The 72,089-nt window shown below is 42.3% G+C and overlaps 2 protein-coding genes across 3 annotated transcripts in view; one reads left to right on the top strand and one right to left on the bottom strand.

The window, feature by feature from the left end:
- ALDH7A1 (aldehyde dehydrogenase 7 family member A1) overlaps positions 1-4,752 on the bottom strand; it is a 16,097-nt gene extending 11,345 nt beyond the window's left edge. The window contains exons 1-4 of one of the 2 annotated variants that reach the window (XM_074165783.1): positions 4,556-4,752; positions 4,398-4,451; positions 3,373-3,438; positions 1,606-1,686 (exon numbers count right to left, since the gene is read on the bottom strand). In XM_074165783.1, the coding sequence (XP_074021884.1) occupies positions 1,606-1,686; positions 3,373-3,438; positions 4,398-4,451; positions 4,556-4,732 (378 nt within the window). In that variant the 5' untranslated portion in view covers positions 4,733-4,752. The remainder of the gene's footprint in view (positions 1-1,605; positions 1,687-3,372; positions 3,439-4,397; positions 4,452-4,555) is intronic. The other variant, XM_074165784.1, reaches the window with a different exon arrangement.
- Positions 4,753-44,713: 39,961 nt separating this feature from the next.
- FEM1C (fem-1 homolog C) lies at positions 44,714-63,963 on the top strand. Its single transcript, XM_074166141.1, has 3 exons — positions 44,714-44,846; positions 45,529-46,256; positions 58,285-63,963. The coding sequence occupies exons 2-3, from the start codon at positions 45,713-45,715 to the stop codon at positions 59,592-59,594; spliced, it is 1,854 nt and encodes a 617-aa protein (XP_074022242.1). The 5' UTR covers positions 44,714-44,846; positions 45,529-45,712; the 3' UTR covers positions 59,595-63,963.
- Positions 63,964-72,089: the final 8,126 nt, after the last annotated feature.

The raw sequence follows: 72,089 nt of genomic DNA, 5'->3' as shown, positions 1-72,089 counted from the left end.
CTGAAAAAGTCTGCACATTTACTATTTTAGTAACCTGGGATGTTTAGGGTCTTTTTTCTTTTTTTTTCTTTCAGCTGAAATCAATCCAAAGATATGTCCTTCTGTTAAAAGTATATTAGAACTACAGGGCAGACATATAGATTATCAATGAGATGGCGGTATTTGAAGACATTTTCCTCCAAAAGTGAGAAAATTCACTACCTTAGGAACTGAGAAGTCACCCATTTACCCCCACTTAATTTTATAGTCATGCTCTGATACCTAGGTCTAACTTTCATCCAGATATGACCTAGCACTTTAGACTGATGACTGTACTTCCAAAAAGCTGTTAAGTGAGGAATCAGGTTCAAAGGATTGCCACAAGATTTTATTCCTCATGCAAAGGTTAAAATAAAGGTGACTAAATGTATTTCTATAATGCCCGTGGCCATCTCAAGACAGAAGGAATAGCCCCTATCTGTGACCAGAAATGGAGGGGTATCAGACATATTTACTACAAAACACAGCAGTGAGTCTGTAAGTACAGTAGGGATACATCTGGATGCTTGACAAGGACATTGTGAGGCGAGGCTGGAAATTTCCAACAATGTATGAAAAGGTGAGTTGCCATACTGTTTCCTTTTACATATCCTAGAGCCAAGAAAAGTGCTAAAACGTGGATACCCACTGCACAGCTTTCACCCTGAAGTTCACCACATATCCTGGAAGAGCTGAACAGACTTATTAGCTGTTTGGGAAAACTAGAAAAATGCTCTGGCAATAAGGAACAAGTTTTCTTCAAGGAACATACAGCAAACTTCTGTGTCCACACTCACCAGGGAAGCTGTACCTTTTTTGAATACACGAGTATGTTAGCACTCTAATTCCACCACAGAAACTCTGCTGAGGAGACAACATCAAGGGAAACAGCAGAACAAAGTTTTGTAGGTTAACAATATGGGCTTGACTACACATGGGGCTATTCACTGATGGCTGTTTCTGAATAGTAGCACATACAGGCAAGCCCTGTAAAAAGAAAGTGACAAGTTCCCCACTTGTCTCCTTTTCTTCCCTAGCAACTGGCAAGTGTTGTAAAGGTTGAAGGACCGCTCCTTTATGTCCTGCACAGCACTGCAAGAAGATCTCATTAAGACCATCTCACCTTCTGAAGCCTTATACCTCCACATGTCAGTTTGCAAAATCCCACGGATCACCAGAAAGAGCTCAAGGTTAAAAGCTCTGCATTAGAGGAAGGTCTTTTTCAGGACACTTTTAGTATCAGACAGTGCCCTATCTGACAGGTAAGCGGGAAAACAGCAGGGCAACAGATGTAACGCTCCTCCCTGCCAGAATACAGGCTCAGAATGAATTACACTTTGTTTTCTTGTTACATATTATCATTTTCAGTGTAGGTTGCCAGAATGCAATCTTACTTTTTTTTTTCCTTTCCCTTTTTTGGAATTAAAATTTCTTTAGGCAAGCTAATAGAACTAACAGCATTTTTAAAATTATTATTATTGGCATTGCAGAGTGGTATGTTAAACACCAAGAAAACCAGTTTTGACATGCCCCCCCACCCATTGACCCTCCCCCTGCAAAGTTAAGCTGCTTCTTAAAACACCTTACCAAGCTTCCTAGAACCTTGATTTTTTGTCTCAGGGCATCACCAATCTGTCGCACTATTTCTCCACGCTTAGGTGCAGGGATCTACTCAAAACAAAAGAAAATAGGAAAGTCTATTTTGAGATTGAACATCTATGACTTCTGCTGCATATATACCGCTAGTTTCCTACCCCTAAGGCAAGAAATCAGTGATTGCTGTGCTTTTTCCCCTATCTTCCCAAGATTTGTTCATTTTTATCATGCACACTGCTTTACAAGAAACTGTTTCCTGCCTCACAGAGACTGATAACACTGCACACATTTATGTCTGTTCAAAACTTCAGTTTCACTGAATATTGCCAGAAACACTCAGATTATTAGCCGTGCTACTTCTGTTCAGCTACACACCCACAATGCCCCCAAACAGCTGCACCTCAAGAAACAAGCATTTTTTATAAAGCCACACTCACTGGTTTCTGAGCTTTTGAAGTGTACTTAACATCACATTTTCAAACTTTTTGTTTGAAAAGTTTGTATGACAATGGCTGCTGACATTTATTTTGTTAGCAGATGTTGAGACGCAAAGAAGCCTCAGTCGTGGAAAAATTAAACCTACATACCAAATATTAATAAGATTTTTTTAATGTGGTATCAGTATGTTAGGTAATAATCTATAGCCAGGATCAATAATAAACCATATGCATGCAACATATTTACAGGATTAGAACCTGCTGATGAACACACAGTTGGAAAGACAGAAGTGGAGAATACATAAACCATGCAAATGTATCTCTTTCAGGCAAAAGGCAAAATCTTTCAGATAAGCTCATTAAAAAAATCCCCACACTCACAAACTAAAACCAAACAGCTTTGAGATGAGGCTTTAAAGCATTTGATCTGTTGATTCTTTGATATCTGTTAGGCTGCTTTCAAATTATTTCCAAACATGCTAGGAACTGCCACACACTCACTAAGATTATATTCACAAATTGTAAGAGAAGAACAGGTACTAACACATCCTGAGGAAGCTCAGGATTATTGTGTTTGTCCTAAACCTTGTTCTCTTCAGGCAAGGCAAACTGCTGGATAAAATACAGAATGCCCAATTCCTTATGAAATTCAGGTTTCAGCTTGTATCAAAGAAGTGGCAAAAAGCTATAAAAAACAAGCCTGGCATGGCCAGCAAGTGAGTGGATGCTGACTGGACAGAGCTTGTAGAGAGACACTGAGAACTACAGCTTGCTAAGGAAAAATAGCTTAGTCTGACACAGCAACCTAACACTGAAGTTTTGGAATAACGTAGCTGTTTTGTGAAATATCAGGACACCTGGTGAATAATAAAAGCACACTCAAAACCAGCAGTCTTCCTTACCCCATGAGAACAAGATTATCACCACAAGTTAGGTATCCCAATATTCTGCAGAGTTCTCTCAGAAGACAGCATATGGCAACATGAAGTTAAACACACACACACCCAGGGATAATTTGCTTGCTACAAGGTCTCTGAACTTCAGCAGACCTGTTGGCAATGGCTTACAGGCACAAACCTGGCTAAATCTGCCAGGCTTTTCAAAACAAACATTTTCCACAAGTCAATGGCCTCATCTTTGTACCTCAATGGTAACATGTGCAAGTTGTGTGGGTTTGTTTCTTGAGGTCCTCATTGCAAATTTTTGCTTTAATGCAGCATATACAACATCAACATGTTTTTACACCCCCACCTGACAGGGCAATTTAATGGTGTTTGCCTGCCAGAGATACATTATAAAAGATAAGCCTCTGTTAACTTACATCAGCCCAGACCTTCCATGCCTCTTTAGCCTTCTTTACTGTTTCTTCATAATCCTCCAAACTAGCCTACATGAAGAAGTGCATCAAAGAAAAAGTTAGGAAAAGTAAAAACCCAAAAGAAACACCACAGAAAAGCTTCTGCATCTAACTCAAGACATTTCTAGTGGATAGTACTGCACTACAGAATACCACTTTCACAGGAAGTTTATATCCTGCAATTAGTTTGGTCCTTATATGGCACACTCAGTTGCTTGGAAGTTTCTGTCAAGGAAAAGCACATGTGCTGGCTATATAAAAGAAGAAAAAAAAAAAAGTGAGCAGAGATTTTCCTTCAGATGACTAAGTATGGTCCATAAAGAAAACTTATAAGGGGGGGGGATTCATCATATATTCAGATATCTTCTTTTATTTTCAGTACCACTACTATTAACAATATTAAACAAAGGCTGTGAGGACTGCCCTACTCCATGCTTAGCAGGGCTAATCGAATCCTAAAATACGGATGGATTAGGTTAGTGCTGGAGCACTATTTTCACACCAAAAGCCTTCACAAATTTACCACGTGAATGCCACGTTGCTCTCCCTCACACCTCACCCTGGCCACTGAACAACCTCAATCCACCCCCGTTCTAAAACTCCCGCTGGGAACAAACGAAGTCGGGCAGGAGAAGCTTTCACTCTTCCCAACAATACTTGCGGTGCGGGGGAAGAGGCGGGGGGAAAGAGAGTGAACAGCCTATTTTTCTTCCCAGAAAAGCCACGGGCTTATTCCCAGCAGACGGCCCGAGCTGTGAGGGGCTCCACCAGCCGCCTCTGGACTCAAGAACCCCTGCAGCCCCTGCCCTCACCTGCCCTGGCGGCTTCATGCCCTCCGCGAACCCGGCCGAGCGGAGGAGCGGCTCTCAGACCAAGAGGCCCAAGCACCCCTCACTCCGGCCGTGGGGGCCGCAGGCCTCCTCCCATCCCGGGGCGCCGCTGGCTCCCTGTCCCCCCGAGCTCCCCAGGCCGGGCCGAGGGGCGCTTACCTGCTGGACGCTGGCTATGGGCTCGTTGTTGGCGGGGCAGTAGGTCGTCACCACCTAGAGCAGGAGGAAAGGGATGAGCAGTGGGGCCCCGCTGAGGCCCCACCGCCCCTCACTGGGCCCGGTTTCCCCCCCACTACAGGCCGCGCCGCCGCCCGCACCTGGCCGCGGCCGCCCCAGCGCCCGTTGTAGACGCCCGGGTTCTCCTCCTGCAGGCCCAGCTCCCGCAGCCAGGCGTAGCGCGGCTGGCTGACCAGCAGGGTAGACATGGCGGCCGCCGGGGCCCCGGCCCGCAGCGGCAGCAGCGCAGCGGCAGCAGCGCGGCACAACCCCAGCATCGCCGGCGGCCGCCACGGGTGGCGGCGGGGCGGGGCGGGGAGCACGCGGCAATGGCCGCCGCGACCCGCCCCCGACCCGCCCCCCCGCCGACGGCCATGATTGGTGGGGACGCGGCGGCGCCCCTCCGCCCGGCCCCGCCCACCGCCTGCCGCCCCCACTGCCGGCCCCCAGCCTTCCGGCCTGTGCTGCCTCCTGCCTGCCACCTGCCTGCCTGCCCCCTGCCCGCCTGCCCCCTGCCTCCTGCCTGCCCCCTGCCTGCAGCCCGCCTGTCCCCTGCCTCCTGCCTGCCCCATGCCTCCTCCCTGCCCGCCTGCCGCCTGCAGCCCGCCTGCCCCCTGCCTGCCTCCTGCCTGCCTCCTGCCTGCCCCCTGCTCCCTGCCTGCCCCCTGCTTTCTGCCTGCCCCCTGCCTGCAACCCACCTGCCCCCTGCCTTCTGTCTGCCTCCTGCCTGCGCCCTGCCTGCCAGGCCCCTTCCTCCTGTCTACTGCCCCCTGCCCACCTTCCCCCTGTCTGCAGCCCACTTGCCCCCTGCCTTCTGCCTGCCCCCTGCCTGCCAGGCCCCTTCCTCCTGCCTGCCTGCCTGCCCTGAGTGGAGGCAAATAGGGTAGAGCTCAGCCCATGTAAATTCCCAAATCCTCCCCCATTCCAGGTTCCCCTCAAGGGCCACCAGGCAGCAGAGTCCCCCAGTCAAGTATTTCTAATTGTGGAGGAAAAAAACCTGTAGCTGTCCTATTCAACAAAGGAACAATAGCAATAATAGTACATAATAGTATGGATTACCATTTTCGTTCTTTAATACTGTGCTTGAATCTCAATGAGAAGAAGTGCTTCAGCTTCTAGGCTGGCCACTTATCCACGCTCCAGTGTTTATGATTTTACAATCTTTTTATTTCTCCTTTGCCATATACAGGGCTAACATACTTACCTCACTTGATACGCACTCTTGCAAAATTGCAAGTGATTTTTATCCCATATTTTTAAACTTTTTAATTCCCTTTAACAGGCTTTAGAAAATGAGATGTCTTATTATGATCGTGAAATATTGTTTGTTGTCAGGAATGCAGTATTTTCTGAATGACCAAACCAACTAGGAATAAACCCCGATACTGAGCGTTAAATGCCTTAGCATCTCCATTAGTACTTAGAGGAGAGAAGAAAAATGCCACTCATTTCAAGAATGCCATAATTTATTTTTTGGTTTCCACAACTATACACTTTTGCTTACCGTGAATTTCACTAACTAAATAACTTGCACTTTAAGGATTGGTTGTTCAAGTAATTTTGTCTAATGAAAAGTATCTTTGGATGATGTGAACAGATTAGAATTATAAAGTAGTCTGGCCATGTTCAAGAGCCGAAGATGCCATTGGCTTCACTGTGTGCGAGATCAAATTGTCACTTGTACAAGGAACTGGGTTTAGATACTATAAAACTTGTGTCAAAAAGGCAGAAATCCATTCACCTTTGAGGAGAATACATAATCTTGAGCAAAAGCAACAGAAAAGGAAAATTAGTACATCTGAAAGGTAAAACTCCTTTTTTTCAAGCAGGGAGGTGAAGCCTTACATCTACCATGAGAACAAACACCATCAAGAGAACAGCAGTACAGGCTTTCTTTCCCTGCTTTGACACAGTGCTTTTACAGCCTTGACCTCAAGAAGCTATTCTTCAGGTGGTATGGTAGATCAGTCACCTGAGCTGTTTCTTCATTGTCCGGCTGGCAGAGTCTACCAAAAACCTGTTGGACAGGTTTCCATCACACTTGACCTGGACTAAGCTTGTTTTCATCTAGTGACCCAGACGTGTGAAGCATCCCTTCAGCTATTCTGTCTCCTGATGACTATTACTCACAGTGCAAACTTTTTTTCTCAGACAGTTAATTTAGTATATAGATCAAATATACGGAAGAAATAGGCTCCAGCCAGCTGCACAGCATGCAGAACCTGCTGAATCTGGAGCTGCAGCAGCTCCACACGTGCCTCTGGGAAGAAGACCCTGCAGAGGGAGTACCCCATCCACTTAACTGAGAGGCCTTTGTGGCCATAACTGTTGTTGCATAGCACAATAAAATGCTGAGGGAACAGAAGCTCACAGCTCTGTGTTTGAAATTGTTCAAACACCCACCAGAGATCATGATCTCTGTTGACCCTAGTGAAACTTCGCAGAGATCTTCCTCATAAGGTCTGGCCCTGACACCTCCCAGAGAGATATGCTCCCATGCAAGGACATGAGCTTTCTCTTGATATTAAATACCAAGGTTGCGCGCCCGCTACCTCAAGAGCGTCAAGGACCTGAAAGCATCAGTAAGCCTTAATGGACCTGACCAGCTTTGTCTGGGGTCTTCATCTCTCACCCCCACCCCTCTCACCACCACCAATTGAACTTCTGTCCTGGCCTGGTCCCTCCTGCCATGACTCAGCCATAGCCATGCCTCCACTTGGACAAGGATGTAGCAAGCCAAACCCTGATCCAGGGGCTTCAGGCCTCTTCCCGTCACCATGGGATCTGCTTGTCAGCTGCTGGCTTGGTCCTGACCCTGAGCAGCAGGCTGGCTTCCTGGCTTTACCCCAGACCTGCCTCGTCACTGCCATACATCCTCATGATCCAGGCTGTGACTCTGGCTTGTAGCCCTATCCTGCCTCCCGGTTCTCCATCCTCCAGGGAGCAGTGGCCCTTGCTGCTCCCTGATGGAGAGGGTACAGCAGACTCAGGATGGTGGCCTTTGAGAGGTGATGTTTTCTAACACATTGCACATTCTTGTGCAGACTTTCACCATTTTGGCCTCATATATCTATATATGTAGTCAAAAGGGTATTTCACAACAACATAGTTGCAAGCTATCTTCAATCCATGCATTGGGTTCTAGCAAAAAAGCAGGACTCTGAAATGTTTAGAGCAGTAGCTGAGGCATGGACAACATGGTTCCAATTCCACAGACTTTCTCTGTCACCGTATGCGAGCAGTTCCTCCAGCCACGACTACACGCGGCTATTGGTACAGTAGCCACTGGTCAAGCTGCAAAGAAAATTGAAACCCTGGCATGGTGCCTGACCTGGCTCCGTTCACCTTTTCTTACTCCAGAGTGTCCAAGCAGATCAAATTGTCACTGTCATAGGTGGTGCCAAAGTCCTTTCAGCAGGGACGTGGGGCCAACTTGTCTGCACTGTATTGGCGAGTGGTCAGATATGCAGGGCTGGCTGTGTGAGTCGCGTTGCTTTTCAGCCATCCACCGCAGCAAAGATGTGGTTAGACCTGCATAACACCTTAGTGTGGGGCCGAAGCTACTTTCTTTCTGCCATGCCCAAGTACCCATCTGAATCTAGATACATGTCCAGAAGCTACAAGTTCAGCAGGAGTCTGGATTCAGGCCAGTGACTGAAATACAGCACAGATACAACCTGCGCTGCTGTCCCACACCTGCAGAGCAAGACTAACCGCAGGAGAGTTTGTGAGATACAGAAAGACTATGCGACAGGGAGCTATAAGGTAGGGGGGAAAGACCCAACTACAGTATGTACTTTTTTCCATTTGTTCTATGTGGTCATACTGAGTTTGGTATTTTAAATCTTTACTTGTTAAAGGGAATTTCAGTGAGAAATTAGCTGTCTATGCTAAGCTTACTTCACTGTGTGACCATGCAAACACGACTGTTTGCACTCCTCTTGACTTGGGTGTGTTGTGTCCACTAGTGAGAGTGTATCTTGGAATGTGACTTTTAAAACTGGTCATGGAACATTATTCTGCTGTAAGGATATAATTAAGGTTGCTAAAATGTACACCTCTACCAAAGCTTTAAAATAGGTGGGAAAAGATCCATTTCAGTGACGCTGATGAAAGTTAGTAAGAACATGTCCTTGTCTTGCCCATCAAAGTTTCCTTATTTTCGGATCAATCCACGAGTCAGCTGAGCATACTCACAGGAGCACTTGGCTCAAGCTCAAGGAAAATGACAAGGTGGTGGAAGGGGGCTAGAAGGGAAGGCAGTTTGGCAACACGCTAGTTGTAAGCCAGACTATGGATTCTGTGAAACTGTACTCTTGGTTTCTGGATTCCATTCAGTGCTCTTTAGATTAACCCTTCCTTGCTCTGTGCTTTATTTCCTCATCTGTAGGAATAGGTACAAGTTCCTTCCCTCTTTAAAGGACAGTCCAGGGAGCATTAGCTGCTTGGATACAATGAGGTTGGAGGTAAAATATCCATGTTTATAAGAGGAAATCCCAGAGCTTTCAGATTTATATGAAGTTAGAGCTGCTTCAGCTCAGTACAAGGAATTCAGACAAATGGAGTGGGAAGCAAAACAGGAAAAGCTCCGCAAAACATGCTTAAAAATGTCACCCCTTTCACAAGTCTTTGCAGCATGACACAGCCTCACCTCAGAGTAGCAGACTCCTCTGCCACATGTACATAACAGCTATCTCAATTCATTTTCAGAAGGAGCTGTGTATTTTTCTCAGTGGTAATATATTAGGAATGCAAAGAATTATGGTGACTCTTGCTCTCAAAATAGAGTTAAGGCTACAAGGAGGAAAACAAATGAGCAGGTTTTTCTCCTGACCTGAGATATGTCAAACCTTCACTTTTGTAGTTTGTCAGTCACTCATATTCCAAAGTTTCCTATTTACTCTACACTGACAGTGATAGCACTTATGAATCATTTGAATCCCAAGAAATAGACCTATATGGCTGTATAGCCCATAAAGACAGAAAATGGTTTGATATATTAAAAAAACCTAACAACAAAAACTGAACCCCAAACTGAAAGTATCTTGTCATGTGGACAATACAACATGGAATTTGGCATCCAGACAAATAACAGACTGCATATTTAGCCCCAAGCAATAGTGTAGTGGGCAAAATTATACTATCTGATTTCAATCAGTAATGATTTAATACAAGAAGTGATCAGCGGATCAGTGAGATCCGAGGCTGAAAAGGGAGTTGCAGTCTGCACTCTGGCTTGTCCTTCTTTCCATGCTCTCCAAACGCTGATAGTCAGGGAGTTGAAATTGTTCCCAGTAGCCACACACCTTAGAAAGTAATCACCGCCCTGGGAGAAACATACATTTCCAGATATAAAGCAGCTCATACACAGGTACTCTTTGGAATATGCAAATAAATATCATGTAAAATAAAAGCATCCTTGGGTGCAGCTTGAGGATCCATTCCATAACAAAGTCATCTACCTCTTATACAGCCTCTTCCATCTGCAGAAAGCAGTTTGTAAAGCAAGTGAGCATCATTAGAACCATTTCACACCAAGGAAATGGAAATCCAGAGAAGTCACTTCAAAAGCTAATTGGGGAAATCCCTTAGATTTTGGTCTGGTCCTTTATCCCTGAAGCCTTGCTTCTTTATCACTATCAATGTACCTTTGTGTTACAGCTGTACAGATCTCATCTAGTCTGTAACTGTACTAAAAGCACCTATAGACCTTGTCCTCTTTCCAAAGAACAAGCTGGATGTAATATAAAAAGGACTCACAAACCCGACTCATACAAACTTGGCTCATCATGAGAGTTGTGTCCATCTTTGAACTGGTGGGTAGAATAAATGGTGATCAAGGTATTTTACTTGGGCTGGTGGCCTGTCACAAGTGGGGATCTGCCAGGGATCAATACTGGGCCTCACACTGTTCCACATCTTCATAAATTATATGGATGGTGGGACTGAAAGCACGCTCACCAACTTTGCTGATGATGCCAAACTGACTGGTGAGGTGCACACATCAGAACGGAGAGCCATCTTACAGAGAGAACCTGACAGGCTGGAAGAGTGGGCAGGAAAGAACAGCATGAAGTTTAACAAAGACAAGTGCAAAGTCCTGCACCTGGGATGACACAACCAAAGAGCCCGGTACAGGTGGGAATCTGTGTGGTGGTGGAGCAGCCTTGCTGAAAGGGAGCTGGAAGTCCTGGTGGACAACAAGCTGAACATGAGTCAGCAGTGTGTCACTGCAGCAATGAAGGCATATCAGATCCTGGGCTGCATCCGCAGGGGCATGACTAGCAGAGATAGAGATCCCACTCTACTCAGTACTTGTCAGGCTGCAGCTGGAGTACTATGTCCAGTTCTGGTCCCCACAGTTCAAGAAAGACACAGACTGAAGAAGGTACAAAGGAGGGCCATGAAGATGATCAAAGGACTGGAGAACCTGCCCTATGAGGAAAGACTGAAGGAGCTGGGTCTCTTCTCCCTTGAGAAGAGGAGGCTCAGAGGGGACCTCATCACAGTATGCCAGGGGTAGCTACTTAAGGGCTAGCTACAAAGGGGATGGAGGCTCTCACTTCATAAAGAGCCACAAGTAGAAGACAAGGGCCAATGGGTACAAGTTGCACTGGGTGAGGTTTCAACTTGACATAAGAAAGACGTTTTGTGCAGTGAGAACAATCAGTCACTGGAACAACCTCCCCAGGGACATGGTAGAGTACCCATTGCTGGTGGATTACAAGATGGAACTGGACAGGGTGCTAGAGAATCTCACGTAGGTTCACTTTCCCACAAAAGTTTGACCCAGATGATCTTTCGAGGTTTTTTCTATGATTCTGTGACGTGTGTGGGTTGTGTTACCCTGTAGCCCAATACACAAGTAATGGAGAGAAGGACAAAGAGAGGTGCAAAAGAACTTAAAACAAGTCTGAGCAATTTTGATGGAGTTGATGTACATTATGAATGACGTTCAGAACAACCTGGGAGCAAAAAAAAAAAGACAGTGTTTTATACATACATGCGGATGTTTGAGCAGTTTTGCTGTTGGCACAGGGCAAGGCTCTCCATATCAAGTGAGTGTCCCAGAAAGGTTTCTTCACTAATTTCCATGTTGCTACCATCCCCATTAAAACTGCTACCTCTTCAGGCCAAGCTATAATTTTTCAATAACTTTTTTCTGCTTTTTGTATTAATGATTCCTGTCTAGAAAGTAGATCGCATTGAACAATGACCAATCTAGAATCTTCACAGTGTGTTTCCTTTAGGACTTTAAATAAAAACAACATTTGTAGAAAAACTGGGAGAATTAAGGAAGTAGATAACATATGCTGGCATTAAGTCAATTTCAGAGCAGAGAGCTCCAAAACAATGTTTTCCTACAATTCCCTGCAAAAGGGTAAAAAAGAAATATCTTCTGTCTTCACTTGGAGATAATATTGCCAGCTCACAACTTACATACCTTTAAGGATAGAAGGAAGATAGTGAAGGAGTGAAATACAAGATTATTATAAGAGGTTTGTCTCATGCTGAGTCAATCCAAAATCATTTTCTTATATCACCTTTCTTTACAATCAGCAGAAAGGAAAAATTCTTTTTCAGCTGTTTTCTTCTGGTGTTTCCTGGTTTAGAAAATATTTTCTGGTATATGTGTTTTTTTTTTTTTATTTCTCCATTAACACAGTTCCTAATAAAGGACATTATGGCCTACTACTGAAGTTGCAAGGAAGAACCCCAACAAAACTAATTTCCTTTAACTTTCTTCTTATTTTGGTTCTTGTGATCAAGGAGATCTTGTGATCAGAGATTTATCTCCTCAAGAGAAAAGAACAGCTAAATACAAATGATTATAAGAGAGTTGAACCACAGGGAGTTTCCCAGACTCTGCTGGAAACTTTACGGTTTGCAAATCTAGAAATTGTGTCAAGGAAAATAAAAAGTTTTATAATTTTCTCTATAAAATGCAATACGCTATTTATAAAATAACTAGAAGTGTGTTAGAGTACTAATAATACTAAGTGCACTGCTATATTGGTACAAGCATTATATTACAAATGCATTGTCAGATTGCCAGTAGTTCCTGGGATGCACCACCTGCTTAAGAGACACAACACCCAGCCAGGGCATGAGGAACTGAGCCAAACAGCCAGTGTTGTTGAAAGATTTCGTGGTTGGATTCTCACTCATCTAGTAAAGTTTCAGCATTGTTTTTTGCAGAGGTGGGGTGTTCATAATGTTTTACTTCTGTGGATTCTCTTTCATGTACCAAGAACAGAGCTTAGACTGTTATCTTGTTTTTTATTGAAGAAATAGGGTCTCCCTCTTTATTTCTTTTCTCCTTTATACAAGAGAAAGTGTAGAATCTGAAGTTTTCCCATATATCAAGTGCTGTTGAAAGTTCAATCTACAAATCATAAATTGGGTGGCAGTGGGAGGAAAGCAAACATAAACTGTTCATTTTGCACTTAGAGAACCAGGCTAAAAAATAGATTATCAAAGGGGAAGGATTAAAATCCCGGGATATGCCCACCACCACTTCTTTTTCCATTGTCCTCCACCATGGAGGCCAAACCAATGGTTTGTCATTGAAGGCACCAGCATTTTATTTTTTTTTTTCCCTGTGATTGACCTGCTTTTACAGATTGCAGCTTCCCACACAGGAAGAAGGGAAAACAATTTTTAAAAAAATAACTCTGTGGGACAGCAGGGTAGTGCAGAGGTACATAGGATGCCACAGCAGCTTTATCACGGCTACAGTTGCAATCTGATTATTTTACTCAACTGCTGGGAGAGCAGTTGAAGACAAATCAGTGTGACTCTTAAGTTTTTCTTTGTTTAGGCTGCTCAAATTGCATCTAATTTAGCTTATCATTTCGGCAATTTTCTTTTTCAAATTAGGGTAACATTAATATGCTTGTCATAAAATGGGTTCCATTTACATAGTTTTCCATGCGTGCGTGTGTTGGGAGGGAGAAAACTTTGTTTAGAAATATATAGCAGAAACCATTTTTCACCTTTTCTCTCAGGCTGTAAACTTTTGTGATTCTCAGCCGTCTCGCTGTTACAAAGGCAATCAAATGACAACCCCATCTTCCCAACAGCAATTAAGAGAGGTTAGGTAAAAATCTACAGAACTCCACCCTTGGGCTATTTCTGGACAATGATCAAAATACAAAGGTCTTCATGTCTCTGTCTGTCATCTGTGTGTGCATGAAGGGGAAAAGGCATCAGGGGAATGAAAAGTGGCTGTGAAAGAGCTTAAGGCTAAGGTCTAAGTTATATACATCCTCTGGGATGCTAGTCCTCCTTATGACATATATGTCTGGAAGAGTCTCATAAAAAGAAACATCTTTCATACTCCTTAGAAAAGTGAAATGCTACAACCTTTGCTGACTGCTGCAGGAAGGGTTTGGTAAGACTCCTTTGTTGCAAGTAGTCCTTGCATGTTATTTAATTTTATGAAGTGCAGATCTGGTCATCTTGTTAATCCTGAAAATATGCAGGGAATTTTTCTGCCTCAGGACGACATGTTTCCATAGTGAGTAAGATGGAAGCATCTGTGTAATTTTTTAATTTTTATTTGTTTTTTAAATCTGAGACAAAATAAGATGTTCTACAAATTGACTTTTAAAAATATTTAACTCACATAAAGGTTTAGTGATTTGAAAACCAATTACTTGTGTTCTCCCAGATCAAGACAGGCCTAAGCGACATCCCAAATTTACCACCCTGCCTGTTTGCTTGGGTGGCAGCTGGGTGGCTTGCTGCTGTAAGAGGCAGTTGTCAGCAAAAGCTAAGTGGCTGATCAAAATATTAGTGTGTGGGAAGGAGCAACTAGGTGTCCCTAATTACGCTAGCTGGGCAGTTGTGACCAGCACAGATGACAGTGTAACAATATTGATAGCAAATCCACTACTTTCAGTTGTTTAAAGCCAGTGCTATGCACAACTATTGCAACAATCCTCTACCTTCTCTTTTGTAGTTTTCTCAGCTTAGAGAGGAAACATTGTAATGAAAGAGATTTTAAGAAATAGTAGGGCTAAGTGTATCATAAGCATTTGTAAAATAATTCTAATTTCCTCTTAGTTCCTGAAAATTCTTTACATATTTAATAACATACAGATTGCATTTGTTCTGCAAGGAGCTCTAAAAAGTTCTGTTTAAAATTTCACTTTGCTCTTTTTTTCCAAAGAAACATTGACATGCAAGCAAGTAAACAAAATCTCACTTTTCCCAATTTGTAGGATCATTTACTTTGACTTATAGAGTACACACCTATATTAAACTCAGGGTGAATGCCAGGGGTTCACAGTAAATTTGCAACAAAACAGAAAAATAGTGTCTTGTGTCATCTTGTGGCAAAACAGTGGCAAACTTAAATAGTGAATTCAAAGTTTATTTTGGCTGATGATAGATCTTCTAGTTAGAAAATAAAGACATTACATAAGACTGCTTACCTATCTCTCCATGACAAACAGTTATATGGGGGTTTATTACGGCTTTTATTAAATACTATTTCTTTTCACTAAAATGCTTCATTGCTTAGTAACTGTGGGAGGTCTTCAGAGAGTGGAGGAGCTTTTGACTTGTCATGGAGAGAGACCTGTTGATCTGATGGAAGGGGGATCCTGTGGGATGCTTCTCGCTCCTCCATGGCAGGGGTAGCTTTTTCAGAGACAGCACTCAAGAAGTGGGGGAGGAATGAAATTGGTCCCTTTTGTGGAGTGTTGTTCTGATGAACCACTCAAGAAAAGCCATAAAATTGAAGACTGTGACCCTTAAAGACAGCTTTGATTTCAAGGGTGGAAGAAATCTTGTGGGTTATGAGGTGTTGCTTGAGTAGGAAAGCCAAGATGACATTTACCCAGTAGGTATCAGTTGTGGGCTTGGAAATGTTGCTATCTTATAAAAATTAGAAATTAACCAAAACCATTAAACTTCTGTATCTACCAATTCATGTACACTGAGATTTGTGAATCTCTAATGAGCTAAAGAAATGTACCATTTCCAAAGCACAACTTTCACTACCATCCTTGAAAGCTTGGATATGAAGCCATGTTTTCCAAATAATTATTAATGAACAGCAGTGTATCATCAGTATTAGATAGAGTAACTCATAAATGTGTAGATAAATGATGCCAGGTAAGAGTAACTTCAGTCATCATTTTGAGTAAACTGAGTGTAGTTAGAATGGATACAGTCTCTTGGGGTATATACATTTGTTCCAAGTACATATAAGTGTAAAGCCAAAATGATTTTTTGTTATATCCATTAAGATTTTCAGCATGACCTAAGGGAATTAGCAGTGAATGTTTTCTAGGAAATTAGTGCCTGATAAAGACCATCTGGGAACTACTAGCTAAAAAAAAATCAAGAAATAAATTTTCATTAGAGAAAAGAAACTTCCTGTGCAAAATTTTTGACTTCACTAAAAAGTAAAGTATTTTCATTTGTCAGTTTGAGATGAACGTTTTGTTGTTGAGTTTGAGATGAACAACATTTTGTTGGGAGGTTTGTTTGGTTTGGGTTTATTTTGCCTGCACCTGAGATATTTCAACATTTTTTATACTTCATCTCTATTTTAAAGTACTATGGACAATTATGGGGCTTGTAATATGTGTCCCTTTCATTTTCAGTTTACTTCTGAAGTACCTGAAGCACTTCCTGACAGATATATGTAATGCACCATTGGAGTCACCTGCTGACTGTGCGTCATGGGAGAGGTAAGTTAATCAGGGAGCTCAGCCTACTGGAAGGAATGAAGAAATAAAAGTACTTGAACTCTAATTGCCATGTTCCTGCTTAACATTTTAGAGAGACACAATTTAAGTTGAATGTGCTCCAAAATAAAAAAGTTCAGCTCTCAAACTCATGACAGGATTTTCCATTTTGCTTCATACAAAGTAGTTATTTAATTTTTCGTCTGAAGTTACCAGAATGCCAAAATTTCCATCCCATGGAAAAGAGTTATATCTGCTCTTTTGCTGAGGCCCTTGAAAATCTGAACCAATGTCTCTTGCATCGTACACCTTCCCCTACGCCCTTACTCTCTCTTTTCTTTAGAACATGCCAAAGTTTGCTTTCTTAAGGTCTGAGGTCTGTCCTCTGCTATTCTGTAATTCTCATTCTTCCCCAGACCTTGACCATCACTATCTCATGGTCTCTACAGCCAAGGCTGTCCTCCATTACCACCTCACCCAACAGCTCCTCCTTGCTACTTCCTAGCAGGTCCAGCTCTGCCTCATCCCTGCTTGGTGCCTCCAGGACCTATACCTCAAAGTTATCACCAACACCCTCCAGAAATCTCGCTGGCAGCTCATGTCCTGCCACAGCTCACTCACAGCCAATGTGAGGGAAGTTGAAGCCCCCCAGGAGAACGAGGGTGGGTGACCAGAGACTTTTCATGTTCTTTGTTCCCTTCACTGACCTGGAGGTCAGTAACACCCTACTCCCACCCCGCTGTGTCACCCCTGTCCCTGCCCTCACGCCCAGACCTGACCTCCTCACTCTCACCCACCTGCCACCCATCCCATGGAGGACCCCCACGCACCCCAGCTGCTCCCTCATGTGGAAGGCTAGTCCTCCTCCTCATCCCTGCTGGCCTCTGCTGGAGGGCTTGTACCCATCCGTCCCAACACACATCGGAGTCCCACCACATCTCAGTTATCCAGTGATACCATGTCATCTGGCTGTTCAGTCCGTAGTTACCACAGCCCCTTTGATTATGTTATTGCCTCTGCCTCAGCCTTATCCCACTAAAATACTTACGGAAGTGGCTGTCAGCAAGCAGCCTGTGCCTGTGTGTAGCAAAAATAATTATTCTGCTTCCATTCCTTTTGTGCATCTGTTGCAGAGTGGTGGTATCTACTTAAAAGCCTTTTTCTGGTGCAGAACACTGTACATTCTTGTAAGCCATCACACAGAAAAATATTCTGGACTTGATGAACTCACAACTTTGCCTCCCTCTGATTCATCATAAGCTGCACAGCCACCAGGGGTACAGGAGGTAAAAATTTAATTCTGAACTGACAAGAGGATTTTGGATCTTCCAGGAGCTACACACCACAGGGTTCATCAGTTTTAACACAATTAAGACACATTTCCAGGCCATGCCTCAGGTGAGGAAGGTAGGGTTTTTTCCATTTCTGACAGCCAGGAGCAAGGCTCAATATCAGTTCTGTCCAAATAGTTATCTCAAAGGCTGAATTACCCTTTGAAGAACTATTTAAGATTATAAAACCAGAATTAAAAATAGAGGAAAAAATAAAACTATTGTTTAAATGCCAGTGTTCCCACCAATTATTCAACAATGAAAAATCTAATGAACCAATTGAAATAACACAAATTATTATTATCCGACACTATTGATTAAAACGGCCAATAATTCTCATATATATAATCTAAATTAGCTTTTTAAATTGTCTTTGTTATAGGTTCATAGAAAGTCTTTAGGTCTCAAAACAGGCGTGTCAAGGGCAGGTTCTGAGCAGGGAGAATCATAATTAGCTTTCGTTTGTGTATTGGAAAACTTTGTGATGCCTGGTGACTGAAGTGAAAAGAGCCAGAGAGGTATCTGAAACAATTCTCAGAGGAGGAGCTTAGCAAGGAAGAGCAGCTCAATGCAGTAATGTAACTCTTTTTAACTGAAGGCAGGAAGAAATAAGTCAGCTTTAGGAGGACCAACAGCCTTAGATATGTGGGAACATCCTAGGTGTCTGAAATGGACCGCAAGCTTCATAGGGAGCCTTTTAGAAGTACTGAGCTGCTTATAACATGACGTGTAGGATTAAGTTCCCTTGTTCCCTTGTTGTGTATTTCTTCACAGTTTGTTTGCATTAACTGTTGTATAGCCAAAAAAACATCTGACACCACAGAGCCTTCAAACCATAGAATACCTCATGTTGAAAGAGACCCATAAGGACCACTGAGTCAACTCCCAAACAGTTCTTCAAAGCTAGAACTAGACTCTTTAAAGACAGGTAAGTTTTGAGAAATTTCACCATCAGAAGAACTGAATAGCCAAAAGATAAGTTTTGTATCCTAGTTCCTTTTCTTTTATTGGATAAATCTGCTGTCTTGGGAAATGAACAAAACTAGCCCTATCCATTACTTGCTCTCAAAAACGCTGATCTCCCACCAATCTGAAACCAGAGTCCTAACTAACGCCCCTGTGACACCTCACCATGCACCTCGTCTCACCAGAATTACATTCCGTTTGTGAGCGGCACTCCTTGAAACAGTGGTGCATTTTGATGTACATAGGATATTTTGGATTGTTTTTTTGCTTACTGTGGGAATCCAGTAACCACAGGGTGTGTGTATTTTCGTGTCACCTAGACAGGCTCTGATTCACATCAGAATGTCACGTGCATGTTCCACATTAGGAGCTCTATTCAATAACCTTAAGGCATGTGACCCTTAAGGAGCGTGTGCATCCCACCTCCCCTCAACACCCAAAAGAAAAAAAAAAAAAAGCCAGATCATAAATTATTTGGAAATGTGAGACTTAAAAAACAATTGGGAAAAAAACCCCCTATGTTTTAAGGGACTTACCTTGAACTTCAGACAGCCAGACAGAAGTCAGATATTGTATGACCAAAAGCACATTTGCACTGCTAATAGCACTGAGGCCCTGAGCTAAACATTAGCTTTTGGGTCCACCTGTGCCTTGCCAGGTGAGGAGAGGAAGCAAAAGATTAATGACTATTCAACATTTTGCCCAGACTAATAATCTGTGTCTCTTGTCTGTCTTGCAGTGTTTATGATACAATGCTGACAACAAAGGGAGTTAAAGGAGTGGTTTTTTTGTATAGCTATCAAAACAATTTTTGCAAAGGTTTTTCTCAAGTGTAACTTAGCATCTAAATGTCTATGTGGGCGGTAAGATAGCTGGGAAAACAGCCTCCCCTCTGTGACTGTAATTATTCAGTGCTTTGCAGATTTGCATTTCTTGTCCTTTCAGAAAGGTTGGCTGTTCAGCTGAAACAAGCCTTAGGCAGAGTTCTGTGTGATATGTTTAGAAAATGACTACAAGGACATTAAAAAATAAAATTTAAAAAGTGTTAGCTCAGATGAATCTGGATTTCATTATTACAACATTGCCAATTAGAATAACAGGGAGTGAGAGTGTAAAGGAAGAGAATATGCAAGAATGAAAAGAACAGATATTTTACAATAACTGGCTGTTATAGGGGCATCATATCCTTGAGACTTATGTTCAAGCCCAAGAATATGTCTAGAGAAAAAAAAGTATTCATTTTTAATGCTTCAATTACCCAGCTAAATCAAAGCCTACAACCACTGGAGACATAGACTTGGCACCTGATCAAAATAAAAAGGAATTCAAGGGCTTAAATTCCATGTGAAGCCCCACAGGTTTTGAGGGGCAAAGGTCACCTTCGTAGGAAAACTGGATCAGCAGCTATCAACACTCCCTCCCTCCATATAATATTCCCATGAATATTACAGATTTGGGGCCGAAAGGGGCATGTCAGGAAGGGCTTTGAGCTTGTTGGTATGGAGTAGTTCAGTGTTAATCCATAAACCCCACCTGGACAGAACCCAAGCCCTTCCTCTGCCTATCTTGTTAGAGGAGAGAGAGATTGTATTTGTCCCAGTCAGCATCCTTAGAGCAAATGAACCTGCAAAGCCTGGTCCCATGCAGTGATCCAGGGTTACAGATCTTTCTCGGTTGGGAAAGGCATTGCCAGAAGGACTCAGCTCTTTCTCCCAAAATGAAGGGAAATTATTGAAACCCTCCTTCTGAAACCCTCCTTCTGAAGATGTCCTGTTGTGCAGCGCTTTTTCCTCTTAATATACTTACCCCCAAAATTAAAATATCCACTCCTGCACAGTTACATCAGACAAAGTCATTGTTTGCTCTAGTGCTCAGCGAGACATGCAGGATTAATTTACACTTCATGGCAAGCCTGAAATCCTGTAAGACTGCTGCCAGCATAAAACTGATGGGGAAAATAAACAACCTAAGTAATTCTACTCAACAAACCATTGAAAAGAAAGTTATGATATTGACACTCAGCTTTCTCTTGCAGCAGAACATTCGTATTTAAGATACGTACTTCTTTTAATCAACACAACCAAATTGATAGTGCATTACTAACTTTCAGTGCTTGGGGGTTTTTTTACAGCAGACAATACACTTTGATCCAAATAGCAGTAGATCAGATATGACAATATAAGAGTTTATTACAAAATGGAGGAAGCCTGACCTGTTCTTTCAAGTTGATAAATCACCTAAGCATATGTCAGAGTACATTGATTAAGCCTGTACCATTGGAGCTCCGACTAAGGATGTGCTTAACTGCTTTGAATTGAGGCCTTAGCTTGTGAATAAATATCTAATAAAATGTGAGAGATGAGTTCTCTGTTACGATTCTAAGATTTGTCTTTCCATAATAATTTTACACTCTCTGACCTGTCCAAGAATAGCTGAATTCTTGTGATATTTTTAGGAAAAGGAACAAATCTGGTAAGTGTTTTGGAGACTGCTGATAGCTTGGTTTGAAAGCAGTAAAAGATAATAAACTCTTTCATAAGAATGTAACTGGCTCCATTTGTTTTTGAATGATCATTGAAAGCTTCTGAGAATCCTTCTTTAGTACTGTGTGTTAGGACACAAAGGCACTTTTATAGTAATTTATATTATTGTTTACATTAAAATAATAAATAGGAATATGATTTATTGGGAAAATGATAAGTCTAAAAAGTTTCATTTGAGATGCTCCATTAGTCTTTTTATTTTTTGCTCCATTTCATGTGTTAACAGAAAGTAGTATAAGTCAGCTCAGAAAATTAAATTATCCATATAGATACTAACTGGTTTAGCAAATGCAATAGCAGTGCAGAATAATAATAGTGATGAACCAACAACAGCATCAGAAACCCAGACAGGAATAATTTTACCACTTTGGTTGCTAACTACCTGAGAAGAGTTTTGTCTAAATACTTCATCCAAAATATTCAGTTATTGGCAAGAGTTACAAAACAGAGTGGCAGAATCTAGTTCAAAAGAAAACAGCAAATTACAAGTAGCGTTTTAAAAATTTTCCCCTAATTATCTGTTCTATAGAAAAAGGACTTTAATTTAAGCAAGAACTAAAATTTTATTCACCCGGCCTAACTCACTAGGTGGTAATTAGTGAAAGTGGTTACTTTTAAGATCTGTGTATATCCTGAGCACCAAGGGGCTCCTGAAACACATTGAAAATATAACATTACCTTGATCATTGCCTTCCCCATTATTGGTTACTACATAAGGAAGCCCACTTAGTGGGAATCTTTCTGTAAATTTCAGCTTTGTACACAGTGTCAGTTTGTTCAGTCCAAACTGCTGCAGCTGCAACACACCTCCTGTTTCACCTTCTGAGCAAGACAGGAGGTAGTCCTAATGGATCAGTGCTTAAATTATATGAGAACTGAGAAACCTGAACTTCCTAGGGAGAACTGTGAAGCTGACTGCCATAGGCTTCAGACCTGTAAGGAGCCAGGCTTGAAGGCAAGGCATGCTTCCTTGGGATCTCAGTTCTCAGCAGCTGTGGGACAGAGAAGAGCATCAGTTCCACTGGGCAGCAGCAGCACCACCTGTGGGATCACAATGAAGAGAAACACAAAGTCTGTATGTACATGTACATCACACCACCTAATACAACAACCTACTGGAGGCCTGCAGCGGGTCAGAAAGTCTTGATTTTATTTGGTGGGACAATGAGAGTCCACTGGAGCCTCTTCCTGCCAGTCATAACCTGGCACTGGTATTCTCTACTGGTGAAAATACCCGCTGTGTAAATTCATGACCTGCTTCAGCACACACACAAAAGCTGTTCCGTCAGGAGCTGGGCTTGCCTGGCTTGGGGAGGGAGTATAGGCAAATTCTGCAGGGCACATTTGTCAGAGATCTCCCCTATGCCAGGCACCCACCTGGCACATGCAGGCAGCAGTCATAACACCTTCATTTCTTTTCACTTCCTAGTGTCTTTACTGCAGACATGTGGCATGGTCCAATACTCTTTTAGCTAGTCCACATGAGGTGAGTTTAATGTTTTAATACCAAATTTACTTATTTGAAGATATTTGACAATACATGGGGTTTTGATTTAGAAGAGTGATACAGCAATGCACTGAAATCACAACACAACACAATATAGCAGATGCAATATACAACTGAACCACAATACAAACATGATTCCCATTACCAGTCCCCATAGGCTCCGACATCGTGTTTCTGGGTGTCCCCAGGCGCTGGGAAGGCATAGGTGGGTTGAAGCCAGGTCAAGCCCATTGCTTTCTTCAATGTCCTTTTTGTTGGCTGTTTGATGTTTGTACTGTATGTTGAGCTGAGCCACATATGCACACCCCTCACGTTGGGGTGACTGGCTCAGGAATATTATACTTTCTATTGCTTATTTAGGCTATTGACATAACTAGTTGACCTTCTCAACTGATGCAGCCATTTATTGACAACAAAAGTTCCCTGTTGATCCCCTTGTTGTTAAGTTCAGCATCCTTTACAACAGCTGTGGCCACTTCCTAGGTTTCTTTCTGACTCTCATGAGCACATTATCTTTGTCTATCTTCTCTGAGCCTTCTCCCATTGTAGGGGTTTGTAGACTGGTCTCAGCTAAGAACAGCAAAATAATAAGTGCAGTCTACCTTCGTGCCTCCTTGCCATCATGATGTAAAGGCCTAGTGAGTGGCAGGGACATTTTGGGGTGTTTCATGCCTGATGGGAGCAGTTGCATGGTCTGCCTCAGGCTTCCAATGTCCAGAGAGAGCAAGCAGCTCTTGGTCTCTGAAGGCTGTTGGAGAGGCACCCCTGGACATCCCGAGGAGCTGGTAATCCCATGGGAATGGAAATGCTGCACTTTCTCCTCTCCTGCAGACACAGCTCCAGCCTTCAGTGCTGGCTAGCAGGCTTGGGAGCAACGCTGGTGAGAATTTTGCCATCTCGTGGCTGTTCACAGGGAAAACAGCTCTGTGTGTACATGAACACTCAGCTGCCCAGAAGGAAAAAAATCAAAATGGACAGGTTGGTTGTGGCAACTGCAACATGGCACTCAGAAGGTCTGCAGCAGTTAGAGCAACCCAAACCCTACAGAGACCACCATCTGCCCACCTGCAGCTCAGGCACGTTCTCTGCATGCCTGTGGTAGCATATCAAATCAAGACCAAGAAGCTGAAAATTAGGTATTTGTGGGATGGTGTAGCTAATGTGGGATATGCTAAAAAAAACCAAACCCAATTGAATGGCCTGAGCCTCCTGCTGACCTTCTTACCCAGAGGAGCTGTCACTGCCCTGCCTGAGAGCGTCTCCTCCCCAGCCTTTGGCCTCCTGCTCCCAGTGTGTACCCATCTGCCCCCCTGCTGTGGGGAGAAAGAGGATAGGACTCAGCACCCACATACCTGCAGATATCTGAGACGTGCTGCGATGAAGATCCTAGAGGAGGAATGTCAGGAGCAAGATCCCACTGGCAACGGCCCTTGTGTCTCTCCAGAGACAAAAAAAAATCCATAAATTCAAAAATTATACATATACATACATATATATGTATGTATAATCCAGGATGCAATGCCACGAAGACGATCAGAGGGCTGGAGCACCTCTCCTATGAAGACAGGCTGAGAGATTTGGGGTTGTTCAGCCTGGAGAAGAGAAGGCTCTGGGGAGACCTTATTGTGGCCTTTTAGTACCTAAAGGCGCCTTATAAGAAAGATGGGGACAGGCTTTGTAGCAGGGCCTGTTGCAATGGGACAAGGGGTAATTGTTTAAGACTAACAGAGGGTAGATATAGACGAGGAAGAAATTTTTTACAACGAGTGGTGAAACACTGGAACAGGTTGCACAGATGGGTGGTAGATGCCCCATCCCTGGAAACATCCGAGGTCCAACAATGCTTAACTTTATTACGATCTTTGCCCAATAATGTGATGCCCTCTCCTGGCAGAACATGCTATCACAGCACATTATATATTTAGTTATTTCTTCCCCTGGTGACTCTTGTAATGCCTTTTTAGCAACCAAGGGACATCTAATATAGTGCTTCCTCAAAGGTATTATGGACTTTTTTCCCTGGTATTAGTGGTTTTCAACAGTTTGTAAGAAGAAAAATTCAATCTGTCTGAAGTTCCTTACTAGTTTTTGCAATGTAAATCAGATGAATATTGGTTTCAGTAGCGTAGATTCATCTTTAATTGATGACTTTACACTTTTTCCCTTCAGGCACTTGCTGATTCTTTTTTTTTCTTATGCCTTATCTCACACCCTGGTCTCTTAGACTTTTATATTTACTCTGGAGAATGTCACTTGCAGACTGTCATAATGAAATCATCACCCAGCTTCAGAAACCTCCAGGGGGAGCAAAGGAAGTTGCAGAGATCAGTCGAGTGGGAAATTATGCCCTAAGTATACAATGTCATGGAGGAAGGGCGCTGCCTGACCCTGTGGAGTGGGGACACTCTCATTGCAAACTGGCCACGGCGCTGAGCCCATGGCGAGGAGCAGGGGTGCCTGATCAACGTGTCACCACCCTGCAGGCACCTAAGGGCACATTTCAGGGTGGGGGAAGGTACGTTGGGAGCCCAAAAACACTGTTGCTAGCTGATACTCTTTTTAACAAACTTAATTCACAGCCTTTGGGCCCAAAATAGTCAAATTGTGTTTTGGAACAGGGAGGCTGTGGTGTAGCCAGCATCACCTGAGGTGGGTCAGCAACTTGATTCAGGCATGACATTTGTACTATCTGCTGTGTTTCCCTATAGTTTTCAATTCTAGGGCTTCTGAAATAGTTGTTTTGGCCTTGATACACCAGTATATGCGTTGGTTTTAACATTGGTGGATGTGTTGCAAAACCAGTTTTTTTAAAGTGTCCTGCACACCATGATGTAGAACTTAGGGATGTACTACAAACAGAAACACACACAACTACCCTGCCATACTTGAAAATGTTTTAATCCAGGAGGTGAATGCAGAGGGACAACTAAACCCCTATTTTGATGCTTTGTGATTCAGAGGGTGTCAGTAACTTGCAGCTTCTTTGCTTCTACATATGCATATGCATATAGGTGTATATAGGCAGCTGTGATGGAGTCTTCATGAACACTAAAGTCCTTAGTAATTGCAGTGGTTTTGAATTTCCTCTTAGCTTTAATATCTAGAGTTGAAAATGGAAGGCACTAGTGATAGATTTTAAAAATAATATAACATGCAAAAATATTGTCTGAAGAATGCACACATCTGTGTGTGTAATGCTTTGCTGCGGGACCAGAAAGCTGCAGATCTGTCTGTACGTGTGCTAGAAGGCTGGATGGTTGAGATGGCAAAGTGAGAGTATAAGAGCAGCAGAACTCATAGACCAAAAACATTTGTGCTTAAATGTAATGTAGACAGACCAAGGTAGCCTTCCACAAGTTTCAAGTTTCATTAAAATAGTTACTGAAGTACCTGGAGTCTCTCATACCAGATGGCTTATGTGGGAATGTGCTGATCCAAGCGAAATGTACACAACAGATATTAGGCACGCTTGTGTAATGAAAAAATGTAATATTGTCTTTTTGCCCTCTACAAAACAGTTTTCTCTTTTGTTTTTAAAAGCATCAAGTTTAGTCCTGGCCAGTAGTGAGGGAATGATATAATGTTGGATTGATCCTGATTTGCTTATTTAGAAGGCTGTAATGTTGTAAAATCTGGCATCTGAGAAAAGAGGAAATTATCTTAATTCTTCATGGAAGCATGCTGCATTATTGTGCTATGCCTGCAAAAGCATATCTCCAAGGGAGTGGATTCTAATCATATAAAACTTTGTTTTCATCTTGGACAAAATCGTTGTGTTTCCAACCAACATTGACATGGCTTTACTGATTTTTATTCCTGCTCTTTCTTTCCAGTTATGAAGCTCTGTCCAGTCTCCCTATACTTTGCGTGAAGCCTATGTAGCCATCATTTCTTAAACTTCAATTGTCTCACTGAGGACACACATGGGTTGCATTTCTTCCGTATTTCTTCTCAGCCCCAGCAGGGAAGACAGATTAGTCTAACTTCTGGTGCATCTTTAACCCCACTAAGAGTTAGTACACCCTCAGGATGCCTCTAATGACAGAAGCAGTCCTTCCAAAATGAAGAATGACCAGATTTGGAGCTCAGTTCCCAGCACCTTCCAGGGCTGGTGCTGTGGGAGCTGATTGATCACTGTATGAGTTCTCCGTGCTTCAAGTGTGAATGCGAATGAACCAGGGTCAAGCTGAAGTAACTGCCAACAGAATGATTTGGGAGGGGGTCTGTGGTTCGCATGACCAGTAGCTGTGCCCCTGTTTGGTGAGCACAGTGTTAATACATAGGTTTGGAACCCTATAGGGCATGACACACGTGTATCACACGGTGGTGCTGCTGTTCAGCAAATATGAAACCTCTTGCAGAAATGGTAAGGAAAAAAGTGACACCCACCACTGTGCAAATGCACTGGATTGTGTGTGTGTGGTATGTGTGTCTACACATGGGCTCTTGGGTGGTGCAGGAACAGCTCATCCATCTTCTACTTATGCCATGGCTGATAAGTCAGGTACTGGGTTTTTCTTGTGCTGTGTCTATGCAGCTGGTATGCATTCCTCTTCACAGCAGATATTTCAAGTTAGCACCAAACAAATGACAAGTGGGCCCTGGGTATGGTGTGGAAGAGCAGCAAATTGCTAAGGAAAGAAAGCTTCATGAGTAAGTTCATAAACAGGAAGCACTTAAATGATGTAGAAAATAGGTTTTTGATTTCAGTTTATAAATGTTAGTAAACAGGAATAAAGTCACAGCTTTGCTCTTGGTGAACTCACCCATTTCTTGGTGCTATGTTCCTAAGCAAACATCAAAGATATAACAGCTAACAGCCAATCTCATTAGTAAAATGACCTGTGCCATTATTATTAAATCATGTTGTTGCCTTCTGCCTTTGTCAGAATGGTATTTCGTCATAACCAGGATGGTATAAGGACAAAGAAGGAACAGGGGTTGCTGGAAGATACACTTTATTAAATAACTGGTATAACAGGAAGAAATGGACAAACTTTAAGCCACTCAAGCCCTTCTTCTGATTTCCAGGTTTGAGGACCCAAAATTTTCTCTGATTTTTCCAACTATATCAGTTTGTCTAATAACATATACCAGCAAACCACTTCCTGCTTTGTTAGAGTTGGTGTTGGCTTATCAGGGCAAAGAAGGAGCCCTGACTTCCAGTGGACCTGCCAACTGATATACCTCTCTGGGTTGAATCAATTCAATTAAAGATTGCCAAAACAGCATCAAAGGTTCTTAGACACGTTCATGTACTGTAAATGACCATTGTAGAAAAATGTACTGCCTGTCATAAATCCTTTCATATTTATATTGCTTTATTAATAAATGCTGTTTAAAAAGGTACGTCTGTAGTCAATGGCTGTGATTTCTTAAACTCTACATGGATTTTGGTGACTTGATGACAAATTTTTTAATGCAAGTATGTTACTCTAAACAATTTTACTTTTGTTTGGTTTTATTTTTCTCACTGTAATCATGAGCCATTGAACATCACTTGGTTTTGTTCGTCTAGACGAATTAAATAAAAATCTTGATCAGAGACAAGTTCTTTAAGTTCCTTAAAGCACCTTTCTCATCACAGACCACATGGATAATAATACTTTGAGACGGGTAGGTATACCCCAGTCACCATTTATACCCAATGAGAATCTTTTCACTGCTTCTCGTCTGATTCCCACTTCCTGTATATGTCTCTTCAACTCAACTGGGGAACAGATTTTGAACTTTGTTTATCCAAGGCTTTGTATTATTACCCAGATATTCAGCATTTTACTGGATTTGGCATGTTTTTGCCACATCCATTGAAAGAGGATTAATGTATTATACAGCACACTGTATCATATACTGACTTTGCCTTTTTTGTGATTTTGATGGAATTTAGTTACATCCTTCTTGCTAAGAGATATTAGTTGTTTAGCTCAAATAAGTGAATTTTAATTAGAATAAATTACTTAGGGTTATAACATGGTGTGATTCATGCTGTGTGCTTAGATTTGTTAGCAGGAGTAGCTAGATTTCCTTAAGCATTTAGGCCACAACAGAGTTAATTTTCTCAGTAATTTTCCTATCAGCTGGTACAGTGCTGTGCTTAGTCTTTTAGTGTAAAAGAAATGTTTGGTAACACACGGATGTCTTGGTAGTGTTTTCCCTAAGTCTAGGACTTTTCTGTTCCCCATGTTCTGCCAGGGAGTGCAGGTGCACAAGAAGCGAAAACCAGAAGATAAGGGGTGACAACCCTCAGCAGAGACTGCCCATCAACAGGGTGAGAGCAGTCAATGGCCTGCCTGGACACAGAAAAAGAATCCCAGAAGGTGTTAGAAGACCCCAGACCAAAAATCAACATTGGACTGAAAGACCCGAAGGGTGCCTGAGGGGGGTGTGTAGAGATCGCAAGGGTGTCATTGCCCAGGGATTTCTTTGTTTGAGGTCGCTCTCTGGAGGCACCCAGCCCAGGCTGACCCTGCTGCTGGACCTTTCAGTTGAACTACTTATTTTTATAAAATCTGACACCTGAGACTCTGCTAGGATGGAGCCTGAAGAAGGAGGGATCTCACCCAAGAGTGACTCTGTCTGTGAGGAACAGGAAAGGGCACCCATCGGCTCTCGGGGGTCACTGGCTGCAAAGGGACCCTGATCCCAGCAGGGAAAGACTTGGGTGCTGTGTGTGCCACTCCTTGAAAGCTCAAGCGGAGGCTTCTCCTTTAACATTTGTCACAAAGGATTACCATTATTCATAGGATCTGCTTCTCTTTCAACCTTTCTAACACTGATAATGAAAGGTACGTACGTGTATACTAGAGATGGAAATCTTTATAGAAGGCAATATACTGAGGCAATGCTTTGGAAGTCTGCTCAAATATTCTTCTAGGGACTAAAAAGCAGAAATCGCTCTTTTTTATAGAATTGCTTTTATGGGGGAGGAAGGCCAAGGTAGTTGGTGGGTGTATAAAATAACATATAGGAAAGGATAATGTTTGCCTGTGACAAACAGTCTCATCACCCAAATCAGTTCTGTCTCTCACACACATACCAAGCCTTAGAGAAGACTGGAGATCTGACTTCTTACAAGCAATTCGTTATTTTTCCAATGTGGAAGAATATGCAAAATGTTTAATTTTTTGCTTTGGTACAAGACTCTTTCTTCCATCGTCTCTGAGTGAGTGTGTTTTGATGCTTTTCTGTTCTTGACAACCTTCATTCTGTATTTTCTCTCCTGGAGGCTGGTCATGCCACCAAGAGAGGGCAGCAACCAAGCACAGAAACTGCACACACCTGGCCCTATATTAGGTCACATGGGAATTTAATTTAAGGGATCATTAGCACAGAAGCTCTGTGTCTTACTATAATTACTGCTCAGTGCTCTTAGTCCACTGCCAATTCATTCTCACTGCAAAAGCAAACCTCTGAATTGTTCTCTTTTCTATGTGTTTTCTTGCAAACAAAAGAAATAAACCCAAACTGCTGCTGAATCATTTGCAAATAAGTTCTGTGCCATGGGACCATGGCCAGGCAAACACCAGGCGCTGCTCTGGAGATGCTGTGTAGAAGCTATGGGTCCCATACCTTCCTTTCCACAGCTTTACAGAGGGCTAAATGCACTTAACAAACAAGTGTACAGGTATACTCTATGTCCATGGGTAAGACATTTTCATTGTTCATGCTGTCAGCTTCCTGCTGCAGGCTGCATTGCCAGTAACACACTGCTCTGCTCTCTAATGGGCAGCGTTTTCTCCCAAATCTACCACTCCTGTAAGATCCAGAGTGACCTCCTTCATGTTCAAGGCTGCATGATCAGATAACCACGTATCTTTAAAGACATGCTTATTCCAGTATTTATTGACTTGATCCAGACTGAACCTGCTCTAGAAAAAAAAAAAAAAAAAAAAGGTAACCTGGTTGGTTTTAATACAGTTAATTATTTTTACCCCAAAAGGAGTTGCAGTGTTTTGTCCCCTGCCTCTGGAAACAGCTAGTTCTCCTGCTCGTATTTTTGTTATCACAACATTAAAACACAACATTCACAGTGGACTTTCACTTAATGAGGAAAATGTTGTGGCCTGATGGAAGATGGAGGTAGAGGGAAGGAGGCTCCATGTGGGCTTTGTGCTACTGCAGAATAAAAGTGCTGCTGCTCTCTGTGGCTCTCCTCTTCCCATGGCAAACGCGGATGCTGGCTCTTTACCCACTCGTTGGAAAACACCTGAAGCTCTGCTGATAAAATGAAATTAATGTTTAAGGACAGAAGCGCACTATGGTGGGCAGCCAGATGGGGCTGTAAGGGTGGGAAAGCAGGGAGGGGTGGATGACTCCTGCCACCTGTGCTATACTTAGACTTGAACTGGCTAATGCTGGCTTAACCTTGTGTGTAAAAAAAGGAAAAGCCGTGGCTCAGACCAAGACCTAGCTGTGGGAGAGCTTGACAGGCTTCTCCGGGCAGAAGGAACTGGGATAGCACCAAGCCCACGGGGAAGGTGTCCAGGCCCAGACTACCTCACGCCAGAAACCTCCGTGGCTGGGCAAGGGGAACATCCGTCGACCCACTGGTGACCCTGCTTGTTCCTCCTCAACCAGGAGGCTGCGCAGCAGCCAGCGTTTTAAGGGGAAGGAGATTAAACAAGGGGAAGCAGAAGGAACAGGAGTGGTGGGGTCACGCCAGGCTCTCTGTGCTCTCTGGGCTCTCTGCCCTTAATGTCCGAGGCCAGATTCTGCCCCAGATGTCATCTGTAACCTGGGAGAGGGCACTGGAGCCCAGATTAATTTAAAGGCCAATTCAGTTGCCTAAATTCCCTGGAGGGTGTGAGCCTTGGCTGCACTTTCCTGCTACAACTAAATCGGTTTGGCAGCTGCTGGAAGCGGCAGGACCCCTCCTGCCCTGCTCTGCCCTCGGGGGTTTGCTCAGGTCCATGAGCGGCGTTAGCAGAATTAAAAACCCCAGCTCCTCCAGCTTCTTTGCACAAAGGGGAGATGCTCCTGTAAGTTCAGCTCAAGCTGTGCAAACAATGATTAAAGAAACAAACAGGAATGAGACAGGGAAAGGCTGGCCGTTCAGTTTTCTGCCAGCGCTGCCCCCCTTGAATCACCTCCCCAGCGCCGGTGCATTGGCAGCTGGGCAGCGCCCGTGTCTGTCTCAGAATATCAGCTTTTCTCTCAGCATTTCTGCCTTCTTTCATTAGCACGAGTAATAGCTTCCTCTAGTCAAATAAGTTTTTTTATTTAGAAAAAGCAAGGAATTCTTTTCTTACATTATCCTAATACTCAGTAGCTCTTTAGCTTTTTTCTTTCTCTCTTTTCTTTTTTTAAATAATGGAGAAAGCAGACATCAGTCACACCAACAAATCATTTTTTGATGTGTGTGTTTTTTGTAATGGGCACTACTAACTCCAGACAAACCACTCTCGGCAGACAGCAGCAAAAGGCTAACAGCTTGAGTACAGGTCTAAGAGACTCCAAGGCAATTAACGAACTGTGTGGCCTCTCTGCTGAAATCAGAGAGCTCACAAGTGGAGCTCCAGGAGTTTGCAGCAGTAATGAGATTACTGAGGCTGTTTTCTGTAAGTTTGTGACTCTCTGTGCTGACAATGATGCAGATGAAGCCATCCAGTTTCCGAACCTGCTGCAGGATAAATTTTGTGTTGAATCTGGAATAATCTTTGCAGAGATGACTTGTAGTGAACATATCTTGGAAAACTTACATGATGCTGTGAATGGCCTAGTTATTATTATGCTATTGACAAAATTTTCTGAATGGATCTCAGTATGTGCTTCAGTCTTTCACCTCCCTTGTCAATGCTTTTAAAAACATAAATTACAACTCTGTGGTACCTGTGAGGCCACTGAATAACCCACTTACCCAGGAGAAGACTTTATTTTTTTTTGTTAATACACTGTAAGAGGAGAGTCCTGGCTTTGCAAAACAAGTGGAGGAAGTTTTCCATGAGTCTACATACAGGCAACAGTGAGAGATACGAAGGGAGGAAAGGATGAATCAGAAACTAGAGCACTCGTCATGGTGAAAAACCGTGAAGACAGACCACGTTTAGAGTCAAGCAGAAGTGATATTCCTTGCTCTTGTTTTATAAAGGAAGGGAAACTCTTCTTTTGACAAAACTAATGGTAAAGTTCTCTGCCAGGTAGGTTAATTAAGTACTGCTGAATGCATGCTGTATATGAAGGCATGCCTGTTGCTGTCTCTGCTTAGAGGTACAAGATGCTGCCGAACCGAAATCCTAGCTATGTTTGGTTTTACCTTGTGAGGTGTTTGGTTTTACCTTGTGAGCTCTGACAGATATGTATTGTTTTCCATTAACAATCTAGAGCTTTTCACATCTTGTAGCTGATACTGAAAAATATTAATAAAAGAGGAATACTTGTCATCACAATGAAATCAATGCATTATGAAAGGCATTCTGTGAAATATGCTGCCACTTCAAGAAACGGACATTTCATAGACACTTTATTTTTGTTACATTTGGGATTTTTTTTCTATAAAGAAAACATTTTCTGATGTGTTTTGTTATTTCAAGACACATTTTCTTGGCTCATTCTGAGACTAAACTTTGTTTGGCACATTCTTTAAGGGAAAACATTAGTCAATTATATTGGAGAGAATAGTATGGGAGACTGTCTTCAAGGCAAGTGTTCTGAGCTCAGGCTGGAAAAGGAGAGCCGCAGAAATGGCATCAATTTGAATTACTTGTATTTCATGCAATTCACATATCCCAGTTCTTAAGCACATTTCAACAGATTTAAGACAGATCTCCAATGTTCTTTTTTCCTCCTGTACTTGATAGGTAAGCCAGCTTGCATTAGGTTTCACTATAGTTTTGTACTGCTGATGTGGAATGTAATTACTAAAATAGCACTGGAAATCTTTGTTTTTTTCTGGTGGAAATTAAATTAAAACACAATAATTTATTATTTTCTGAATGACTGAAATCTGGCTGTTCCAAACGTAAGGACAGTCAGCTCAGATCAAAACACTTTTGTTCCTTGCTGAAGAGAAAAGGCAGTGAGAGGGGCTTTAGTGTCTGGATCAGCACCAATGCCATGTTTGTGGGAGGTAGCTGACACGACAGCTGTGCCATTGCTTGCATGGGGCATGATTTTGGACACAACGTTTTGCGTTCCCTGTTTTGTGAATGAGAAGAATAACAGCTATGAATCTCTGTCTGAAAAAATTTAGGGCAAGAATTAGTTATGGACACACCTCTTGCTTCATCCACGTGCGGGCTGTACCCTTGTGCTTCAGGAAAGCACGTTTGTGGAGCTGAGGGGCTGCTGGGTGTCTGCAGCCCCTACAAAGCACCCTTGGTGCAGCCAGTCACAGTGTCCGGGATGGCAGAAAGTTCTGAACAGGGTAGAGGGTTCCTCAGTTAATCACCCACCAGTATCCCTTGTGCTGCAACTGATGCCTTCTGACAACAGGCAGCTCCCTGGAAGCAGAGGGGGGCTTCTGACTGCAGCACTGGGGACTGCTTGGTCACCAAAAGTGGTGTGCAGCCACAGTACTCTGCTCCTCTCTGCCCCCCGTACCACGGTGGGGTGGCAAGAGCTGCCCAAGCTCCTCGAGGAGAGTCACAAGCACAGCCAACATGGGTGGAGGGTTTCGGCTGTGGGAGGCTTCCAGAGCTCCTCTGACAGTGCTGATTCATTTAAGTGCTGTCTACAGTATTTTTTTACCCTTTTTATTTTTCCCCTCAGCGTAAATGTAATTTCTCTTGTGATGTTTAAAACAGTAAGCGTGAGATAACCTGTCCATAGCGTACAGTCTATAGACCATACCAATGGGAGGATTATGCAAAGAAAACAGAAGGAAAAGAGAATGGGAAGAAGTCTAAGAGAAACAGGAGGACATGTGGTCTGTTACGCAGCAAAATGTTTCTGAAAAGGGAAACCGGTTCTCAGGCTTGGACCAAACCTCAGCAAACCAGAGACTCCTGTTCTTGAGCTACAGAGCTGCTGTGTTTTTGTTGCTAGCTATTTCTTCCACCTCTATAAAACCATTCCTTCTGGCTTATCCCAGGAGATAACAGTTGCTTTGCTGGTGAGAAGCCCATACTTGCAGGTAATATTCCTACTGTGCAGCCCTCGGGCAATGTTTGAGCCTTAAGGTCCCCAGGTCACTTACACTTTAATGTTGTTCCCTTTTAGTAGCTAGCTCGGAAAAAAAAGCGTTCCCGCAAGTGTTACTGCCTGCTAATACTGCTGCATACCACCTGCAAGAGCCACACAGGCAGCTATCTTGTACGCTAGGTGCCTACAAATAAGAATTTCCACCTCATTTTCATGCAGAAGTGTGTGCCTTGTCACTGCTGACCACTACTCATCCTCCTGCCAGTCTTACAGGGATGCTTAGTGTGCTGCCCTGCCAGCCGACAACCGCCTGGCTGTTAGGCGAGGGTCTGCCTGGGGGTTGCAGACACCAGCCAAATGAAACTCCTGTTTCTTGTCTTAAGTTGTATTCGCTGCTGACTGCAGCTCTGCCTTACCTCTCCCAGGCAGCTGCCTTCATGCTATGTGAGGAGTTCCCCGGGCACTGCAGCAGAATGCAGTACTTAAAGGGTACGTGGGGATATGCTGGCAAAGTGAGGAAATTTGTATCCTGCGATAAGAAAAGCCTAAGAAATATGCAAGTCACCCAGGCGTGACCTACCCCTGCTCTCACGTTCATGGATGCGAGTGCTGGAAAAGCAACGTGGGTGACTCTCCCCATCTTTGGTATAGTAAGAGAAAAACAGTTCAGGAGTTTTGAGCATACTACTGGGTGAGCAATACTGCACTACAAACCAAATATATGGAATTATGTCTAAAGCTGAATTACTGCTCTCCAAGAGAACCTGGAGCTCTGTTGCCATGACTATCGCATTTGCAAGAGAGACTCTCGCCTGCATCTCAGAGCACTCTGCAGCCAGCAGCCTCTGAGCTGTCTCCTCCCTCTGGAGGTCCCAAATGTCACCTTGATACCACCTGTCCCCTTGCTACAGTCTGTTCTGGCAGAAGTGAGCAAAGTGTCAGAGATGAAGAGAGACCTCGGGGATGCTGAGCACCACGCTGCATGGTGGTCCTCTGGTTCAACAATGTTTGAAGCAGATGCCTTATTAATGATCAGAAATTGGACGTGCCCGAACAGCTGAGGAAGGGGAGTGGTGAGGCTGAGGGCTGGAACAGCTAGGCAGCACACTGCAAAAACGTGCTCCGGCGTCTGTCTCAGTCCCCTCTCCCCACAGCAGGTTAGGTGCTCAAAGATCTCTGCATGCTTTGCTCGTTCAGCTGTCAGACAATGACAGCCATCCTTATGTCACAGCAAGCTACATGCATTCTATTTACCAGGGCTTGTGATAGAAGGCGTTGCACAACGGGAAGCAGAGCTGACACACTTCATATGCCTAATGGCGTATTTGGCTTTCTCTGCAATAAGGTTATTTGTTGATTTTAAATTTTCCTTTGCTCTGCCTGAAGGCCTATTAGCTGGAATAAACCATTTCTGTTGTTGGTTTGGTTTTTTTTCTCTTAAAAGTACAATTCTATTGCAAAATTTCTGGAACTTGTCTCAGATGTTTCCCAAGTAATTTGGCCTGTGGAAAACATGAAGTCTTGTGGCTGCCACCTCGTCTTGCACTGCATTCATCACTTAGAGAAAGGGCAGGGTACAAGCAGCATCTCTTCCTTCTCAGAAATCTCATTTGGCATAACCACTAGAAGGGGAAAAAAAGGCAAAAAAGCAAAACTGAGATAAGGCAGCCTCTCCTCAGATTTCAGTGCTGGGGATGGTTTGCCTGCGCTCTCTGGCTGACAGACAGAGTTGGGGGGTACCCAAGGAAAGGACACTGCCTGAGTACCCGAGGTACTAGTGGCATAAATCCAAGAGATTTATAAATCTTAAATAAGCTAAAGCAATCTGTGGAGAACAGTTTTAATCAGCTCAGTGCAGTTAGCATTAAAAGCCAAGCAAACAGCTCCAATCTGCTCTAACAGAATCTTCTAAGGCGTGCTTGCGAGAAGCCCCAGTGAAGTGTATTTTAGTAATCCAGCCTGCAGAAGAAAATGGAGTAGATGTTCATCTGCTGTGGTGGTGGAACAGGCAGCCTAGATAAGGAGGAAATGAATTGGTTACATGGGTGTCTGTTGCAGACTTTCTCAGAAACGTGAAACCCTGCTGTTAATGGCAAGTGCTGAAGAGGTTGTGGGGTTTCCTCAGGCAGGTCGGGTGTCTGGAGGGCAGAATGCAGGGCAATGCCCCGGGGATGGCTGTGGCCAACGGCAGCTCCGTAAGGAGAAGAGCCACTACTGAAATGACACTAGTCTTATCAGAAAACCACCAGACAGACAGGCAGAGACACTCCTGCACAAGGGAACTGAGAAACTCAGTAGCTGAGCCTTACGTCATTTAAAAAAAAAAACCCAAACCTCTGACTCCTAACACAGAACTAAACCAGGCTTGGAAATGGTTTTCCATTTAGTCTATGCCCTCTGTTTCTTCAGGGTCAAACTAGGAATCAGAAGCAGATTCTTTCCCAGAGATCTTTTTGCTAAGGGGCCACACGCTTGTCTCTGACCAGCTGCTTATGGACATGGCTAGAAGGCAGAAAATGAGAGCAGAACTCTCCAAAGCACATACGTGTGTGACTGCATGCGTGCGTATGCACATACACAGTCACGTGGCCAGAAACCACTGGGAACAGGGATTCTTTGCTACAGACAGAATGTTTTCTGGATATATATGGCAATGTAAAAGGTCACGGCTAGCCTGAACTGTTCGGTGCCTCTGCAGACTTCCAATGACAGTTACAGCTGCAGATGACTAAAATGTAGGGACGCTTATAGCACTTGCATCTGAAGCCAAGGACTGAAATACTACCGGCGTGCTCCCAGCCTCTCAGCAGCTTCTGCAGGAGCTGCAGTGCACGGCGTGTTGCAATCCAGACCGTTGCCTAGCACTTGTACTGTTTTGTTTGCTCTCAGCGCTCGTGCTGGCTGCTGCTTACGGTAAATGGAGTATTTCTCTAATTACCCCCAGGCCCCCCTGCTTCTACTGACATCTGTTTGAGGAAAAGTAGCTTTACCACATAGATCAGAGAATCAGAGAATCATAGAATGGTTAGAGTTGGAAGGGACCTTAAAGACCATCTAGTTTCAACCCCCCTGCCATGGACAAGGACACCTCCCAATAGAGCAGGTTGCTCAAAGCCCCATCCAGCCTGGTCTTGAACACTTCCAGGGATGGGGCATCCACAGCTTCTCTGGGCAACCTGTTCCAGTGTCTCATCACCACCACAGTGAAGAATTTCTAATATCTAATCTAAATCTCCCCTCTTTCAGTATAAAACCATTACCCCTCGTCCTATCACTGCACTCCCTGGCAGAGTCCCTCCCCATCTTTCCTGTAGGTCCCCTTTAGGTACTGGAAGGCCTCTGAAACGTCTTCCCAGACTCACCTTCTTTTCCTTTTCTTTTCCTTTTCTTTTGCTCCCAGTCATTTTGGATGCCCTGGAGCGTTTTGAGCTTTCCATCAGCCCAGAGTGCTCCCTGGCTGATCACTTCCCTAGTTTTTCTCTGCGGTGAATTAGCGGCGGGGTCTGTACAAATGCCTGGGAGTTAAATATGCGTATTCCCAAGTATCATGACTAGCCTAGTAGGTTTCGTTGTAGGTGAAATGTCTGTTCTATATTTGGAAAGCAGAGGATGTTATGTATTTTTTAATTCCACCCACTTTGGCAATTTTGTGAATTCAATAGCTAAAATTCTGTATATCTTTATCAACGTCGTCGGGCCCATCTTTTCCTTGACCTGGGAGCAAAGAAAGGAAAATAACAGGAGGATAATACTCATGTGTTAAAAAAAGGGGCAGCAAAGAGACTGTGAGCAGCCCATTCTGGAAGTTTTCCATATACAATATACCAGAATGGGTACAGCCTGGGGACAGGAGCAGCTTCTGGTGTCACAAGGGCACAAGATGAAGTTTAACAGGGCAAAGGATTACTCAAACCAATCAATTGTAAGCAAAGTCAGAGTGCATGCCCAACATATCTCTGGTAGAAGATCACACCATGGCAGAGCATGGTTTGACCCCAGTATGGCTAGCAACATGAACGTGAGTGGGTCTACCTAATAATGGCATGGTTAAAGTATAGTGAGCTAATTTTTAATGGTAAGCTAATTTTTATGCTTTTTTTACCTACAGTTTAGCCAACTGTTGACTTAAAACAACTGTACAGATGAATCTGAGATTATTTTGTAAGTTGAAAATGTTGCTTTGGCAGAGAATTTTACTCTGGCCGTTGTTTTCACAGAATCACAGAATGATATGGGGGTGGAAGAGACCTCTGGAGATCATCTAGTCCAACTCCCCTGCCAAAGCAGGTCCACTTAGAGCAGGTTGCACAGGAATATGTCCAGGTGGGTTTTGAATGCCTCCAGAGACAGAGACTCCACCACCATTCTGGGCAGCCTGTTCCAGGTCTCTGCCACCCTCAAAGTAAAAAAGTACCTCCTCATGTTGAGATGGAACCTCTTATGTTCAAGTTTGTGCCCGTTACCTCTTGTCCTGTCACTGAACAGGTGACACCACTGAAAAAAGTGGTGTCACAGTGACACCACTGAAAAAAGACCGGCCACATCTCCTGACACCCACCCTTTGAGTATTTTTAGGTGTTGACCAGATTCCGCCTCAGTCTTCTCCAGACTAAAAAGACCCAAGACATTCAGCCTTTCCTCATAAGAGAGAGGTTCTAGTCCCCTAATCATCTTTGTAGCTCTCTGCTGTACCATCTCCAGCTGTTGCCTGTCCTTCTTGAACTGGAGAGCCCAGAACTGGACACAGTACTCCCGATGGGGTCTCACCAGAGCAGAGTAGAAGGGGAGGATGACCTCCCTCGACCTGCTGGTCACACTTTTCTTGATGCACTCAAGGATGCCATTGGCCCTCTTGGCCACAAGGGCACATTGCTGGCTCATGGTCATCCTGTTGTCCACCAGGACTCCCAGGTCTTTTTCCACAGAGCTGCTCTCCAGCAGGTCAGCCCCCAACCTGGTGGTAGTGGTGGTAGTGGTGCATGGGGTTATTCCTCCCCATTTTACATTTAAATTCTACCATATTAAATTTACAAGTTTTGCTGCTCAAGATCTGTTATGTAGCCTAGGGAAGCCTTTCCCAAAATGCCAGGCTATTGTTACTGAAAAAGGTAATGCATGGTCGTGCACTGGCTAGATGGAATGTCTTTGGAGGTATACATTCAGATGTGCAGGTCTTTTACAATGCATGCTAGGGATTGCCAGGACAGGAAGAAAATTGTGTTTGTCTTCTTGGGGGAAATTCAGCTTTCACAAGCTTGGCAAATATTGACCTAAAAGCTAGGTGCACAATGATTTTAATGATAGAAATGTTTGAATTTCTGAAAATTGCAACCTCTGTCACTTTCAACCTCTTGAATTAGCATCAGGGGCAGCAGAGAGAGAGGAAAGGAAATTACACAGCTTGCACATTAAATACCAGAATACTGAGGAAAGCATAGGTTAATTAGACTGTTTAAAAACCTGACTCCCTTTATGAGCATATTTGTAAACTTGCCTTATTTGTACCTTTTAGAAATACCCACATCATGTGGAATAGCACCTGTCTCCTGTAGTATATTTCCATTACTAAACCACTATGTGTATTTTAGGGAAGTTAACAAACTGTTTCCATTATATACAAATACATATGTATGTACATACATACACATGTGCAAATGTATCACTCAACAGCCTATAAAATTAGTATGATTTATACAAGTTTTTTTATAAATTGTAAACAAGCTGATTATAATTTTCTTCTTATTTCCCTATTTTCATAGCACAACCAGAAAATTAGTGAGCCAAGTCTTGTTATGGATGCTGGGGGTAAAGCCCTGGCTCAGCTGACTCGACTGGAAACAAAATGTCATCCTTACACTCCAGGGTGAATAAGTAAAGATGCTTATTTCCTCTTCCCAGGACCAGACTTCTCTGTCTTGGTCTGTGTCCCCACATGGGCTGCAGAGGGTTTCTGCTGTCGGCGGTGAGTTAAGCGCTAAAGGACAAGGAAAGCTCACAGCCTGCCAGGATTCAGCGAAACTGTCAAAACTTCCCAGTTCCTGCAGATTCGCATCTCCAGCCACCTCGCCACCCCTTTTGCAATTTTAACACCAATCTGCACCACGTTTGTCCGCTCACACAACAGCTAATGAATTCAGCTCCCAGAGTTTTGTTGACAGGTCAATGCAAGCAAGAGTTGCCAGTTAACGAAGATAAAACCTTGTCATCTGGCTTGCCCACAGTGGACCTGGACCAAAGGGCCAGGGTTTTACACCAAAGGATAAGCATCCGGATCACTAATGTCACCTAAAGAGAGCAATCACATTTTAGGAGATTTAGCCTAAATACGCAACTACCTCATGTGTGCAACTTCCCCAAGCCAAGCATGTGTCCAACATGTGATGCTTTCTGTCCTGAGGGAGAGAAGGATGTTTTGTGATGCTCAGGCTCAGGAAGGCTGAGGGGGGGCTGCTGGTGCCTCGAGCCCTCGCCCTGGCGAGGTTTGCACCCCCTTGCCAGCTCAAGTGGTGCAGGGGTCTCCCATTGCTGCCGAGGGTGTCACAGCCCCTGGGCACAGGCATTTCCAGGGTGGATGTCTCTGTCAGTCCTCGTGAAGCTCTTCTGCTTTTTCTGAAAATGCATAAATACTAATGGGTAAGAAAGATCTAGTGACAGCGATGGCATGTGGTATCACTGCCGGCATCTGTGACACCACTGGGGCTGCCAGAAGCGTGGGCAAGCACCAGCAGACAGCAAGGGACTTTACTGAGGTAAGTTTGGCAGCAGATGACAGGAATTTGCCATCCATCCCCACCTCCTCCTCGTGCGGTGGTCAGTGTGCCTCAAGGAAGACCTAGGATTCAGGCTGTGTTTCAACAGGGTATTTCAGTTTATTGAATAATTTGGCCTCAGCTCACATACTGGCATTTGCTGACAGATGCCTTAGGCACCTCTCTGCTCAGCTTGCTGTCTGCTCTGGCTCCCCTTCCTGGGAGCTTTCCTGATCTTATTCCCTGTATTCCCTTCCTGACCTAACCCTGAGCCAGCTCCGTGTAGGTGACTGGGTGCCAGTTGAGGATAGACAAGCGCCACATACGCTACGCAGAGCAGCTGGAGGGCATGTCCCCCTTGCAAAATGCAAGACGGAGTTTTGCGAGTTAGCTCAGGGCCTAACAGAAGTATAGTCATGCTGAAAAGTGGCACCTCAAAAAAAAATTGAGGAAATCACCACGTTAATGCAGACACATTGCTTCTAGTGCCAAAGCTAACAACTGAGAAGCGGCTGAGGTTTCTCTGTGCTGAAATGCTGTGTATAGCCTGCCTCGAGGAGAAAGCAAGCTCTGCACTATCCTCTTTTGTCCCTTGAGACACAAGAATAAAGAACTGAAGGGTTGAAACTAGGTAATACAGCACTTTACAACCGGATCTCTTGCTGAAAACATAATTTAGTTCCCAAAATGTTATCAATGGCAGTCCAGAAAACCCTCCCACTGGTTCAGACCAAGCACTCCATCAAGCATTGTTGGATGACAATGGTTTGTCAATTGGTGACAATTGTTAGGTGATAAGGTTTTTTTTCCTTATGGTATTACCAGTTGTACACAAAATGAACATCTTTTCCTCAATCTGGAACTAAGGCTGTGGATGGAACACTAAAACACTGATCTGTGAGACAGAGTGCCACAGATGTGTGACCCAGGTACCGAGAAGAAGACCACTCTGCACCAACCCATAGGTGTCTGCAAGGTGGGGAGCACATTAGTCCCTCATATATGTGACAAATCCCTTCTGCTGTCTCCTATGAATAGCCGTGAGGACAAGAATACCCGGAGGTGAGAACCAAGTCACTGCAACACGTGATTATTCCATTTAATACCATTCACAGCTTTCAAAAACAGAGTATATTTTGTGGAAGGAAGCTGTAAAACTAATAACACATCAAAGCTAACTGGTCTTTTCAATGGCATGGGCTGTGTTTGGGGCATCACCATAAATCCCAGTGTGACAACACCACCCCTCTTCCCCATAGGCATGGGGCCAATGTTCCTGCATCCAGCATGGAGCCACAAGAGAGAGAGAGGTAAGCCAGGTGAAATTGTCCCTGGCATCGCATCCCCACGCCAGGTGAACTGGCTACCAATGATTAACGTTAAAACCTTAAAGAAGAAAATGGTATCTCTTGTTCTTCACAGTGCTTCAGACACACTGGGTCAAAATATCTGCCTTTTACCTCTGGGAAGCAGTGCTTAGGTCTGTCCTGGGAGTCACAAAATAACTGTGGCAGGGAAGCACTGGCTGGGGCTGTACCTGGACCCGTGGCTCTCGGTGTCCTTTCAGAGTCAGGCACTACCAGGCAAGTGGTGCCTCCGCCGGGCAGTGTGGAAGTGTGAAACATGTACCACAGCAGTCAGGATGCAGCTGCGTTGTCATACCTCCTTAAGTCCATTCATGTCCTGAGAATGGACTTTGTAAAATACAAATAGGATTAAATAATTGTTGAAGACGTATGTATATCAAGGTATGAAAGAGAAGGATGGCAGCAGAGCACTTGGAGAAGTATAGATCCTGTAAAATTTTCTTTAATAATTTATTTCTCTGCTTAATTCACAGATGCCTACCCCTAGTGATTCTAAGATAGATCTCTGAAACATCAGGGCAGATCTATTATTTGCCACATAAGACAGAGATTTTAATTTAAAGAGGAAGCCCAGCAGTCCAACAGTCTAAACTCCCCTTTGATGTGCCTCGCAGCTGCCTGCCAGGGTGCATCTTCTGCCGTGGTCCAGGCGGAAGGACTCTGCAGAAGCTGTTCCCATTCCCCTCTGGCCTGCCCAATTTTCCTCCTGTGGACCCTCTCCCGGGACCTTGGCCTAATTCAGGGCTGAGTGGGAGTGGGAACATGCCCGTGTTTGACATCTGTAGAAGCACTGCTGCATCCCCTTCTTTACAAGCAACCATGAAGCCCTACATTTTGCAGGTCCATCAGAGCTGACTGCCCGCCTTGAAAACTCCAGGGAGTGAAGGGGAAAGGTCTGTCTCAGGTTATCATCTCCATGTTCCCCCCCGCACAGAGCTGTTCCCTGCAGCTGTTCACATTTATATGTGATGTGATTTGCACAGTCCAATCACAAACAGCTCTGTCAATGAGTTCCCACCACTTCTAAATGATTTTTCTGGCTTGATGGAGCCTCCCTACCAGGATATTATTTTTGATGCTAAGTATGCTCTTTCCTCCCTTCATTTTCTTACCAATTGCTGTTGACTAAAGCTTGTAAAACTCTTCAAATAATTCCTCTGTTCCACTCACTTCTCTTGGAAAAGTTTTCTGTTCTTCTTACCCCCACCTTACTTCTCTTTTAGCATTTACACAGTTACATCTCTGAATCTGTCTCCATAAATTAACACCACCAGCTCCTTAATCATTTTGATTGCTCTTCTCTAAATGCCCATAAGTTTGTTTTCATCTTTCTGGTTCTGAGGTTTGCAGGCAAAACAAGCAGCAGCCTAGGTACCATCTTGCAAGGGGACAAACGGCAACCCAGGATATGACATATTGCTTGTGTACATAAATTCACAAATTGAACTTTATTTTCTACTTGGGGGGTGGGAGGGAGGGGATGTGTGTTGGGGGGTGGCTACTGGATTGCATTGCAAATTGATGTCCAAATTACTGCCCACGGGTCTTATCCAAGTTTGTTTCTTCACAGGATGCCCCTCCTTTCCGAGGCTTGCAGACAACATGCCTGGTTGTGACAGAAGCTCCATTCCCCGGCAAAAAAATCGGGTTTTTCACCCAAAATTGATTAATTAATGAGGCATATACATAGGGTATCTTTTGCCTCAAGGATTCGTCGCGTAGGGGTAGGGGAGGGGAAACACAACCAGCTCCGACCTTCGGAACAAGCCCCAAGACACACCCCCCCCACACCCCCGCTGCACTGTAGCGGGGTGCTGCGCGGCGCGCTGCGGTGCGGTGCGGTGCCGGGGGGGGGCCCTAGGCCGCCCCCTAGCGGCCCACCGCCCCACTCTCCGCCGCCCTTGAGCGGCGGCGTAGTCCCGCCCCCAACCCCCGCTGCGAGTGGCTGGCGGGCGCCCGCGCCCTTCTCTGATTGGTCCCGGCCGCGCCCAGCAGGCTGCGCCGCGCCGCGCCCGGGGCGCAGGGCCGGTTCTGGGTGGCGGGGTCCGTCTGTCATGGAGGAGCTGGACGGGGCGCGGGGGGCGGCGGCAGCAGGCGCTTTCCTGTGAGGCCGGCTGCGGCGGGAAGGGGCCGATCGCGCCCCGGGAAGGTAACGTGTAGCCCGGTGGCCCTTTCTGGCCGGCTCCGGGCGGGCGGGGAGGCCGGGGCGGGCCGTGAGGGAGCCAGGAGCGGGTTAGGGGCCCTGAGGGGAGGGAGGGTGGGGGAGGGGGCTGGGTCTGGCTGGGCTGGGGGGGCGGCAGGCCTCAGGGCGGACTGAGGGTGGTCGTGAGGTAACGGGCAGGCTCAGGCTCTCCTGAAAGCCTGAGACTCGGCCGAAGCCCGGCGGCCGGGTCGTGTATCGCCTTTCCCGCCTGGTTTTCCCCCGTGCGGTGCGTGTCTCGTTGGGGGAGCGGGCCGGGGAAGGGGTGGGGTGGGTGGTGGAGAGGGGTTGAGGGGGCTCTTTCCTTAGGCTGCGCCTCAAAACCAGTCGGGGGTACGGCTCGTAACGCTGTAGGCGAGAAGAGAATTTTTCTGCGGCTGGTATGGATAACACGCTGGTAGGATCAGCCCCCTCTCTCCCCCCTCCTACCACCCCCCCTCCCTCCTCCCCCCCCCCCCCCAGCAGCTTTTCTCAGGGGGCACCGCGCAGCCCGGGGGGTCCCAAAGAAGGCAGCTGGACGTCGGCGCACCGCAGCAGCGAGTTGTTTGGGTATAGCTGTAGAAAAATAACAATTGCGGCTACTCGTTCGCGAAGTAGGAGGTGAAAACATCCAGAATTCTTTCTCTTTCAGATTTATAGCAAGCACAGCCTGTGCTTTGTCAGGACCCTGCTGAGAGTCTCCATGTTGTCCCGTCTGGGTGAAGCTGATCTGAGAAGAAGCTGGGGACATTCTGTTTGGGCTGTGCGTTTCCAGTAAGCTTTTGACTGAGAAAGGCAGGCGTGTATCCTTCAAGAAGCAGAAAGGTACAGACTAAATGGATCTAAAGACAGCGGTGTTCAATGCAGCTCGTGATGGCAAGCTGCGGCTCCTTTCGAAGTTACTGGCAAGCAAAACAAGAGAAGAGGTAGCCCTTCTGATGTCAGAGAAAACCAATGGTGCCACACCACTTCTGATGGCAGCCCGTTATGGTCACCTTGACATGGTGGAATACTTGTTGGACCATTGCTCTGCGTCAATAGAAGTTGGTGGTTCGGTGAATTTTGATGGTGAGACCATTGAGGGGGCTCCGCCATTATGGGCAGCATCAGCTGCTGGCCACTTGAAGGTGGTTCAGTGTCTGTTAGATCATGGTGCATCTGTCAACAATACAACATTGACAAATTCAACGCCACTTAGAGCTGCCTGTTTTGATGGTCACCTGGAAATAGTGAAATACCTTGTGGAGCACAAAGCAGACCTGGAAGTATCAAACCGTCATGGGCATACATGCCTGATGATCTCATGTTACAAAGGCCACAAAGAAATTGCTCAGTATTTACTTGAAAAGGGAGCTGATGTTAACAGAAAAAGCGTTAAAGGTAGGTTAATTTTTTCACTTTTCTTGGGTTAAGTAGGGGTAAAATTGATCGTTTGCTGGTCTTTAGAAAGCTGACATCCAAAAATATTCTTCTAGTCTCATAAAGTGGATTAGCTATATTTTCACTGTGGTAGTGTTTTTTTCCAGTGTACTCCTATGTTAACATGGGTTGTATAATTTCATCCTAAGTGGATATATTTTAATCTTAAACCCATAATTCTTAAAAAAACATAGACATATGAAATATCTCATTTATGCATATGTGAAAAGCTAATAAACTTGCTGAGAACTCTATAGTAGGTTGGTGTAGCAACACATTCAAATATATGAGCGTGTATTGTTTTTCATACTGTTTCTTAACAGACCAAATATGCTGCACGTAAAACTGACCCGTGTCAGTAAGGCTAGTACAAGGAAAGATGCATAAAGGAGAAAAATTCTTTTCTACATTAGAAATTAATAACCACTTTGCTTTTCACCCTTCTCTCCCTCTGACTTCTTGGATAATTTTGGACCTTTTTTATAGTGTTAGTAAACAAAATCTTACACTACAATTAAAGAAACGAAGCTGCAGGTGACCGTGATCACAACAGAAGGGCTTCCAGTGGTGCACAGATCACGAAGGGCATCTCTTTGCCCCTGTTTGCACTTAACCTGGTGTTACCGTTCAAAGTGAAGATTTCTGTTGTTTTTGCTGTGATCATAATTATGTGGACCTCTTGGTTTAGCCACTGTTTTTTTTTATTACATCTCAAATTTGTATGTGAGTTTGATATTGGCCTGAAAAGCATACCAATTATTGCAAGTTAACAATGAATTTTTATCTCACTGAGCCAGGATTGTGTTTCAGCAGCTTATTTTTTATATATATATATTACTAATCTGCTAATAAACCTTTTTGTAGCATAGTACTTCCACTGCCTACTTCTGGCTAATTACATTTGTAACATGATACTATACAGTTATTTCTTCTTAAAGTGTACTTTGTGTCTAGATTATTGTATGATACTGGTAAATGCCAAATATGAGAGTAATCTTTGGAAAAGCTGCTCAGTTAAATATGCCATTTTTCAGCAAATCATGCAGATATGTGGGTTTAATGTAAAGAAAGCTAAACTACAGATTTGTCACAGAGGTGGGCAGAGCAAAATAAATCTTTCTTTGTAAGGATTTAAGGTTGCTTATGAATCATCATGGACTTGTGATAGGATAAAAATGTCATTTTTCTAGAGAGGGTTCTTGGAATAACAAGCTAAATATAAAGTGTGTATTGTTTTTTAGTTTTAAACCAATCCCTTCATATGATGGGTATGAACAGAGCAGCGCTATTAAATCTCTGATGTAACAGGGGAAAAGATGTATCTCTGCAGCTCTTTTTCCCCCCTCATTTTGTGTTGGTGGAGTAGGCTTTACTTTACTGGTCCTTATTATTTGCTTTACTGGTGCGTTACTACTATTTGTCTTTGTTTAAATGACTAGGTGACAGCCAAGGATTTTCTCAGTGGTCTCAGTTCCGCTATTATCTTAATTCCTTCCTCTCTCTGCTTCGTTTAGTTTCTATGTGACTTGCAACTAGGCACATGAGCAAAGCTTCACAAGGTATAATCAGTCCTTATTTAAATTCAGTTTAAAAAAAAAAGTGGGTTTGGATATATTTTAGCTCATGAAAATTCATTTTATGCTTTGAACTGCCATGTGTACAGATGAATGTGTGTACATAATATTTATCAGTTATTGGTCAAGTACAGCATTCCTTTTTGTGTGTGGAAATCTGCTCTGATATGACACAAGCATACTTTTTGGCATCTTAGAACAGTTTGAACTCTGAAGTTATTTAATAAGCAGTGATGAGGTAAAGGAAGAGGAAGTACTATAAACCCTAAAAGTGAAAATAAGCTGTGGAAGGGTAGAACTGAGAAAAACTGGTAGCCCTAAGTACTTCAATAGTGTGGATATTGTAGTGACGAGGCTCAACAACCAACCTTCTGAGCTTTGCTATGCAAGAATGCTCAGTAGTTATTAATTTCAAAAGTAGTATTTCCAACAGGATTCATTTTACATCGGCATGTTGCACCTCAAAGTCTATTATTTTCAGTTTCTATGGCTCCCTGCTGTGTAGTCAACAGGTGACAGTGTGTCTGCACTTACACTAGGAAGATACAGAGAACCTGAGTGCTCTGCTCTTGAATAGTAGAAGTTGTTGCTATCCTTGTATCTGAACTATTTTTTGTAGTCTCCTTCCTGGACCATGTATGGAGAAGCTACTGTTCTGTGAAAGATGTAAAAGCTTTAGTTATTGTAGATTTTGCTGCATTTAAAATTACAGTGCTTCTCAAAAGAACAAAAATATTTAAGTGGAGGTGCTGTTGTGGGAGATTATAGATTCTTTTCCAGATATTACTCTTAAAACCATGAAATTATTTGAACTGTTCCTTGTGGTTTTCCACTGTATTTTCATATTGCAAAGTAGAACTTTATTCATATTTCAAAAGCCAGGAAAATCTAGAGATTGGAAAGGTACAAAAATGTTTTGAAGTGTTGAAAGTTCCAGGGAAAAATACAAATACTTTGAGATGAGAAAACAGCGAAGTTCACAGGCATCTAGAAGTCAGGATGGCAAATGAGGCAGGGTATGAAAGAGCAGGTGAAAACATGGTGAAATCCTGCTTCTAAATACAGGCAGAATCCTGCAACTGTGTTTTGGACTACAGAAATTCAGAATGCAGAGGTTCTTGAAAGACAGCTGTGGAAGGGCAAAAGTACAGCTAGGAAATTATTAGGATGTTCCTAAAGACTTCAGAGTCTGAGTCAGATAAGATGCTACACCCAGGTAAAGTGTAGGTCTGGCGCTGTCTCACAGGAGATGGTGGTGAAGAAGGAGGTAACAAGAAGTCTGGGGCAGGTAAATGGTATACTGTGAAAGATGGCCAGTGGTTCTGACTTTAAAAAACTTTTTATATTATGTGAACAGTGTTAGTGAAGGGGGCAAATTGGCAGCTGCGGTAAGAAGGGTGGGCTTTTTTCTCTTAGAATTGTGGAAAACAGCAAAGATATCATCTTTTTTTTTTTTTTTTTTTTTTTTTGGTAGAAAATCAAAAACCAGCCAAAGTGACACTTAGAAAGTGAGTTAATTCACCATTGTCTTCCTAATTCAGCAGCTTCTCCATTATATTACACCTGGTTTAAGGAGCTGCAGATTAAAAATAACAAAGCTTAGTAAGTTTCACTGGTATATAACAATGCCTCAAATGGTAAGTTGTTTGTTTGTTTCCAAAAACAAAACAAAAAAACTTCTTGAAGATCTGAAAGCGTTTATGCTGCTCTTAAAAGGAGGAACAGTGTGGATAGTGCTAGAGTGGCAGTACTCTTGAGTTTTCAGGAGGCGGTAGAACCTTAGAACTAACCCTGAAGTGAAGCACATACCTACCTTTGTGCTGGATGAGAAGGATGTTTTCAGTGTTTCGGCTTTATGCAGTTTTCTGTTCTGCTGCATTGCAAAGCCTGCCAGTGATCTGTTGTTAGAGTGGTGCTCCCTTGCCATTTTCAGAACAGACCTCTGGGTTCTTCAATACTGTTTCACTGTTGTCTTTCTGTGCAAGTCGTCATTTGGCTGCTATGTGTGGGGAGGGAAGTGCTTACTCTTGTAGTTCAAGTGGTTGAAGTCTTTGGGTCTTCAGATTACAGATTTGGGCTCTCTTGGGGGCTGTTGGTTGGATTTGGTATTTAAAATAAAATGTCATATAATTGCCCCAATAAAATTCTTTTTCATGCAGATAATTTTAAAGGGAACATATACTTCTGTGCTAACTTCAGACAGAACACTTGGGTCTTGCATTTTGAAAATTTGCAGTGGACATTTTGATAAATTATGTTATGCTTTATTCTCCTCTGCCAGACTTGCTGCAATAATGGAGATTCATTCCTTTCCTTTCCTTTCTGCAATTAATGAGTTAAATTATAGGTACTGGTAGCCAGGATGAGCTGAATGTAATGGTGCAGGGAATAAAGACTCTTTTCCAAAATACCTACTTGAAAGGCAGATGTTCTTTTTCTGAACATGGCTTGTAAGTCTTTCCATTGCTCAGCTGCTTGGTATGTGGTCTCTTTCTCTTCAAGGGGATATTTGTGGATTTTACTAGTGGTCTTCACTAACTCTGTCTCTTCTGTTGTTAGCAAACTCATCTGCTAGCCAGAAGACTAATTTTCCTCCTCTTGAGTATTAGAAGATTTTGTAAGAACTGATGGAGTAGGCATTCGTTTAGGTGTCTCTTGAGATCTGTGCAGGAATGTATGGTTGCAAGCCCTTATTCTGTGTCATTTATGGTCCTCCATACTGTTGCAGCAGTTGGAGGGACTCACATATTTTGAAAACGCAAAATAACACTCTGATTCAAAATCTCATTATTCTTAGATTCCACTGGCACAGTGTCTGATTAGAATAGGTTTGTAAAACAATATGGAGGACGAGGCTTGTTGACTTTGCTTCCTCACTTTGGAAAGTATAGAAGACCTCAATCTCTGTGGGTACTGTATCAAGGTTACACAGATAGTAGTGCTATTTCAGTATTGTCATTTACGTGAGGTACTGGAAAGTGTAACACTCAAATCCACTGGTAAGGGAAAAAAAGTGTTTTACAAACTTGGCAGACCCAGAAATAAGGGGATTAGAGAGATTCACACTCTTTACTCTATGATCAGTGTGGTTTAATATGTGCTAAAAATAATTAATTTTCTTTTGCAATAAACATTAAGGAGTCTGACAGGTTTGTTCTGAGGTTTTTTTGTCTTATCTGCTTGCCAAGATTCATTGGTGGTGGGGAAACACTGGACAAAAAAACCAAAACAAAACAAAGCTCTCTTTTTTTTTTCCCCCCTCTTCTTTTTTTCCCTTTGTGAATAAACCCTTGCTCTAAAAGTGTTCTGTGTCCTTTTCTTGTTTGGTTGGTTGTTTTTTTTTCCTTTTTTGGTTGGTATTACATGGCACAGTGCACTGCATTTTGTAGATATTTTGTGTGTGACGCTATGTGGAAAGTGAACTTCAGTAGGAATGTCTGTAAATAAAATAAGGAAGATGCAGTTTAAAGGAATAAATTACTGAATTTCAACTAGAAAGGAGTTTATGTTGAACTTAAATGATTAACAGTGTACTTTTTATTGGTAATCTTGATAGTACAAGTTCTCATGAAGTGCTTTGGTGAGCAAGAGAACAATTACTCCATTACGGAATATGTAAGCTATATTAAAATAACTTGTTGAAATTAGCAGTTCTGTGCAATTTTTACTTAATTTCTTCTTAAAGAGAAGACATACCTTTAGTGTTTCTTTGTCATGCATACTAAGCGTAGGGATGTATTTTTCTTCAGTTTTCTTATGCACTGCCTTTGTATATATGTAGCAATAGGTTTGTTGTTTTTTTTTTTAAATCAGTAAAACTGTTGGAAGACTCAAGTGCTTCAAGTGCTCTGTTAGAAAAATATCAGTTACATGAGCAATTTCACTTTAAAAGTGATTGATTTCATCTGTAAGGCTGCAAAAATAAGTACACAGTTTATTTTACATAGTGGCCAGACATTTAAATTAAATCTTTTTTTCTCTTATATTTAAAGATCTTGGATATGAAATCAGATTGATACTAAATTTTAATGTAAGTTTTGTTACCCAGAAATTTGATCAAGCGTTTTGTAAGTATTAGGAAGTGGATGTACTTAATTGGTTGCAAATCAAGTCAAATCACTTTCTGTGTCATTGCTTCATTTTCTTTCATTCCCATGTCACAAGCTACCAGTCTATTTTGGGGATTACTTGCTTCTGACATAGAAAGACATGGCCTCGTTATGAATTTAAATGCCCACCCCCCACTCTGATAAGCTTTTGGTAACACGAGATAGTTAGAGAATCAGTTCTGTGATATGTAACGTTCATACCACTTTTAATGGAGGACTGTAACAAAAGAATAAAACATGCAGCTGTGGTGTCAACTGATCATACCTTTTTCCTTAATTTGTTTTTGCAAGATTTGGAAGGACTGGAGGTGGGGTTATTCCGTTTCTTTGTTGCTGTTTTTACGTAGAGGAAGTTATTAGATAATGTGAATAGTAAAGCTTTATACAGATAAAAATGGTTTGTAAGCAGTGTTAGCAGTACAGTGTAGTGGCACTTACCTTCTAGCAGAGAAGTACTATGACTACCAAAACATTTCCAGTACAATTTTGTTTCTGTAGAAGAATGATGAACCTTTCATGTTGTTGTAATATTAGCTGTCTTCTATACGTGATTAAATTCCTGCAGAACATTTTGGAATTAAAATTGGATTAAGAAAATTTAGTGAAATTCATTTTGAAATAATTGTTCACACCTTTAAAAAAATACTTTGATTTGACCATCATCTTTGTGTGTGTCACTTGGAAAACTGCTTATCAAAGGGAATGACTTTCAAATTACTTTTGCTTATTTTCAGCCTTTCTCCTCTTTACTACAGTAGTACATATAATGTTGACTTTTAGTTTGTTACTGAATAAATGATGTTACAAAAATTGAATTAACTGCTGAACTATGTTCAGCCACTGTTTATTCCTGTCACTATAGACAATATAGGGGTTTTGAAACGGATGAGTTAATTCACAGAATAATGGTTATAACTAAGCAGAATAATGCTATACATATTTGAACTGTTCAATTCCTGGCCAATATGTGGAACATAAACTTTGAATTACGTATTAAAGCCACTGCCATGTTCACTTTCAAGTTCTTCCTCAATTTTAGCACTTGATACTAGTTAAACAGGTGTAGACAGCTGTTACACTTGTTATTTCTTAAGGTTGGGGTTTATGGTTTTTGAAGTTGGCAGCTCTGTCTACCCATGCCCATTTTCAGTCTATAGAAACTGGGGTTTTTACCATGTATCCTTCCCACTGCTGTACCTGTACCATCCAGTCAAACTGAAGTGAGGTGCAGCCACTGAAAATTAGTGGTGATGGCCTTCCTTTATTGGTTTGTACCTGGCTTAAAATAACTGTGGTTGTTTTAACTCTTAAGGGCTACTACAATATAACTAGCTAAAAAATTACAGTGCTTCTGATATGTTGTCAGTAACAGCTGTTTAAACTTAAGTCAGTAATTGTAATACGAATAAAACACCCAATTTTTTAAAAGTGAATGATACCGAGTTGGACAGAGTAGTGAAATTCCTTGGAGTCTTAAGCATATTTCCACATGTTCTGCATAGCTGCATTGTAAATTAATGACATACAGACTGCTAGATTGGACTTGAATTTACCCAGACAATGGCGAAGCTTAATTTGCATGGATCTTTTTCAGTATTAATGTGTCATAGCATATAAGCCTGGCAATCGCTAAGAGAGTGTCAAAAGCAGCGTTATATGATGATGGATCTAGAATGTGTAATATGAAGAGCTGCCATTGGTCATTGTCAAAGTCAGCAAAATGTATATTGGTAGTTGTGAAGCAATAGTAAGAACTTTGGTGTTACTAATACCTTTTGGTTTCTTTGCCTTTAATATACTTTTATGTTATGACTTTTTAAGTATCTTAAAATGTTGACTTGAAGGTAGAAAATAGGTGCCAAATCCAGTGTTTCGAAGCTCTGCTGTAAGGGACAGAACACGGACTTGAATACTCCCTGAAATGGCTGTATTAACTGGAGGCTCAGCCAACACCCAGACGCATCTGGTTTTGCCTTCATCGCCGAGTGCAGAAGTGTCTGAGGAACCAGCCAGTCTTCAGTTCTGGGTTGACTCCTGTAGTTACATTTTAACTCAACTTTCTCCAGTATAGCAAGAAGACTTATACAATATATGTGTATTGGCAAGTTTGTGTATTTATCTGCTTTTGACACATTCCTGTCTTGGGAATTTAAAGGTCTCATGCTCATCAATATTGAGGTATCGACAGTTTTCTGGTCTATGATGTGTGAAAAGGACAGAGGGCATTATAGTTGACAAACGATGTGTGCCAAATTCGCCAAACCACATATATTTGGTTAAATCTCTGTTCCTGTGATTGGAAATTTTTGTTGATCTTTGTAGAGACTGTAGTGTGGCCAGATCTGTGGCTGACTTAATGGTCTCTATTGGTGATAAAAATGTCTAACGTATTAAAAATTAAAAATCACTTGCCATTGGATGAACTGATTTAGCTTTGTGAATCTTGATCTAACAGTTTCAGTTGTCACTTTGTGTCAGGGTGTCTTCCTCGGCTTACTTGTTAGCGGCCGGTGATTTTACTATCATTTGCTATTTAGAAGTGTTTCAGGAAAGGAACATTTTGCAAGTCAAGTTCACTGTCTGTTAATGAAAGAAACTAATATTTTCTGTGGTGTTTTTATTTTTTTTTAAATGTTTGGAACTGGCACTTAAAATACTGGTTGAGGGACAAAATATGTTCATAGTTCAGCTATAATTGCAAACACCTGTTAAACTTGAGTCATATGCTTTTGAAAATAACTTTAGACACATCTTTTGTATGAATTTGATTAGTGTGTCAGCTAAATTTTGGTATCTGATGAGCCTGGATTGAGACTCACTTTGTCCTGAATAACTGCTGGTCCTTCATACCACTGTTGTTCTGGTTGCTGGAATTGAGAGCTATAAAGAGGCCATGAAATGTGCTGTTGGTTCTTCTTCAGGTGGTCCACAAATAAGTTTTGAGGAAGAAGCAGCAGAGCAACTTACATGTAAAGTTTTGAAAAGTGAAAGATTAGAAGAGAGAGAGCAAGGAGGAGGTGATTGGGATCCTGTGACTGGGGAAACCAAGGCAAAATGCCCAGTGCTTATGAGAAAATTGTCATCTAAACAGACCATGCATACTTCTTTTTCTCCATATCAAAACTTGCACAAACACTGGATGAATGCTTTCTTGTCTCGGTGGCTTGTCAAAAGAAGATGAAAACAAGCTACTACATGATAGTCTGCTAATTCAAAACACAGAATAGAGGTCTACATTGTGGATATCTAAGGTGTATGCTTCTGCTGGTGAGAAGTGGGTATTGAATTTAGAGGATAGACACTGTGGTTTGATTATCAATGGATGCTTGCAGCCCAGAAAGCCAAGTGCATCCTGGGCTGCATCAAAAGAAACATGGCCAGCAGGTTGTGGGAGGTGATTCTGCCCCTTTACTCTGCTCTTATGAGACCTCACCTGGAGTACTGTGTCCAGCTCTGGAGTCCTCAGCACAGGAAGGACATGGACCTGTTGGCATGAGTCCAGAAGAGGACCACAAGGATAATCAGAGGGCTGGAGCACCTCTCCTATGAAGACAGGCTGAGAGAGTTGGGGTTGTTTAGCCTGGAGAAGAGAAGGCTCTGGGGAGACCTTATGACAGCCTTCCAGTACCTAAAGGGGGCCTACAGGAGAGATGAGAAGGGACTCTTCATCAGGGAGTGTAGCTATTGGACGAGGGGTTTTAAACTGACAGAGGGGAAATTTAGATTAGATATTAGGAAGAAATTCTTTACCCTGAGGGTGATGAGATACTGGAACAGGTTTCCCAGAGGGGTTGTGGATGCCCCATCCCTGGAAGCGTTGAAGGCCAGGTTGGATGGGGCTTTGAGCAACCAAAGTGTCCCATGGCAGGGGGGTTGGAATTAGATGGTCTTTAAGGTCCCATCCAACTGTAACCATTCTGTGATTCTATGACCAGATATTTCTGAATTTTGCTTTTGTGTTTTTTCTTCAACTTTATATATCTTGTTAGAAGGAAGATGTGTGCCATGAAGTCACATGTAAAACCTAGAAGATATGAAAATTATTTGTGATATCTTATAGAAGAACCTATAGCAGGTTCTTCTAATCGTAATGAAAGTTGAACAAATTTTCTACTTCTGAAGTATATTTAATTAGTATGACTCTTCTTTCTGTATGTACGTATACACGTACTAACTTTAAGTGTTTTGCTTTTGAATTTATCCTATTTAAGGCAGTATAAACAATATGTTATTGTCAGAATGTATTAGCAGAAAGACTTTACCTCCATTTTAGTTTTATTTCTATACAGTGTTCAGCTTATAAGGCAGATCTCAGGCACGCTTTTGATTTGAGTTTCATTAGCTAAATAGTCTAGTATAAAAGTGAACTGCTCAATCTGGAATTCAGAGCCTGGAAAAAAAGATACGTATTTCTTCAAGATTATGAAGATAAGTGAAAGCTGTTTATATCAGTAGACTGTATGTCTACAAATACATACTTATCCCAAACATGAGCTGAATATTTCAAGACTACTGCTTTGTTTCCTAATGCACCATATTTCTGTCAGAGACTAGAAATACAACAGCAAAGCGCACTGTAAATGGCTGTCTTGTTGGCATTAAAAAAAAAAAGCGCCTACCAAAAATGCAAGTGAGGAATTTTCAGGAAACTTCTCTCTTAACTTTTAAAAGCCAAATCTGATGACTATGAATGGACAGAGAACCCTTAGAAAAGAAGGTCTGATTTGTGAATGTGTAAACTTGCTGACAGCGTGACAGAAACTGATGATCTGATGGGCAGTTAACTGGAATTTGCAGGACTAATGATGGAAGAAATCTTAGGGGTGTGTGTGTAGGGATTTTACATGAACTTTCTGTTAATAATTTACATATTAATTTAGTGGGAGCCTAAGAAGTTATTGGGCCTGAATCTGTAGTATGTATAATATACTATAAAGAACAAGGTGGACTTAAATTGTGTGATTTTAAAAGCAGTCAACCACATAAGAGACTTTGTTATGTTGGGAGAGGACCGGGAGAGTTTGTCTCCATCTTTTTCCTTCTCCTCCAGTAAAGTGCTCATATTTGAAGTTAAGCAACATTTTCATCTAGTTGAAGCCTGATAGTTACATATTTAACTGTGGTGTCCAATGCTTGCTTTCTAATTTTCTGTTAATAAGGTTTTCAAACAAGTAGCACTAGCGCTTACTAAAAATTTCCCCACATGGTGTTAGAACCAGAGTGCCTTTAAATAAAAGACTGTGCAATGTCATGCTAATGAGAAATAATCTGCATGTAAATGGTAAGACATTTACAAGATAGATGGCTGCATTTGTTTATTGAAGGCATGATTTTCTTCTTGGCTTTGGGAATCCTAACCAGAGGAGCAGAGGGATATGTGGGACTTCAGGATAAATATCTAAGAAAGCATTAAGAATATTTTGTCTGGGTATATACATGTGCTTGACAAAATATCCAGCTCCTTCAGAATATACTAGCAGTCTCAAATGCTCCAGCTGAGATGAAGGGCCTGTTGTGATGGATTGTGTTTTCCGTTGTGTACAATCATTGCTTCAAAACATGTAAATCAAAAGGGTTGGCAGACAGAGCGAGGAAGAGGTATAACGTAGAGGCAAACAAAGCCAATGTTGGGTTAGTCCAGCTTTAATTTTCATACAGATCTCATTATTTTTTAATCGGTGGACCTCCTCGTGCTATTAACATACTTTAAAAAACCCTTCTTCTTGTCTGACACAACATTGGCCAGTTTCAGCTCTGAGCTTTAGCCTTTTGTGTCTTTGCCCTGCATATATGAACCACAGGTCTGTAGTCTTCCTGTGAAGCCTGACCTTGCTTCCAGAGATCATACGATTTCTTTTTCCTCTTGAGCTCCACGAGGAGTTTGTGTTTGGCCCAGCTGGTCTTGTGCACCACTGTGTTGACTTCTGAGACAATGGAATTGCCTGCACCCAGGCTTTTATGTAGTGGACAATTCTGTTTTAATTCTGTGTAGGGTTTTGTTGGCTTTTTTTTTTTTTTTTTTTTTAATAATGAGACAAAAAGGTCCTTAAAACCTGTTTAATTCTTTCAGACAATAGTATCAAGCATTTTGATTTGGATATCAGCCTGGATATTTAATCAGATCTTGAATATTTTGACTTGTCATCTAAGTCTTTCATAGTCCATAGATGTCAAAACAGCTGTTTTTTAACTATTATGTTTGGGGGGTTTTAACTTTTTTAACTATTTTTTTTTTAAACTATTAGTATGGCAGGGTTTGGACTATAATTTCATTACATTTGGGTAATTGTGTTTCTTCTCTTGCAGGAAACACTGCGTTACATGACTGTGCAGAATCTGGAAGTTTGGAGATCATGAAGATGCTTCTCAAGTATTGTGCTAAAATGGAAAAGGATGGTTACGGAATGACTCCCCTTCTGTCAGCTAGTGTGACAGGCCACACGAATATAGTGGACTTTCTGACCCAGCATGTACAGACCAGTAAGGCTGAGCGCATAAATGCTCTGGAACTTCTAGGAGCGACATTCGTGGACAAAAAGAGAGATCTGCTTGGTGCTTTGAAATACTGGAAGCGAGCTATGGAAATGAGATACAGCGATAGGACTAATATCCTGAGCAAACCTGTGCCACAAACACTAATTATGGCGTATGATTATGCTAAAGAGGTAAACAGCTCAGAAGAGCTAGAAAATCTGATTGCAGACCCTGATGAAATGAGAATGCAAGCGCTATTAATTAGAGAACGTATTCTTGGCCCCTCTCACCCAGATACATCCTACTATATTAGATACAGAGGTGCTGTCTATGCAGACTCTGGAAACTTCAAGCGTTGCATCAACTTATGGAAATATGCTTTGGACATGCAGCAGAGCAATCTTGATCCGCTGAGCCCTATGACAGCCAGCAGTTTGCTGTCATTTGCTGAACTTTTCTCCTTCATGCTGCAGGATAGGGCAAAAGGCCTGCTAGGTACTACTGTCACATTTGATGACCTCATGGGTATACTGTGCAAAAGTGTTCTTGAAATAGAACGGGCCATGAAACAAACCCAGTGTTCTCCTGATCCAATACAGCTGAACAAAGCCCTTTCCATCATTTTGCATTTAATTTGCTTGTTGGAGAAAGTACCTTGCAGCTCAGAACAGGAGCATTTTAAGAAACAGACTATTTACAAGTTTCTTAAGCTTCAGCCTAGAGGGAAGAATAACTTCAGTCCACTTCATCTTGCTGTTGACAATAATACTACATGTGTGGGTCGCTACCCAGTTTGTAAATTCCCCTCTCTACAAGTTACTGCTATCCTGGTGGAATGTGGTGCTGATGTAAATGTCAGAGACTCTGATAACAACAGTCCATTACACATTGCTGCACTCAACAACCACCCAGACATCATGAATCTTCTTATCAAGTCAGGTTCACACTTCGATGCTACAAACTCGCATAAACAAACTGCTAGTGATTTGCTGGATGAGAAGGAAATAGCAAAAAATTTAATCCAGCCCATAAATCATACTACATTGCAGTGTCTTGCTGCTCGTGTAATAGTGAATCATAACATATACTATGCCGGGCACATCCCTGAAAAACTAGAGAACTTTGTTTTGCTCCATAGATGATAGTGTGGAGTTCCAGAGCACTGTTTTTGAAGCACGACTTGGTGATGATATTTTCCTTGAGCACTGTTGTGATACACCAGCGTTCCCTTAGCTTGCTTCATCTTGCTCTCATTGCCTAAAGCGTTGTTAGCATCAGATCTGCAGAGTTGGTTACCCAGTATTTAATATGAATATGCCATATAATATATTTTGTGGATTATTTAGAAATGTAACGCCATATTTAGACTCTTAAAATTGTCTGCCAAAGGCTTGTCTATTCTGGTCTTATTTGCCTGTTGGGTGTTTGGGACTGAGTTGAGTATTTTCCACTGATGTCTTTTTACTATAACTGTTAAGTGGATTTTATACAGTTGGAAGGTCATCTTTTTTTTGGTTTTGCTTGAGCATTTCTACTCTTACTCTGTTCTTTTTCTATGGACTCATTGCTAAAATGTACAAGTTGTATGGACTTGTTAACAGTTGCAACTACCATAAGTGCTTTTATCTTCTCTATGCACTGGCTTAAACATGACTGTTGTGTGTGAGCATATTTCTATGCAGCACTTGGCCAATTTCAACTTAAATGCCAATTTTGTTTTGCAGTTTGTTTGGAGCTCTTTTGAGAATGCTGTCTTCATAGCATGACAAATTTTGGAGTTACTTATCAGCTCTCCGAACTTGGGTTTGACTTTTTTGACTGCTGTAACTGAGGTTCCTTTCCTTTTGATCCTCTGGAAATCTGTCCTGAATTTGGGAGAAGAAAATCTCGCTTTTTTTCATCGTAGTCCACTTGAACTTTAAATCTGAAAACCATTTTATTGCATTGTGCAGTTAGGGGAAGAGTCCTCATTATGTACAACTGACACCTTCCCCTTTGCACTAATGTCTTGCTTGTGCTGGTTATGTGACTAGATGTGAAGTTTGCTCAAAGTTTAACCTCAAACTTAATGATACACTTTAATGAGAAATAGATCAAATGTATGCTGTAGTTTAAAATTTACAAATCAACTTTAGCTACAAAAGAAACTAAAGCATGTTGATGGCATGATGCTTATCAGTCCAGATCTAGACATCATCTAATATAGTAAGTGGCTGTATGCCAGGGTATTGGAAGTTCTATAGCAGTGTCCTTTTTTTCTTCATTTTGAGTATCTTTATAAATACTTGCATGGATTTTTCATCTCTGCTATGTCAGCTGTACTTAACAAAAAGCGGAAGTTCTATTGTGTATATAGCTCCTAATTAAAGTACCTATTTTTATAATATTTGCACAACAGCTTAGCTTTTACAACAGAAAGGGCTCTTTTGACTTGATAAGAAATCTATAAATGAAGATCATAAATGTGAGTGCGATTCAGGTAATTAATATAATTCAGCACTTTACTGGTGATTAATATTAGAATTTATTACGGCACGTTAGCCCTGCAAATGTCTTAAAAATTAATTTCTGTTGGGTAGAATACAGTTTACTTGCAAGTTTAGTGGTCTAGCATTATTGGATATTTTTGACTTGATGTTTCACTTCAGTGGTGAGCAGTAAGTGTACCTATGGAGTTCTTGCTCCAGAAATTCAACAAATTGATTTAGACCTTTGTCAGGATAGAGGTATTTGGACACCAAATTAATTAGATGAAGGTAATGTTGTTTTAGGAGGGTCTCTTTTAGTATTTTTTTTTTTTTAGTTTCACTTTCAAAATGATGTCAGAACATTTTTGTTGTTTGTGAATTAAGTTGAGGAAGAATATGTCTTGGGAGCATATAAGAATAGTTCTTCCTTGCTTTTGGGCTGTTTTTGGGTTCCTGTTAGTGTACAGCGTGGTGCCTACTAGCTTTGCCATTCTTAGGAAAAATATGGGGATGTTTTTAAACAAAAGTATGTTAAAAGCAGTGCTGTTCGTGTATTGCCACTCTCAGACTCTGTATTTTGAAGCAACTTTCACCTGTTTGTCCCATGCCATGTCTACATTGTATGAAATTCTGAGAATGAGGAAATCCTATTAGTTTCTCTTGCAAATACATGGGAGTAAAACTCTATTCAATTGGCTGAATTTCTCTGATTTGTAATGATTAAAACACATGCCACCCAAGTTGTTATTTGTGAGAACATGTAGTTTGATTTTTGAATTATTTTTTTTATTATTTTTTTGCTCTTCTACTACTCTATAAGTAGGGATAATCAACAAATCACACTGTGCTAGAAATGATGCACGTAATACTTTTCAGTCATAAAAATAATTCTTTTTCTATAGGTCACAGAGAAGGGGATTTTTAGATTTTTAGAGTTTTATACTCTGGAATCTGTACTGCTCTTTAGTGGTGTTAGTTTAAGTTTCTGTCTTTATAACTGTTAAATATCCTGTTTAAAATTAGTTGGACATTATTAGTCAAGAAATATAATCTAAAGATTGTTAATTGTTAGCAAATTTTTGTATGGAAAATATTCCCAAAAGAGGAAGCATATCACTATTTAGTGTATGTAAATCTAGTGAAAGTTACTACAAGGAAGGCTGTTAGCTAATTCTTTAAAACCAAACCATTTTAATAGGACATACTGACTTACGGTATCTAGTTCTGTCTAAATACCTATCAATGTGCATCAGTCCTAAAGACTACTGCCTCCATGCAGAATTTAATTTCTCATGGTGATGAGGCCATCTGCTGAACTCTTACCTTGCCAGGTACTTGGACTTCAGTGTCCATGCAGATGAGTTCATTCATTTAATACCACTTTCCACTTAGCCCTGTATGTTGATCTTACCCTGTTTAATTTTTCTTAATTTTAAAACAAACTGGTACAGAGCTTATGCTGGGTAATGTGTTAGGGATTAGTTCAGGATTTGCTGGTTGAGGGGGAGAGTTGGGACAGCAGTCCCTGTCTGAGATGTGTGTGCCACTAAGGCCTGTCCTAATGGGTAATAGCAGTTTTGCCCCCCTTAACCCCTGCTTCAAAGCATTTTTGTCTCCACTTCTGTATAGATACCAACTTTCTGGACCAGATTTTTTTTTTATTATTCATACTCTTGTTACTATTCAGAGGTGGGAATAAGTTTATTTTAGTGAAAAATGTTGATGCTAAATGCAGTGGTGTTCTGAGCTGAACTTAAACTGTGGTAAGGACAAAGAACTAAAGAGCATTCAGAACACAAAAAATTGCTTTATTTCTGTCATATTTTTAACTCATTCTTTTCCTGTTCTTCTACTTTCTTCCTGTTTGGGCTTTTTTTCTGATGAAATTTACTGCTTCTGAGCTACCAACGTAGAAAATTGTTGAGAACACTGTGGAAAAAAATGTATGCCCTGCAGAGGTGAAACAGGTTTTAAAATTGATTAAGCAGTTTACAGATATGGCTCCCTAGAGACAAAGACAGTGATACCTCCTTACTTGTTGAGACCTCTGAAGTTTTATTTTTTGGTGTAGGGGATAAATGTTCAAAGCAGTTTTTCTTCTAATCATCTTGTGTTTCAACTGAAATACTTCAATCAGAAAGATGAAAAGTACTCTCGTAGAAAAAATTAAATGCTTTTCCTACCAAACTAAAATTATATTCCTATTTTTATATCAGTTATGCTGGTAACAAGATTCCAGCTGTCTGTGGTGTCTCTGTTCTGTTTAAGTGCAGTGTAAAGACACTTTCTGAAATGCAAGGCAACAAGAGTGGTTAGTTTTCCATATATACTTTACAATAGTCCCTGGACAGGAAGTAATTTTGTGTATTTCCTAAGTCCCCAAAGAGCTCTCTTCTATGACTGTTTTGCAACTGGTTAAAATTAACCTCTTTCCAGTTTTACAAAACACTACTTAAAAAAAAGGAATAGAGTGCTATAGCAAAATCCTTTCAGGAGGATTTATAAAAAGATAAAAACCTCATGAGGAAAAAATGTGCCTCTCCTCAGTTTTATATCAACTGCTAGGTGACAGTGGCAGGATATGACCGCTCTTAAAATAGCTTCCTCGTGCTTTGAAATATAGAGTGGAATGCCTGTTGTACTCTTAAATGTTGATAAACGTGAGTAAGTAGACTTAACACTAATTTCTATCTTTTGTGACTACAATGAAGTCAACTGGTATTTAATACTTCAAGGAAATTTTGGGGATATTGATGGGGATATGTCTTGGCTTTGAGTGTGAGAGTAACTGTGGTCCCCTCAGTGAGGGCAGAATGAAAAGCTGTTGTTGACTTGGTTTTAATTAATGTTGTATTTGTGTTCCATTCTATCACAAAGACTTCCTATACAGGGCTAGCTCTGTGTATGGAAATATTGCAGTTTCTTTTTTACGTGAAGTAATTTAGCTTTAACAGTAATGTAAAAAAGGAATAACAAGCGTATTTCTCTGCTCTTACTATCTTTAGGCTCCAAATACAGATTACATTAAAAATATGTTTTGGAGAACACCTGTCTGAGTCTATATATCTGTTTCCTTTAGGGTTACTGCAATACGGGTCGGTAAGCTGCTGTTTCTGTTGAGTATAAATTGTTACATGTGAATGCTGCAGCTTTAGGCTTCGATCTTCCTGCCGTTAAGAATTGTACCTTAAACAAAATGTCGTGTTTCATTCTCTTTCCCTGAAATGGTTGCCCAGCCAAGCCTTTAAATTCTGGTAGTGAGCAATAGTAAAGAAAAGGTTTAAGCTAAATGATACAGGAGACACTATTTCTCCAGTTACTAGAAAATGCAGTTACTCATGCTATTAACTCTGTGAAAACATAGTAGTTTTGATTTATAGCATAAAAGTAGTTAGCGAGACCTTGCAAGAATTAAGCAACAGACACTTTTTCAAGAAAGCTGCACAAATTAATTTTCTCCTTAAAACTTTTGAAGTCTCTTCGCTATTGCATGGACAATTTTTAAAAAGAGAGGCATAGAATACGCCAAGGGTGAGAGAAGTATGAGGAGATCCTTTTTAAAGGCAGCTAGAGAGTGGAAGACTTTGAAGAACATTCCCATTGTAATTTCAAAAAATCTTTATAGATAGGCATAGTAGTCACAATCCTATACTTAAAGGCACCGTACACTTCAAAGAGCTAAAATTTCAGATTTAGGCCTAATCAGTAACAAACAGTGTCAAAAAAGATGAGGTTCTGGATGAGGAAAACTGATCCAGAGCTTTCACAGCAGGATAATTGTTACACAGATGGCTTTAATGAATTGAATATAGATTCTGTTAATTAGGAGAGGGAAGAACCGGAAAGGATCATTTACATCATCACTCATCCCTCTGCAGTTGCAGATGTTGAAAGCTGTTTTTGTCCAGAAGTGTCTGCCGGTTACCTAAGCTGCAAGCTGTGCAGGAGGAGGGCAAAAGAGGCTGAGTGTATGGTACAAACTGGCAAAGGCAATACATGTGTTTGTTCCCGCGTAATATCCAGAGGGCAATATACCATCCACAGTGAAAAGCAGAAGGCCTTTCCCCCTCCTGCCAAATCAAAGCCTTACCTTGCAGTTGATCTCCAACATTGTGGAAAATTGAGGGGAGAGTTTGTATACTCGGAAGTTATGGACAACAATGTTGAATTACACACAAAGGAGGAAAAATAATTGCTTTCTGGTCCCTACGGGCGCCTGTCAGAAGCCAGTGAGCGTGAGGCTATGATGTAAATGGCAACCACATCTCGCATCAGATCGTAAGACACATGGGTTCCTGTCTGAAGCACAAAGGGTTTCTTCTGTCATATCTCCTGAAGATTTACCAAGTCATAAGTCCCTTTCCAGATTTCTCTAGAAGGCTATTTGCAACTCAAGTCCTTCAAAAACCAGGAGCTTAATTCCCATTTGATAGTTATTTTTTCACAGTTTTGTATGCTTGGTCTTTTCTTAGTTTCAGCACTTGTCTTTTCTTCAGGGTTACTGTCTGTCAACCTTCATGTGGTTAGGCTAAACCAACTGAACAAATAAAAACCAAAATAAAACCCAAGCTATAAGGATGAGCAACACCAGAGAAGAATCCAGAGTCGAGTAAGCTGAACTAATGGTTCAGTTCTCCTTTTCCCCCTCCTTCGCTTGCATGTTACCAAAAAAAAAAAATCAGTGATTCACTGAACATTTTTTGTTGCTGAACCTGCAATTTAACTTGCCGATTCTTTCCTTGTTACAATTTGAGGGGTTTTTTTACAGTAAACAATTGTTTTCAGATACATTAGCTTGTATTGCCCTATAATAATTTTTTTTAGATGCCACTTTGTTCTATTCACACAAAGCATTACTCTAACTGGAAAGTGAAGCAAGATGTTTGGTGGATGAGCCAGACTTGGATTTTTTTTTTTTTTTTTTTTATTTTATTTCCATCCTTTAATTTCAGAATAATTAACTTGCTTTTTCTCCTTTCCTTTCTTTTTGCATGTGTGGTTGCCAGGCTTGCACTATACTTTTATTTGCTAGCCTGTAAGGCAGAGTCCTCCTAAGCTGTCTGTGCTCTCTGGCTTTGCTGGTTGAGGGAAACACATCACCTTCTATGTCATGCTGCTTTTCCCCTCATGCACAAAGTGGGAACTCCAGTTGCAAAAAAAAAAAAAAAAAAAAAAATCAACCCCTACCCCAAAACCCCAATGCCAAACCAAAACCCACTGTAAAATAGCAATATACACCCTGTGAGGGAGATGCCCAGTGAGCTGCTAAATGAGGAGGGCACATGGGTTACTTCCAGTCCCGCTTTGTGTAGCCGTAGAGCCAAACAGCGGACAGCCCTGTGACAAGGCTGGCCAGCACGGGCTGCATCCCCCCTCGCTGTGCTGGTTTGGATGAGGAGCGTGCTTCTGATGGTCCTCACTCTGTGTGTTCGGCTTCGGATCACAGAGTTGTCTCAGCCCCTGACCTGGATTCCTTCTGAAGGAAGCTGGGCTGAAGGATGTGCTCCAAAAGATCACCCTACAGGCTCTGACCACTAATGGGTGTTCAGTTCACGGGAGCAGACTGTAAGTTGTTCTGAAATTACCCTGTTCTCTCCACCCACCCAAAACGTCAGGCTTTTGATCCTTGGCACCAGCTCCTCCTCTGTGCTGCAGATCTGCTCCTTTCCAGTGCAGGTGTAGCCATAGTTTTCTGTTTCTCTTACTGTGTCAAACATAAGCTCACACATACACTGGGTGTTTGTTTTTCTCTTGCCTGTAAGTGCTGACTGCCTATCCAACGTAACATCCCATAATCCATGGTATGCTTTGAGCTGGAAAATTAAAATGAGATAATGTAGTTGATTGCTAAGGTGGATCTACCACATCATTAGCTGTTGGAAAATGAATCAGCCGTGCTGTACGTGTCGCTGACACTTCCTCCTGAGAGCGTGACTGACCTTAGTCCAAAATGCTGTTGATGTGGTGTCAGGAAATATTTGCTCCATTATACAAAAGCAGAAATTAAGGCACAGACTCGGTGACCTCTTAAAATGACCTTTGGAAGCTTGTGCTGTAGCAAGGAACAGAGTTCAGGTCACCTGCCTCCAGGGACTTTAATTTTCACACATACTTTCCTCCAACTATGGTTTGACATTAGTAATTTCATACCTGAAGAGTCTGCTCTAGGAAAAAAAAAAAAAAAAGCTATCAAGAATTTCTTAGGGAAATTAGGCTGATGTCATTGCACTGTCTTACTCTATGTGTTTGTCCCTCCCTCTCCTCCCTCAGTAATTTTTTAACATGTTGGGCCATTTGATAAATTCAACAGAAATAGAGCAGCCTTGAAGATACACGTCTGTAGCTTCCTTGAGAACAGCAGACTGGGCAGAAGGCAGAGTCCCTTCTAACAGTTTCCCCCTGAAGAAGAAGCTTCAGCATGAGCTTGACTCTTCCTAGGCATGAGGGAATCCATACAGAGATTAAAATATTTAGGACCATGGAAATGGCTTTGATCACAGCCCAGGCTTTACTAGAGAGCAGCAGATCCAGTCACCCCATGAGAGGTCAGGACATGTCGTACATTCATTACATCGTGTACCATGGAGTTCCTGCACCTGCTCATCAAGGTGGTAGCACCTGAGTCAGTGCATCATCCTGGCTTGTACAGTCTGATCTCACCCATGAGTTACTCCGTGTCCTGAGTTGTAGTTAGCTGTATTGACCCAGAATGTACGTGAAAACTGACTAAGCTGCACAAAATGAGAAACCCTAGGACCATCTATGGCTGTGGACTGACTATTGCACCAAATTAAATCTCTTTAGCATACATGCCAAAAATTGTGTACAGTTAATTTTGTTGAGCGGTTATTGGCTGCTAAGAAGGTTGGCGGAAACAGTGATTCCCGTTTCGGCTATAAGGTTTCTGACCTTGTTTGCATCCCAGTTTCTGTTGACCTCAGTGCAAGTTATGGGCAAGAGCAGCTTAAAATGATGTGAAATGAATTCTGGAAAAGGAAATGTGCATCAGGTGGAAAATCGTTCTGTGGGAAAATGGATCGGGCACTTCCCAAAATCTGCCCTGTGAAGTCTGCTCTCTCCCAAGTCTCCAGCAGCAATTTTCCTGGGATTCCCACCTCTGTCCACACCTAGGTTTGATTTTCCATCTCTCTTGGGTTCTCTTTGTGGAGCAGTGTTTCTCCAGCTGTGATACCTTGCCCCCACATCCCACTCAACATGGATGTGCACTTTGCCTGGCCCCAGCTTCCCTTTGCTACTGGGACCCAGCTGCCAAACCAGCTGGTAATGCCTGGGGAAGTCTGGTGTAGAGGATGAGCAATGGTGACTTATAAATACATAAAAGCCTAAAAGCTCAGATTTCCCTCCATTCTTTGTGACCCTTTTCTAGCCATGCCATCATGGCTTCTCTTTGTGTTCGTTCTCCTCTATAGACTATTCCCAGTTGCCTCAGGGAGTTTCCCATTCCCCAGTCTTCCCCTGCTGCTGTTGTGGCTGGCTCGAGCCTGTGTTGAAATGGGAGGTGCTTGGGGGGGGGGATTTGACCCTTGCCATGCCTTGAGCAGCTGCCGCTGTTTCCAAACTGCGCCACTTGGGGAGTGGGAGGACTGGAAAAAATACCTTTTTTTTTTAAAAGAAAAATCAGCTTGCTTGTCCTGTCTTCATCTGCCTGGCTCTTAAGCAAGGTAAGGATGTTACACTGCTGCTTAGCCTCCTCATTAGTGTGAAATACGGGCTCCATTAATCACTCTGCATGATACAGTTTTTTCTCGCATGAGGTTGCGGGTGCACCGTGCAGGTGTTGCTGGTCTATCCTGTTACGATTCCATCAGCAAAGCTCACCCTGGAATCAGTAATACTGGATTTTCTCCTGTGCACAAGATACTTAAAAAGCTTTGCCCCTGTTCAAACACCTGGTCCAACATTTTCAAACTTGCCGATTTCACAGTTTGTGGCTTCTAAAATTCTGCCTTAAAAATCTGTTATTCCTTCAATCTTTCCGAGCCCCACTGATTTGTTCACCAGGTTGCTGCTTCATGACCCAGTTTTGCCCTTCTGTGCTGTGGAAATACGTGCTAGTACTAGGAATGTGACATTTCATGTGTTTCTTCTCGAGATGTTTGTTGACACCACAAAGGCGGGAAGTGCATTAAAATTGCCCCTTGCTGTGTGTTCTGCCTGACTGTCTTGCCATTAACAAGGCAAGGGCCACCTACCTCAGAGAATAAATTCTAGTAGGATAAAAAAAACTATTTTAAAATAGGTGATAATGAAAAATTTTAAATGACTACTTGTAGAAGCATAGCTTAATAACCTGAATTGAATACGGAACAACTTTCTTCAGTCCAGAAAGGAGAAAATAAAAGGAAGCTGGACGTGCTTCTAGCAAGTGAAGGACCGAGCATGCTGTGGTTACACCTTGGGATGAGGTACAGGCACCTACTTGTGGGACTGGAGAAGCAAGTAAATTCACTTATGACACTGTTTGCACCCAGGTTGCTGCTAACTTCACCATGACTGGATAATTAGACCTCTGTGGACTTAGAGCAAATAACGCTAACTGCACAGGGATGGCCAAAGGCAGAGTAGGCAAAAGAAATCTAATCTTTCACTGACAGGGGATTGCTTTTTGGAATATAAGAGGGAGAGAAGGCCAGAAAGGGTCTTAGGGAAGGAGGAAAATGTGATGGGTAGTTGGACTTCAACAGGCTACAGAAGACTTAAAGGTGCTATGGATGGATGTCATCAACGCCTGCAATCACCAGCTCCTCACAGCAGTCTCTCCTGACCATCTTGCATCTTTCATGCTGTTGGGCAAAGGTCTGAGCTCATTCCCACTGCAACAAGCGCAAGGGTTGAGGCTGAAGAGGGCACCTTCTCCTCTTGCAGTTGTGGCCAGCAGCAACAGGAATAGCAATGGCTGCTGCTAGAAGTCGCCTTCTTTTGTCCCCTGTACACACAGCTGTCACTGTTCTCCAGAATAGGGACAGCACAAGCAGTGTGTTGATCTAGGCAGCTCCCCACCTTAAGTTGCACCACGATGTGGAGCCAGGATGAAATACCAGTCAAGGTATCTGAACACACTGCTCTGACTGCAAGCGGCATGGAGACAAGCTGGGAGTCCGGGGTGTGTGTGCGCCATTCTTTCCTAATATACTTCAAACTCTGCTCCGTTTAGTCTTCAGCTGTGTGATGTTGGTCTTACAATGGCAGAAAGCAGCCAAGAAGAAAAGCAAAAGAAGGGCATGCAGCTACTGCAAAGCCATGCTGATTTAGCAGGCAATAGTAAATTTTATTCGATGAGTGAGAAGATGCTGGAAGAATACTCAGTGGGAAAATGAAGTATCGTTACTGTATACCGATGGCAGAAAGCAGTGCAAGGCAGCCACTATAGATAGATCAGTCTGCGCTCACATATTGTGAACTGCCAGGCTGGAAAAGAAATCTGAAATATCACCTCAGTAATTTTAGCAAGCCTTGATCCCAGAAAAAGAAACGTAAGTAGAAATGTAGCTTTGTGTCTTTTCTAAGTGACTAAGATTTTATGCGTAGTCATCAAACCGTTCTCTGCCACGATGCTAAAAATTCCTGAAATTTCCACCACGATTGATGCAAAGCATCTTCTGTAAAGGGCCTCTCAGCAGAAACTTTGTACCTTCTAAGCAGAGTTCATAGTCAACTCTTCAGCAATCTACTCAGATAAAAGAATGCTCTTGAAATGAGGAAATACTCCATCAGGGACAGAGACAAAAATGTTCTAGGCATTGTGCAACAGCATCAGAAAACTGAAAAGCAACTCAGTCCTGAATAAGTTCTTGTTCAAAGGAGACATTTCAGAAGGCGGGGGGAAACGTACATCTTTTCCTTAATTTAGGAAATCTGTTGACAGCTGAAACAACTCATTTCCTTTATCTGTAAAAAAAGGCTAAAAATCTAGAAGAAAAAGGTTAAGTGGTGTTGTCTTTTATTATATGTTCTCTGGAAGACGGCTGACGATGCTTCTTCCAAGAAAGCACTTCTTAGCTCACAGTGGGAGACAATTCAGTAATTGTTCAGTCAGACGGCTGAGTTCTGAGGATGTTGATGTTATTCAAGTCAGGGAAATCATCTCCTTTCATACAGAGGTGGGATTTTTAATTAGGCAAGGATATCAGAAAGACTCACAAATCAAAAACCTTCCTAGAATTTGTAGTCTCTGCCTTCAGCCTGAGCTTTTAAACCACGCAGCCCTGCTGAAAGGTGTCCTGAAGCTCCTGGACTTAGCACCTGGGGTTGAGCACATGTGGGTGCTGAACGGCATGAAAGAGGCTCAAGTCGTTCCCTCACCAGGAATTAACCAGGCAGGGCCCAGCAGTCGCGCCTGTGTTACATCAAAATCTGTGTGTATAGCTCATGGCATAAATATGCATGTGCATGTGTAGCAGAACACTCTGTGCATAGGCATGTATATACTTATAAATAGGCAAGCAAGCTCTTTTATTTCAGGAGCTATGAACCTTCCTTAGGAATTAACTGTGCTTTTAACATGTCTCTTCCCTTTTCAGCCGCCTGAAGTAGCAAAGGCAAAGCAGAGTGACTTAAAGTCATTGAGGCAACCGCAGAAATACTAGATAGCTAAACTGAGGCACCAAGCGAAGCAGAAGTGTTAACCATCTTTGTTTTATGGACTCCGTGGCTGTTTGATACTGCCCATAGAGAAAAATGTGCACTTGGGCAAAGATACGCACCAAACACAAATCTAGTTTTCACAGAGACTACTGAATTGTGTATTTAAGGGCATATGATGCAAATGGGCATATATGGATAAGTAGATTGGGTTTTTTTCTGGTTAGAAAAATGTGTGACAGCCTACCATAGAAGGGAAAAGAAAACCCAAACTGGCTTTGTTTCCTTTCCTGCTGTGAGCACTTTATAATCAATTGCAAGCCACCACATGTACTCTTGCCCAGCTGCCCCTGCAGGTCTCTCTTGGATGAAATCTGGCAGGTATTCACAGAACATCTCCATTGAGGCTGCTCAGTGAATGGGAAGAGGAAGGAGAGTATTTTACAATATTGTTAAAGATACGATGTTTTTAAGAGGAACACTTACAGAGTCAAGTTCTGTAGGATTTTAATATTTTTTTTCTTACAAGATTCTGTGGGTTGTTTTTTTTCCCCAAAATGGAATAAC

Source organism: Numenius arquata, chromosome Z (genome assembly GCF_964106895.1).
Source record: "Numenius arquata chromosome Z, bNumArq3.hap1.1, whole genome shotgun sequence".
NCBI classification, from domain to species: domain Eukaryota; kingdom Metazoa; phylum Chordata; class Aves; order Charadriiformes; family Scolopacidae; genus Numenius; species Numenius arquata.
This window is presented reverse-complemented; position numbering and strand designations above follow the sequence as displayed.

Coding starts and splice junctions, on each gene's coding strand:
- FEM1C (XM_074166141.1), top strand. CDS start 45,713: ATGGATCTAAAGACAGCGGTGTTCAATGCAGCTCGTGATGGCAAGCTG. Junction 46,257..58,284: donor TAACAGAAAAAGCGTTAAAG/GTAGGTTAATTT, acceptor CTTCTCTTGCAG/GAAACACTGCGTTACATGAC.